The sequence below is a fragment of the Akebia trifoliata genome, chromosome 6 (genome assembly GCF_017979445.1).
Source record: "Akebia trifoliata isolate Shusen 1 chromosome 6, ASM1797944v1, whole genome shotgun sequence".
Taxonomy (NCBI): Eukaryota; Viridiplantae; Streptophyta; class Magnoliopsida; order Ranunculales; family Lardizabalaceae; genus Akebia; species Akebia trifoliata.
This window is the reverse complement of record NC_141380.1, coordinates 26,929,529-26,990,476: the sequence shown is the minus strand read 5'-3', so window position 1 is coordinate 26,990,476 and position 60,948 is coordinate 26,929,529. Positions and strand designations below refer to the sequence as shown.

Genomic DNA, 60,948 nt, shown 5'->3' with positions numbered 1-60,948 from the left:
AATGGAATTTTGGATAGAAAAATCAAGATTAAGATCGTGGTTGAAAATGATGTATTAGTTAAATATGAGGGCATTTAGGCCATCTTTCATTAGTCTATATGAGAAGGCAGAAGTCAAGGGGTCTAGTATATCAAACATAGGAAGGGTACTCAAATATTTACAAAAATGTGGATGGAGTATATCTTAATCACCTTATATTTCATAATCTTCCTTGATCTCTTGCTTCAAACCCACAAACCTTATAAATCCACAAAGACACACAAGTATCCATCTATCTTTTACTCTCTCATAATGTCTAGCACCTATGCACAAGGAGCATTTGAAGGTTGTCCTTCATCAACTTCAAGCATCTCAGCATCACAAGAATCTCCATGTAAGGATATCAAAGAAGAGAATAAACAAGAAGAACCCGAGTTAGATTTGAAGCTCTCAAACATGGGGTTGGATCATGGGCCGAAACCTGAATTAAAGTTAGTTGATGATCTGGATGTGGGTTCTTCCAAACCATCGTCCTTGTCGACCACTGACATGCAAGATAAGAAGACGGAGCCTCGAGTCTTCTATTGTAACTACTGTCGACGAAAATTCTACAGTTCTCAAGCATTGGGTGGGCATCAAAATGCCCATAAACGCGAGCGAAACCTAGCGAAAAGAGGACAAGCGGTCGATGAAGTGGCTCTCGGGCACCCCTATACCCACCACCCATATCCGTACACATACTCATATTCAAGTATTGCAACACCTCCCCTCTATGGATCTTTTAAAAGACCTCTTGGCATTAGGGTGCAGTCTATGATTCATAAACCATATTACCCATGGTCCCTTCCGGGACCTAGATATGGCCATGGTGGGTGGTCTAGGCCGGTTATTAGCACACAACCCGCAATCGATAGGTTGAGAATGGTGGATTATCGGGTCGAAAATAGTGGCTTGCATGGACCAGGTTTAGCTCAGATCAACAGAGCCTTGATTGGACATAATCCTGCTACATCAGTTTCTGATGGAGGTTATGCTTGGGCCGATAGTGGTTTGGAAACTCATCAAAAGGAGCTAGAAGAAGAGCTTGATTTGTCTTTGAAGCTTTGAATATTAAGGATTATTTTAGGGCTTTATGTGATTTATTTTTAATTAAAAGAATTGTAATATGCTATTTTTCCATTTTTTTTTAGTGGTGTTGGAGTGACCTCGGCGGTGTGTGGGGGGACCCTTTGACGTGGTGGTGCACATATGTCCATAGATGCATTTTACTCGTATCTCGAAGAAAATGTATTTATGGGCAAGCGCATGCCACTATGTCAAGATGTCCCCCGTGTATCCTCCGCTAAGGTCACTCAGCATTATTTTTTTTTTTCTTTTTGTAATAAAATAATTTGTTACTTTGCTTTGTAGTTTATGTTGAATCTTAGTAACTATAGTTTGTTTGGAAATTTGTTTTGTGCTTCCATGAAGAGGTATATCAATCCCTAATGTTTCTCTCTATTCAATAAATTTAGTGGTAAGGTGAATTCTTTTGATATCAACCTAGGTAAGCAAAATCTTCTTCACATAAATGTAAAGATTTCGATAATAAGTTTTTATCAATGTTTTCACAATTGGTGTTTCCCAATGTTACAAGATTAAAATTATGAATATATTTTTTTATTATAAATACTTTCATTTATTATCATACAAAAAATCACAAAATAGATGGTTCATTGTTCCATCCAATTTTGGTACAAAATTTGGTCGAATCTTTATCGATTTGGTCTGATTTTTAAAACACTAGTTAACCACCGACAAAAGTAGAAAATTTCTGAGTATGATTCAAATTTGTCATTCAAAAAATTATTTAATATGTAGCAAAAAAAAAAAAAAAAAACTAAATAAAATTAATTTTGAGAGTTTTTATTGCCACACCAACTTTTTCTTAGAGCATTCCAATATGTGTGACATGCACAACTTATGTCCAAATTACGGTTTGGACAGACTGTTCATTTTAATTCTCAAAACATGCATTTCAAGTGAGTTCGTCACTTTTATAATCAATGAATTCATTGGTATATCCACGAATTCATAGATTTTAAAAGTGATGAACTCACGAGCTCGTAGGTTACAAAAATGACGGATGCATGTTTTGGGTATTAAAATGAACACTATACCAAACTCGGAATTTCATCATATATATTCAACGCCCGAATTAATGGAGATTCACCCATTAATTTTTTTTCCATTGTTTTCATATGAATTGGGTGCTCAAAGTATATGTTGATGTGGCAATAGAAATGTCTCTTATAATTTTAAACTTTTTAAAGCTTTTTGAAAGTATGAATGAGACAAAAAAAAAAGGGAACTTCTTTTAACACACAAATTTTTACTTTTAACACATCAAACTATATGCCAATGATTAAGGGATTTTCCCTAAAATGTGCACAACTTATGTCCAAATTCCTGTTTTCAGTATATTATTCATTTTCATTCTCAAAACATGCATTTTGAGTGAATTCGTCACTTTTATAATCAATGAATTCATTGATATATCTACGAATTCGTAGATATTAAAATTATGAACTCATGAGTTCGTAGGTCATAAAAATGACGAATGCAAGTTTTGGGAATTAAAATGAACAGTGTACCAAACTCCAAATTTCGTCATATTCAACACAAGAAATGGAAATTCACTTATTTAATTTCAAAAGGATTGATGTGTTGTAAGTAAAAGTTGGTGTGCCAATAGAATCTCTCAAAAAATTCTATATATTTTCCCCTTTTAAGCCCGTGATCAAAGTACCAGTGAGTTGACACTTATAGAAATCTTAAACCCACTTAATTTTGTTTTCTATAAATGGCATAAAAATAGATGCTCTTAGATATATTAAAGATATTTGTTCATTAAGTTCAGAATATCTTATTTATTAAACAGAGGGAAATATTGGGTTTGCTTCAGATAAGATATGTTGGAAAAAAAAATCCAAAAATCTTCCATATTTGGTAAGTAGCGCTGTAGTACTAATCTTCAAATAAGTAGTTTTTACTATTTTAAGTAACTATATATTTAGGTTTATATGGCAACAAGTTTATCTTAGTTACATTTCTGAGTTGTTTTAGTAGAACCGATCCTAACCATCCATTTAATTGATTTTGCATCTCCCATATGGCCTTTGGCACATGGTTAATTTTAAAATTTATTGAATTGATTCAAAACTCATCTGAGTCAATTCGACACAATTTGAAGTAACTCGACCCTGATACTCAATGGGAATAATTCTCCATATATAATATTTTTGTGGAGGAAAAATATTATTTAATTTAAACTATAATTAGATATTTTATAGTAATTATAATTTTAATATTTTTTATTAGATTCATCTGAGTCGACTCACGAACCTTCTACTTAACTAGACTCGTTGGGACATTTGAATTGAGTTTTTGAGTTTTAAAACTATGCCTTAATGAGGCTTTTTTTTTATGTGTCTATTTCCTAATAGACTAATGCTGGAGTGATACAAGGCGAGCCACATCTGATGTGATGGCGTGCACTTAACCGTAGATGACTTTTTCTCGTATCTCATGAAAAGCATCTACGGTTATGCGCACGCCACCATGTTAGATGTGTCCTCCTGTGTGTCACCCTAGCACGACTCTTCCTAATATGGAGTGTTATATATCAAATCATAGTTTTAAAACTCAAAAACTCTACTCAAATGTCCATCGAGTCAAGTCGACTGCTTGCGAATTTACATAAAGGAATACAACAAAAAATATATTAATTTAAAAAAAAATAATGTTCTAAAATAAATAATAATAATTTTTTTAATTTCTCCACTTAGTTGAGTTTCGTACCCAAGTTGGTGCATTTTCAAGTTGACTCGGCCAAGTTGATGAATTGACTTGACTATCTACCAACTCACAAGTCGACCGTTAAAAAACTTGATCGAGATTTTGGCAGAGTCGATAGATTTCAAGTTGAAATAGACCAATTTTGTGAGTTGGTTCTATGAGTGTTGTGGTCAGGTCACTTTGAAATCCAGTCGAGTTGAACTGATTAGAACTAATTTCGAGTTTGCTCAATGAGTTAAAACAATGGTTCGAATCAAGTTGTTGCCAAACAAATCTATATTCATTATTGCTTAAAATATAAAAACTTATTCATGTCAAAATGATTACTACAGCAATACTTTCCAAATGTGGAAGATTTTCCAATATTCAATATGTTAAACACGTGATACACAAATCTTACCTGAACCAAATCAAATATTTTTGTTTGATTATCGAGATGCTTGGAATTAATGAAAAATATCTTTGGTGTCTGTGACATGACAGCATTGATATTACTTTTTTGTGTGCAAGGGCAACATGGTAAAAAAATCTATGTTTACAACTCGTTGATTTAACTCAAAACTGAAGCAAATCGAGTTAACTTGGTATGTTTCGGCGAAAAAACCCATTTGAACAAACTGAATCAATGTAGAAGTATGTACTGAGTTGGATTAGAAACTCGACCAAGTTATGTAGCTAAATCTAACTTCTTTTTTTCATATATGATTTTGCACTTATAAGGTTGGAATCATGTATTTTTTTCATGAATCATTTTTAGGAGTCAAGGGATCCTAACCCATATATATATATATATATATATATATATATATATATATATGTGGGTAGCGTTCAATGGCAAACTTTTTGGCAAAACATTTTTCAAAACATGAGTTAGAAGTTTATAAATTGAAAAATCGTGGACCGTCCATTTTTTGTAAATTATTTTTGATGGGGTTAGAAGTTTTGGAATGGGCTGATTTTTTATGATGATGATCTCCTCACCGTAGAGATCATCCTCACAAAAAATTAACCTATTCCAAAACTTCTAACCCATGTAGGACAAAACACGTTGGGCAAAACATAGGGTAAATAGTAGGCTGCCGAACGAGACCCATATATATAATGAGGCTTAAAAGGTTTGGGATGTTAGGGAGCCAACACGTTTGTCCTATGTGACTAAAAATGTTCAGATTAAGTTGATTTTTTGTGAGGATGATCTCTTCACCTATGGTGAAGAGATCATCCTCACAAAAAATCAGCCAAATCTAAAACTTTTAAGTCCATCCAAAGTGGTTTAGAATTATGAACTGTTGATTTTTTTACCAAAAATGTAAATCACTTTTGATAGGCTTAGAAATTTTAGATTTGACTATTTTTGGTGACGAGGAGATGATCTCCTCGCCATAGAGATCATCCTCACAAGATATCAACTCAATCCGAAACTTTTAAACCACATAGGACAAACGTGTTGGCTCCCGAACCTGACCCTATATGTATGTGTTGTCCACCACATTTATTTTCCAAGTGAATAAAAATAAAATGGTAGAGGGATAACATTTTTCACTTTTAGTTCTCATTATCGAAAATGAAACATTAAAGGATCCCGACGGAGGGATTTATTTCTAAATAGTCCTTAAGTTTTGTGAGATAGCTTGATAAGATATTTAGTAAAGTTTTTATTTCTTAATGTGGTCCCTCATATTTGGGGAAATCACTGATTTTTTATTTACTATCAAGTTCACCACTTTTTTTAACTGTCGAACTCGACATTTTTTATATGTTTCTTTATAGTTTCACTAACAATAACATTCCAGATATTTTTGTTTTAACATGTATTAACTTAAAACCTCATTAGAATTAGAATTTCGCCATTGCAAGAAATTGTTATTTTCTTTGTATTTTTTGGTTAAATATAATTTTTTTAATGGGACTAAATAATGCACAAGGGATTGGAGGACATCTGTTCCTCATATATTTCATCATGCTAAAATAAAATTATATTTTGTGATTTTGTTTCTGGGGTTTTCTTAAGTTGGAAATTTGTGATTTTTTTGTGTACAAAGTTTAGTCCCACTTTGCTCACAAATGAGAATGTGGGATACCTAATAAGAATGAGAAAATATAGTTAGTTGTATCTGAGTCACAATTTTAAGGTTTTGATATGATGTTTTGAGGTTGTGTGAAACACCATCTGTGCACGCCCATCATGCAAAAAATGATTGGACTTGTAGGTTGTATTGGACACTTTGTTTGAGGCGCACTTTGCACTTATGCATTGTTGTGAGGAGTTGAGGAGCTTTAAAGTTTTCAAGATTCAAAAGTATCTAATTGTTGTGATTGATCCATCACGTGTGACAGATCTGATACGACTTGCACCGCACGATCCCATTAATATCCCATCGGATACGATGGATCAAGTTAGTACCTGATCATGATATATTAGGTTTGTTGATTCATGATTGATATCTGATTAGGGACGATCAGATTCGATAGATCAAGTGATGATCAATTAAACGCGATTGGAACCGTTAGATCATACAGATTCAACCAATAGGTGTTGATTATAAGGAACAAGACACATACCTTCAATAGGGTCCAATTTAGATCGTTAGATTTGAGATCAAACACGATCCAACAACTCTTGAACCAAGAGACTTTGAATTATGACTCTTGGTCAACAGATACATAAATGACTATAAAAAGCCAACCAAAAATCAGATTTTTTTGTTGAAAATTTTTGTACTTTCCTTTTTCCAAGATTAAGTACTAGGTATCTTCAGTTCCCAAATATTTTAGAGTATCCTAGATTAAATCGGATCATACATAATCCAATTTAATAATTTGAGTGTAGACTTCTATATCCTGAAGGCATTTATTTTTTCACCCTTGTGTATTGTGGTTCTAACTAATAGGGGAGAATATTTGCCTAAAAGAAATCTAATCCGATTTGATTTTGAAAGTTTTTTATTCCTCTTTCATCGAATTTCTCTTAGTTTCTACATAGAATTTTTCTAACAATTTTAAACTAATATCTTGTTAGATGGAGGCTTTGATATTTTACTCTTCCTAAGTTGTGAACCAAGATCTATCTTGCCTTGACTACTTCGACAAGCAACACTTCACTCGATGGTAATAGAAAGTGTCATTCTTCCTCACTACTTTGAATATTGTCTATGTTCTAAAAGATGATCTGGAACCCATTCTCGGTGCTACTCCAAAAGACAACATTGAATTGGAAGAGAGGCGTAAGAAACAAAAAATAAATTATTTCTTATGCAAAAATCATATTCTCAATGTACTCAACTCAACTTACGATATTTATTGCACTATCAACTTGGCCAAAGAACTCTGGAAATTAAGTACAAAATAAAATAGGCAAGTACCCAAAAATTTATGATTAGTAATTATTTTGATTTTAAGATGTCCAACGACAAATCGGTCATGTCCCAAATACATGAACTACAATTGATCGTTGGGGATCTTAAGATTGTTGGGATCTATCTTTTAGAAGGCTTTCAAGTGGGGGCTATTATTTCAAAGCTTCTCTAATCATGTAAAGGTTTTAGAAAAAGATGGAACATGAGGAGAATAAATATACTTTGGAGTCTTTATAGCATTACCTTCGTATAAAAGAAGATGCCTGTAATAAAGAACATAAAGATGATTAAACAGAGAAAATCAAAGTGAATATGGTTGAGAGTAATGAACCTAAGAAAACTGATTCAAGGTTAAGGCTTAAAAAGACTTCCTCCTTCAAGAAGAAAATTGACAAGTATTTCTATTGCAATAAGCTCAATCATTATGCACGAGAATGCCGACATTGAAAGAAGTAATCCAAGAAAGAAGCTAATACGGTATTGACTGATGATGCATGGTTGCAATAATTTTCTAGGCTCGTCCACTAATAAATATTGTGTCAAACAACAATGGTTGGTGGGTTGATATTGGAGCTACAAAAAACTTTTGTAATGAAATGAGTCTCTACACAAATGTAACTTGTGGAGAAGGTGCAAAAGTGAATATGGTCAACAGTGCTTTTTCCAACATTCTTAGGGTTGAGTCCATAAAATTTAAATTCACTTATGGGAAAACTATTTATCTTGTCAATATCTTCTAAGAACAATTCTTAGAGGCTTGGATCAAAGATGGTTCCATAAGAATGCCCTTCATGAAGCGAGAGGTGACGTCGAGATAGCAGGATAACTCTCATTATTGCAAATTCCGTTGGATAGTGGGGCACCCCACAAGGAATTGTTGGATTCTCAAAAAGATTTTTGTGAAAAGATTTTCTAGTGGTGAACAATAGTTTAGACCAGATGAACTAACTCGTGCCAACCCCTTACTAGATCATAGGCATGAGGTCTTAATGGTTTCTTATGACAATCAATAAAAAATGTCATTTTTTTACTCAATTGGATTAATTAAAAGAACATAAAAAACAAAAGAATATTAATTGTATTAAAAAAGTTTCTGAATCAAAACCTATAATTTATTTTATATATAATGGACCGATAAAAAAGAAAAAACAATGAATCAACGAAACAATAAATAAATTGTGCAAGAAAAAAAATAAACATATAAGAAACCCTAGCAAAGAAAATTCTTACCACCCAATAAAGATTTGAACGTGCAAATTTAAATAAAATATATTAAAGAAATCAAAACTTATCTCTTTTTTCATTAAAAAAAAAAATGAAACTTTAAAAATAGAGAGATTGATAAGAAAAAATAATAATAAATAATTTAAAATACAAAAGATCATGGATTATGGATCAATAAAAAAACAAGAAAACAAATTATTCAAATGATTCAGATTATCACTGAGTCAACTCACCGACAAATAAAGAAATTGCACAAAAAAAAAAAAAAAACATATAAGAAATCAACAAAAGGAAATAAGAACCCTAAAAGAGAGAAATCTTAGAACCTAACTAAGAATCAAATGTGAAATTTCACATAAAATGTCAAAGAAACATAGATTTCTCAATCTTTCCAAGAAAAAAATAATTAAAGAAACAAAAAAGGATTATTTTTTTATTTAAACTTTTTTCTTTTTGTGTTCTTCGATAAAAAAGTTCCCGAGATTTTCAATTTCTACGGTGATTTCACAATTAGCAATCCTTCCAATAAGAGTAGAAATGTTTGCAAATTCAACATCACTACAAAACCCTAATTTGCAAAACAAAACCTGTAAACATGGGATTTTCATTTTCAAAAATCTCTACTACTTAGATTTGAAGTTGTCACTATTATCTTTTAGAATAGGGTGTGAATGAGAATTCAAAAGATAGTTTTGAAATTCATTTTTGTAGTGACTTTCTTATGGATAAGGGACTAACCTACCAAGATCTAGGTAAGGAAGTCTATTTTAGGAAATAGGTAAGGTGTTAAGGCATCCTATTTCCTCTACGTTGAGTGATAATTTATGTATTAGTCAATTTTCATTTTTTAGAAAATGTAAGAGAGAAATTGGTAGAGATGGAAAATTTGTACCCTCAAATTTAGAGGGATTTTGTTTTGGGCTTAGATCACGAGGGTCACTTCATTATGAGAGGGACCCCATTGTGTCTATGCCTACAAAACTTACATTTTTAATAGAAATAAACTTTCCAAAACCTATAAAAAAAGAAGAAGTGAAGAGTAGAAATAAGGGAAGAAGAAGAAGATGAGAGTGGAAGAGAGAGGGATTATGTGACCCCACTACACCTTACCTTGTATGCTTCCTTTTTTCTTCTTCTTCTTAAGTTCTTGATGATATATTTTTGTTAAACTTTTGGAGGAGAAGATAGAAAGAGTTAAGTGAGATTGATGAGTTTTTAAATTTTTGAGGGGACTTGAGAGTATCTTTTAGGGAGATTGAAAAAGAAAGAGAGTTGAAGAGAATTTTTTAATTTTTCTAAGGGGTTTGAAAGTATGTGTTTTTGAGATGAAAATTTGAGAGAGATGACTTCAGAAGGGGCTTGAGAGCATGCTTTTATGGTTTGTGAGAAAATGAGATTTTATATAGTGTTAAGAAATGATTTTTAGGTATAAAAGAGTCCAATCCTAAAAGTAAATAGCAATGATGTTTTGTTTGTTTTATTTTAATTTTGAAAATTTTAATTGTATGAGAGTAGGAATATAATTTATCTTAGGATTTTGGGAGAATGACATATGAAATGTAGATTAAATATAGAGTAGGATAAGGTGATATAGTGATTTAAAAAATGATATAAGAAATGTGTTGGGAGAAGAGTAGGTAGAATAGGGGATAGATAGGGAGGTGGAGTAACTTAATGAATGTGTTGAGAGAATGGTAGGATAGGGTCGTCGAGTGATTTAAGGAATGTATTGGGAGAATGGTTTTGCGTTTGAATTTTATGGATTTGGATATTGGGTAATGGTTTAGGTTGAGTTGGATTTATGATTGGTTTAGGCCCAATGGGCTTAAGGGTTGGGTTGGATTTGATATGTATAAGATTGGGTAGGGTTGAGATTGGATTTGGTAAGGACTTGGGCTTATTAGAAATGAGGATGGGTTTTAGAACTTAAGTAAGCATTATAGAGGGCCCATAGGACTATTTAGAAGTCCTAAGGCTTTTATTTTTAATAAAATGTCGAATTTTGAATATTTTGGCCATTAGACATGTTGACAATTTAAAAAAAAAAAAAATCTTTTTTTTGCACTTTTCGAGTTGGGCACGTTCAAATTAGGGTGTCTACAAAATCAACACAATTTCTCCAAACAACAAAGTAGAGTTCTTGTATTTATAAACCCTAATTTTCAATTTCATTAAAATTCCTTTCTGTCACACACACACACACAAAAGCAAACACCATTCTATCTATTCTCTTTCTTGTATCAGAAGATGCTCCGCGCATTGCCATGTGTCCTATATGTGTCGTAAATCTACTACTATTGCATGGGTCATAAGCGTTTTAGTTGGTAGAGAGAATTTTTAGTTGGCATGAGAATTTTTTTGGCTTCACAAAAAATATGCTCACAGAATTCTTGTGAGTGCGACATTTGACGGAGAGAAAAGGTAAGGGAATTTAAAAAGTTACTATCTCCCGACCTGCCCCTTTCCCCTATTTTCTAATTTTTGAATTGTTGGTTTGTTAATGCTTTTGAGAATATTTTAATCACATTATGGATCTACTCGTTTGTCATTGTTCCTCTTCCCTTTTTTCCAACAAAGAACCATTAAATCATCGAGAACCTCCTCCCAAGAATCAAATCCATTAATTTTGAAATCTTTGACAAATTCTGCTTTATGCCAACCTTAGAAAATCTCAAACAATTATGAAGATTCTTGTTCTCATCCTTTACTTTGTCTAATTGAAGATAAAGATCTTTAATTGCTTAATTCTACTCATCATTTCTCATTATCAACTCAGCTTGTTGCTTTAGATTATCTTCCATAAGCTTCGAAATGTCCAACCTCACATTAGACCACATCGTCTCCCTTTTGAGACTACCCATCGTGAATTTTCTACCATTGATTTTCTTTAAAGCCACACCAAACTTCCTTTCTCTTCGACAATTACTGTGGAAGGATAAATTCTTTGACCTATGAAATAACGACACATGCCAATAAAGGTGAAAGGGCTTACATGGGACAGTTTTTCGACCCCCCAGTATGTGGTATCGCTCGGATGGTTTGTCGAGGAGAGAAGCTTGAAAGAAGGTCGGAGAGTAGGATTTCGTAGAGGGAAATGACTCAAAATCCTTGGGATTTTGGGGTTTGGGTAATTGAATTAGAAAGGACTCTTAAAAAAGGGAATCCCACATGATTCTTATCTCAAACTAGAAAGGGATAAGAAAGGAAAACGTGCAAAAAACAACTCCTTTATAAATAAAATAAAAATAAAAATAAAAAGGAGCCCCCCACATCAAAGGTACACAATTCTGTTACACAAAAGTCTTGTCGAAATTTCTCTAAAATTGACTTAGGCATCGAAGAATATGTGGAACAAGGACAATCTTGAAGAGTTGCAAGTCATCCGATCCGGAAAGGAAAAATCTCGAGATGATCACAAAAAGCACTCCTACAATTACCTAAATTTTGTTCAAAAGAATTAACAAACCAAGGTGATCGGAGAGAATGTTGTTAAACAATTCAAAAATTAGAAAGTGGAGGCAATGGAAGGTCTGTAGAGAGAAACTTTTTAAATTCCCTTGCTTTGTCTTTCTACCAAATATCACACACATGAATTCCATGAGCCAAAAAGTTCTCGTTTTAATTTGAGAGCTGATTTTCTAATTAGAAAGTCTTCACTCGATCAATACTCGACTGACGTGATATATACACAAAATCATAGATTTTTTTCTTAAGATACACAATTGCACATTTTTACCGAGATACGGAAAGTCTTCACTAGTTCAATACTGAACTGACGTAGTACGGATTACGGACACAGGATCATAGGTACACAACTGTCATTTTTTATGAAGGTATATAGTTTTGTGTCCCGAGGAAAAACAACGTTTCTGTATCTGTGTCGGTGCCACGTCATCCAGGTATTGACCGACTAGTTAGGATATCAGTACTTTTCCTTTAATAGAGTCAGCCTGAGTAGTTCCGTTGTTCTGATGTTCTAACTGTTTGATCAAACTAAATCTATTGTTATAGAAATTAAGGAGTGCATACGTTCGGGAGGACCATACTATTACACGGTTCTTGCTTCGCGGCGAAGTAACGACGCTTACAACTCACGCAATTGCCGTATATTTACGACACGTGTAAGACACGTGGCATTGCTTGGAACATCTTTTGATGCCAGAAGAGAGAGAAGCAGAAGAAACGGAAAGGCGTTTGCTTTTGTCTGTGTGAGTGAGAATGAAATTCAAAATTAGGGTTTATAATTCCAAGAACTCTGCTTTGTTGTTTGGAGCAATTGTGTTGGTTTTGTTTTGCGAATTAGGGCTTTGCGGCGACGTTGAATTTACGAGAATGTCTACTCTTCCTGGAGGGATTCGTGATTCTGAGGGATCTGAGAATAGCTTAGATATTGAAAATCTTGGGAAATTTGCGGTCGAAGAACACAATAAGAAAGAGGTTTAAATTAAAAAAATCCTTAATTAATTTATTTATTTAATTATTATTTTCTTTGAAAGATTGAGAAATCTAGGTTTCTTTGACATTTTATGTGAAATTTCACATTTGATTCTTAGTTAGGTTCTAAGATTTGTCTGTTCTAGGGTTCTTATTTCCCTTTGTTGATTTCTTACATGTTTTTATTTCTGCACAATTTCTTTATTGGTGGGTGAGTCGACTCAAGGATAGTCCGAATCGTTCGAATAGTTTGTTTTCTTGTTTTTTTATTGATCCATAATCCATGCTCTTTTGCATTTTAAATTATTTCTTATTTATTTTTTATCAATCTCTCTATCTTTAAAGTTTCATTTTTTTGATGAAAAAACAGAGAAATTTCGGTTTCTTTAATATATTTTATTTAAATTTTCACATTCGATTCTTTATTGGGTGGTAAGATTTTTCTTCGTTAGGATTTCTTTATTGTTTCGTTGAGTCATTTTTTTTATATATTATCGGTCCATTATATATATATGGGGATGGATCATGGGACATATGTAAAAACAATGCAATAATAATAAATTTTTGAAGAGGTTTTGGATTGAACTGATTTTTTGTGAGGATGATCTCTATGATGAGAAGATCATCTTAAAAAATTCAGTCCAATCTGAAACTTCTCACCCCATCAAAAGTGATTTAGAATGTGGACCGTCCATTTTTTTACCAAAAATTTGTAAACCACTTTTGATTTACAAGTGTCAGATTGAGCTGATTTTTTGTGACCATGATCTTCTCATCATAGAGACCATCCTCACAAAAAAATCAGCTCAATCCAAAACCTCTAACCCATATTTTGAAAAACCATTTTACATATGTCCCATGATCCGCCCCCTATATATATATATATATATATATAAAATTATGGGTTTTGATTCAGAAACTTGATTAATACAATCAATATTCTTCGGTTTTTTCTGTATTTTATTTTTAATCTATTTTTTCAATCTTTCTATGTTGAAGGTTTCATATATTATTTTGGTAAAATCTATGCTTCTCTCTTTAATATATTTTTTGGGGAGCCCTTTTTTCCTTTTGGGTTCGTTTAATTAGAAAAAAAATCTAGAATTTTTTGTTGTTAGTTTCTATTGATGTTGGAACTTATGTGCAGAACTCGCTTCTCGAGTTTGCAAGGGTGGTGAAGGCGAAGGAACAGGTGGTGGCAGGTACCATGCACCATCTTACTCTCGAGGTGATTGATGCCGGTAAGAAAAAAATCTATGAAGCCAAGGTATGGGTGAAGCCATGGATGAACTTTAAGGAGTTGCAAGAATTCAAGCATGCCTGTGATTCGCCTGCCTCAATTACTAATTCTGATCTTGGGGTTAAGCAAGGTGACTTTCTATTCTAGAACTCAATTTTTCATTTTTGAATTTGTAATTTTAATATTTGATCATAGAAATTGATATTTAAGAATGTACATCATATCTAGTCTCTCTTATTTATTATGCTTCATTGTGAATTCATTTGTATCATAGTGACAATCTGGGAAAATTCAGCAAGGGAAAATTTCAAAAAATAAATCGTCAAAATTGGGAAAAAATATTAAAATATTTGTAACTTGACACAATATTTATCAAAATTACAAAAATTCTTATTAAAATAAAATTTAAAAATATATTTTTTCAAAGTTTTGTGAATAAGTCGTGATTAAATCGTTGATTGAAAGAAGCACGAATTAATTGTGAGTTTTTCAAAAAAATGAAGTATTTTCTCACTATGATTTATATATCATGTTTTGCATGATTATAATTTGTGGTAGTAATACTATGATCATTTGGAATGGGTCTGAGCAATGGTCCACAAATGTTTTGATCCGTCAAATGTTTTAACTTTTTAAGTTAGAATGGTGGCAATCATGAATTAATGAGTCCTCATAGTACCTTTCTGTTAACAAATTCTTTGTTGGGTTGTTTACCGTAAATTTTGTCCATGAGTGATTTATTAGGTACTAGCTTATGTGTTCATACAATATTTTACATATATTTGTAGATTAATTGATCTGTATTATGATATATATCGTAGACTGGATAGATCTTTTGATGTTCTCAAAGTTTACTTTCCGCTTTGTTCCTTGTTATGCACTAAAGGCTAAAGTATTAATAAATAAATAGATATTCTTTCGGCTATGTGAATGGCTTTGTAGTTGAACTAGGATTCATTGGGGAAGGTTGACTTGGGCTACATTGGGAGATCCAATTGAGTGTTGCACAGTTCCATGCAACAGGAGGTAGCCATGAGAAATACTGTGCTTGTTGTCCTTGTCCAACCCGACATTAGCAGTCTGGATACCCATGTCTCAGAAGAAAAAAGAGAAGTCCTTTTCCTCTGTATTGTATTGATGGTCTTATGTGGCGTTAGGCTTAGGACTTTTAGAGGACCAATGTTACAACGAGACTTGTTCAGATTGACATGTTCTTGATCGCCAAACCTACATTCGTTTGAACACTCCATTCCCATAAGTAGCACTCACAAAGGTGTTCAGTCACATTTTTTCCATTTAAGATTATGATCTCCGTTTTCATTCTAATTCTGATGCGGTCATTAAGAATTGGGGTTATCTGCAAGTCAAGAGGAAGGGTATAAGGAGTTGGGCTCTACCTCATATCGAGGTTGGTTGAGCATTCAAAAGTTGGAATGTTCTTTTGGTGTTACTTTTATTTTGGTGTAAGCTTAGTTCGGAGTTTAAGGGTGTATTTTTTGTGGACTTTGTATTTAAGTGGGACTCTTTATGTGAGGACTAGATGGCGTTGAGCCTGTTTGCATGTCTCTTGGGTTGGTCATCTCAACTGCCTAGAACACTCTCTTCTTCTCTTTTTGAATAAAATTATACTTATAAAAAAAGGATAATTATGTGGCCGAAGCATTTGCCGACTTAATGGTTATTTATTTTCTTGGATTTCGACTAGGAGAATGAGTCCAAGTTAGAGGTTAATCATCATTTTCTTGGACTTTGATGAGGATGGGTATGTAAGCCCCTACCTGCCTTGTGGCACTTGAGGTGACATTGGCGATAAATGAACTTATGAAGTTTTCAGATGTTATTATAATCACCATGAGATATAATCTCCTTACGGTTGGGTGGGGTTTCACTTACTTACGTAGCATACAACTTCATTTCCTGTAATCTCCTGGTGTTCTTGTTCCCCTTTCTTCCTACCATGGAAAGACATTGAAATCATTCCGGTTAGAAGGAAAAAAAGTGTTATCCCCCCACTCACCTATTCTCTTCCATACCTATGTGAAACATGGTGCACCAACTTCAGGTCTTCTTCATTAAAATTCAGAAAAACTCTTTTTTACTAGTTAGGGTTACACATGGTTTGTGTCGTTTCTTATTGAAGGAAGAATACTGTTTCTGCATTATTTTTTAGTACTAGTTTGCATCTATATTTTGCATACATGAACCTGTGTACATGGGCCATGCGGAAGTGTACTCGAGGTTTGGAATTCCTTGGTTGCATGGCTCCCAACCACCTCAGACTGACCAATTTTTATAAATGCCATGCCTTGAGGATCTGTCCTAGTAGTGATAATTGGGCTGGTCATGATGTTAATCAGAAGGTCACGGACCAGGGTGGCGAGAAGTGCCCTCACATGATCCTATAGTCCAAGATGCTGCAAATCATGCTGTGAAGACTATCCAACAGAGGTCTAACTCATTGGCCCCTTATGAACTGCTAGAGATCCTTCTTGCCAAGGCTGAGGTTGACATTTTCCACTACTTTCGTATTACAATTTTTTTTGTCATTTATTCTGTTACGATCTTTTTCACCCCGACAAACTGTGTATGTTTTTTAACCTAATTATCTATCACTTAGGGATATTAATATTTTATTATGTTGCTCTTGTTGTGCCAGGTGATTGAAGAGACTGCCAAGTTCGACATACTTCTCAAGGTGAAGAGGGGAAGCAAGGAAGAGAAGTATAAAGTTGAAGTACATAAGACTCATGAAGGTACCTACCATTTGAATCAGATGGAGCAAGACCACTCTTAGACTCTTGTAATAATCCTCCTTTGGTATGTTAAACTTATGGAGTGATACTTTACTACCTATCTGGGACTCGGTGCTGCAAGCCTTATAATTATGCCATCGAAGAATAATCTTGTAAAAACTATAAATGCAGCTTATATATGTATGCATATGCCCCCTTTGACATGAGCTTCAAAAATCCAGTTTCTAGGATTACAGGAATGATTGATGTGGCTATCGGTATATCTGCTTTTGCCCTACCTAATCTTACTACGTAGTTCTGTCTGGTGGATTGCAAACATCATTCCTCTGCAAATTGAGCAGAGTGGTGATAGATAATTCTTGGTGGTTAGCTAGCTTGGTTCGCAAAATAGTAATAGTTCTCCCCTAAAAAGTATTTGGATATGCTTCTTTCTCAGTCCATTTTCTCAAATATATATATATATATAAATTGGAATAGTTGGATACATGGCGCAACATGGGGCTCTGCTGTTGTTAGTGGCCATGGCTTCTCATTTAGAGCAATCCCAAGGGAATATACAAAATGACTAGTCGTAATGGTTAAGTCGTTCCATTTTGGATATTCAACTCAAAGGGGTGTGGCGTCCCAACCATACACTATCCAAAATGGTTATTTATAAATATTTTTGACATTATTTAATTCAATACGAAATGGAGATGGGACAGTGCATTGAAAAGATAAAAAATCTAAAATGACGGTAGTGAAAATCTCTGACCATTGTAGAGAGTGATTTGGATAGTGCATTAGAGAGACAAATTTTGGATTTAACTATACAAATAGCAGTTGAGAGGGGATGGAGAGTGCATCAGGCTTGGATTTCCAGTTCGTTTTTTATTTTTATTTTTTCGCTCTGACAACCATAACACAGCTCTAACAATCCAGTTGATCCAATGGTATCGGTTGAAATATTGAGAGCATGAAACCAGTTATGCAATATAGCCAAGGCAGGGCTATTATTGGGCTGCTGTTTTTTTTTTTTTTTTTTTTTGTGCGCGTGTGGGGGTGAAGGTAGCGAGGTTCAAACCTGGGATTAATGAGCGTTCTTGAGCCAACCCGAATTATAAATGACAACTCAGCATAAATACCATATGAATGAATGACACACCCTGCGTCACCTTGGAAGCCAAGTTTATTACTTGGGGCTGAGACATTTTTGCACTTTAATTTGTTGTGCAGCTAAACCAATAGACTGATCCAATTTTTAGATTATTGATCACAGTGTGGAGTTGTTAAACAAATTGAATGATAAGGATGAACGAACGTGCTTGCGAGAGCCATGAAATATATGACTGAATAAATGTCCTCCAACCCCATCTTCTCCAACAAAGATTGTTTAGTCCCAACAGAACATTATATTTAACCAAAAAAAAAAATACAAAGAAGATGATGATTCCTTTCGATGAAGAAATTCTAATTCTAATTCTAATGGGGTGTTAAGTTGAAACACATGAAACAAATATCCGAAATGCTCTTGTTAGTGAAACTATAAAGAAACATATAATACAAATCCTAGAGAGGCCCAAGAAAACCCTCCAAGCCTTTCTCTAGGTGTGGAGCATAATTTCATCCTCACAATTTGTTTGTTTTTCTTCTGTTGATGATCCCTAAACTCCCCCTAATCATCTTTCATAAGAGAGGATATATTATCATTATCTACTCCCATGTATTTATATTAAGAGTAACAACTGACTTGACCTGTGAGCTTTGAATCTGGGTTATCCTTCTTCGTCATAATCTTCTTCATCTTCATCTAATGTTCTATTGAGTTGAGCAAGCTGAAGGGGATCAATGGCCATCTTGTCCATGTCAGAGAGGGACCAACCAGGATATTCTTCGTGCTTCATCTCAGGAGGCTCCTTTGACATGGCAGGAGGGGCGACTACTGTCGCCGCCATAACTGAGGTATCCCCATTCTCACGTAAGTCCACATTCAGATCGAAGTTCCGCATCATTGAGTTGCTGCTACTACTACTGCCAACTACTGTGCTCTCCTTTGACTCTTTGCCATCAGTCCCGATATTTGGCATTTCAGGGTTTGGGTTCAGCTTGTCATGCTGAGGAGACAAGCCTGGATCATCTTCACATTTGTTAAGTTGGGCATTTTCTCTTTCTATAGCTCGGCTACCTCGCCCACGACCTCTTCCTCGGCCCCGTCCCCGTCCTCTTCCGCTGGTACTGCTGTGGCCCATCTCATGCTGCAACAAATACCCACCCATTAACAACTTATCTCACACAGAAGAAGGGCTGTCAGTGGATTGGATTGGGGTTGATTTAGGACTGACCCAATAAGAATCCGATTAGATCCATGACTGATCCAATAAGGATTGGATCGCGCGGTTTTATCAGAACTCTACTAAAATCCAGATCCGTTCCACTAACAACCGAATCGGGTCAAACCCGATTTTATATACAAAATCTAAGTGAACTTCTACAAATATATAATATAGTTTATATACTTCCTAACATATTATCGGATCGGGCCCTAATAGATTAGAATCCGTTATCGGAATCCAAAACATCGATCCAGACCTGAAGTTATCGGATTGGAGTTTGGGTCCGATCCGATCCATTGACAGCCCTCCTCAGAAGATGACTTGAAAACTATCGTGGAAAAAGAATGTCTTACCGTTCTGCTCCTTTTAGTCTCCTCGTCAGTGTCGTTATCTTCTTCATCTGCCACTTTTCTAGCAAAAGTCGAAACAGTTTAAGAAATCCTATACTTTCTGCTTAATTCTGAGGAGAAGAAAATAGAAATGACTACTTAATCTAACCTTCTCTTTGCAACAGTTCTATCTTCAGCAGCAGCATCAGAGCCACCTATATCTGGAACTTTGCTGACAATTTCTCTCAGGAAATCGTATACATTATATCTTTGTACACAATGTTTTCTGTAATTTCATAGATATTTTAGTTGGATCAAACTTGGCAATTATAAGGAAATAAAAAAAATAAAATTATCATACTAACCAAACGAATAAAGAGAGAATTATCTTGGGACTTTTCTATTATCCAACTAACACATGGCATAGGAATTGCTACACAGGTTTCCTAGGAAACAGTTTCCAAAAGGACATCTAAGCTGCACTCATCGGAAAATTGTCTCAAATATCATTCTCCAACAACAATCTCTCCCGCCAAAGCTCCAAAAGAAAAGAAGAAAAAAAAGGCAAACAAGTGCGGGAATCCAAATTTAAGACAGAATTCACGTTAAGTTCTTTTGAGAACCCCCCAAAAATGCCTAAATGAACTGTCTTCTCTATTTTTATTTATTTGTTTGTTTAGAATAGTGGAAGACCAAGTCACAACAGAAAAAATTCTAAAGCAACTTATCACTTACAAATGGAATGAACTCATAGTCTTCGCTCCTCTTTGAAGGGTTATCTCATAGGTCCGATCGCAGAGATCTTGCAGAAATAGTTCCAATGCTTTAGCTGCATGGGTAAAATCCAGTAAGGGTTAAACTAGTAAAAATTATCAGAGGGCTGGTTGCTTTCCATTTCTTTTCTCTTTATTTGAAATGAACAAAACTATGAACATTGTGGGTATCGAAAAATACTTTGGAGGCAGCTCATAAAATACTAGAATTTCAAAAGTATGGAGTGAAAAAAGGATTCAGACAACAAAGTTGAAGCTACTCACAAACTAAAAGGGGCACTGCCATCGCAATCTTGCCAACATCCTCATCTGCTTGCATTATCTTTTTAATTCGTGACTGCCAAAAGAATATTTTTCTTCATCATGCAACATGGCTAAATGTTGGGATATTAGAATCTATTATATTACCTAAATTCATGTCTTAACATGAAATGCAAAATACAAATGGATCATGCATATGGCGCACATATGATTAGCTTAGAACTAGCAGAGAGGGTCAAGAGTTCTGTGGCCAATAGGGCCAAGTGTAAATGTGCCTATGAGTATGAAGGCATTTACAATTTCATTGGGTGAAAGTTCACATGTGTGCGAAACCATTAGGAATCATTTTCTTATGATGTGTCGTCGGCTTACTTAGTAGAATGAATGATGGTGACCATCAGGCCAAACGCAGGTGGCATTCGTGGCCCAATCATCTGTGATCAATCAAGAAGAGTGATTGCAATCATCGTGGTCAAGCCCATATGGCCTCCACAGTTGGTCATGTGAGCTCGACCAATCAAGACATATAATAGTGACTTCCACAATAAATGATAAGTCACACTGCCATAATCCAACGTTAATATCCAAATCCAAATTCTGAACTCATCAAAAATTAAATTCAAACTGAACCACACCCATTGTTTCATACTTCCAACTTTTCAAGTTGTAATCTATTAGAACAAAAACAACAAGAAGAGTGGAACAACTCTTAACTTGAAAGTCATAGCAACACTCTGAATAAAAGAAGAAACAGAGGAGTAGGTTCAGCATAGAGAGAGATGGAAATGGGGGGAAAACATAAAAATAATGTTAAAAAGAACAAAACAAGCAGAGTTGGAGTTTCCAATTGATTAAGGTCGTAAAGCTTACGGCCAACAGGAAACATGCAATAAAATTAGTAAAACCTCAATGCGTTGTGCAATGGTATAATCTACAACTTTCATAACCAAAAAGGTATGATAATGTAGAACCTCCTTCATCTTTTTTTGTGAATGTTAGCTCGTATCCTATACATAAATTTCCACTCTTACATACAATAGTATGCCATTTGTATCGATTCTTGAAATTCAATTTTCAGGAATTTATAATACTTCTATCACCATGTTTTGGTCAGAGATCTTGAGAGTGGTTCTCTAATACCTTTCATGTTTGGTGTTCAAATGGGACAAAATTGGAACAACTGTGTCTTTGGGAGGGGTTATGGAAGATTATCCCTTTTTTTATTATTTGGGTCTGGATCTATAAATCAGGGGGTTGAACGTGAAGAGGATATTCATGTGTGAAGTGCCAAGGTAGAAGATTCACTGTGAAGCAATAGTGGAGGACTGGCAATGCATAAGGGGAATAGGGACTTGGTTTAAATCATCCTCTGGACTATGAAGATGATAATTTCTCCGAGGCCAAGGCCCTATCATGGTTATTGGAAAACATAAGGAGCATATGACACTTGGGAATATCAAACGGTAATGAGGATAATAAGGCAACCGTGCTTTTTTAGTAAGGGTGCAACTTGGTTCAGTTTGGGCCAAATCAGAACCAAACCATCATAGGTCAGTTTGGTGTGGTTCGCTTCTATGGGTAGCCAATATCCTATAAACCTACTTGGAGGCAACATAATTTTAATGGAAAAACATGATTTCATATATATAATAAGTCATTAATTTATACATTAAAAAAATGTCAGTAATCTAACCATAAAAAGTCATTAATCTATGACCTAACTCCTAAAAAGTAGTAATTCATTAAGGATTCAGTTCTCGATTTGGTTCGATTCTATCTATACAAGCCTTGAACCGAGAACCTAACTGAATTGATTGGTTCTCCATTTTCTTAACCCAGAACTGAACCACAACTTGTTCCAAACCGAACCAAACCAACCCAAAGCTATCGGTTTGAACCGGACAAAGTTGCACGCCTACTTTTTAGAGATATTATTACTAACAACAAAAATGCCGCAGGAAGGGAGAAGATATATACAAAAAAAGCCTTGGGATTTTATAAAAATCAGACGTGACTTTGGAGAAGTGAGGGTTGAGAGAATGTGAGAGCAGGATATAAACGGGTCTTTCAGATTTTTGCAAGGACTGAGGACATGTGAAAATGAGTTATGAGACAAGATGGTAGTTACATACCTATACGTGAATTAAAATGTTATAACAGACACGACTTAATAACTGTAAGGATTATTAAACAACGATACAACTTTTTTATGGATAAGCTGGACTTGAACCCATGACCTCCAAGTTATTTTACAATATAACAAACCAACTGAGCTATGGATTTAAGCCTTATTACACATGATAATACAAAAAAGAGAGGAAAAAAAAAGAAGTAAAATGCATCCCCCCCAAGACTTACACCTTAGTCCTAAAAAAAAGAATAAAAAAATGATTAAGCCAAAAGGCTTTCTCAGCCTCAAAGCCTTTTTGGAGAGTCCTGCCCTAAGAAGAGCCTTAGGGAGTAAACCTCCAATGACTTTAAAAACTGTGTTAACACAATATGTGGGTACATTGCTGGCATTCAAAACCCACCTTCGACCTTTGAGTGACTACGCTTACCTAGTGGTAACACTAAACATTTTGAAGGTGCCAGCTTAGTACCCTAGTGAAGTCTATAAGTTGAAATACTAGAAAGTAGAAACATGGGATCAAAACCTCCTTCACCTCCTTGCCTACCCAGAGAAAAAAATACAGGGACAAATAACAATAGACTCACGTAATCTTTGATAATGTCAATAATTGCTTTAACACACTTCTTTTTAGTACGACTGGCAAAAAGAAAAGAAAATATGCTAATTCTTTTTATATACAAATGAGGTAAACAAAAGATGTACAAAATGATTTTCTTCAAAACATCATTTCTCACTTAGTCGCTTCCACTATTTTTTTCTTTTAATTCTTCTCAGCTCTCAACAGGTTTACATTTCTAAAAGCATTGCACACATGAAGTTGACTTCGGCCACCATCATCTTCCACTTTATCGATGTCAATGCCCTTTTCTCACCACCAAAGGGAGATAAAAATTTGAGATCAATGTTCTATTCCAAAGTGAAATAATTGGCTATTTGCACCCAATTCACTGTCTTGTTTTTTTTTTGGGTGGGTGGGCGGGGGGGTTCATTTAGACATGTACTTCCACATTTTGGCCAATATAAAGATATCTCTGTGTATTCAAACTGATGACATACCCCCCTCGGCCTAGTTCTTCTTCTCTGAGATTAACATAAATGACCTGAATGCTCTCATATTCAACCTCCTCTAACCAAATCCCTTTGATTTTTTCCCAAGACCGGTCATTTCTGACTTTCTTTCACCTTTGTTTTCAGCCAAGATTCTATTTTCTTCAAGCATCAAACCTCAAAAAACAAGATATAATTTTGGAGAAGTGGGATAGATTTTTGGCGGGTAGAAAAATTAAAGGTTGTTTACAAAACATTGAAGACAGTGGATCAAAGATAAGGTCGAATAGGTTAAAAATAGTTTACCTTAAGAGTTTATCTCGAGTACAACTCTATACAATATAAAAAAAGCCATACATATTTTGGCATAGAAAATTTCTTGGTGGGGGTCCATGTAGTGATGGCTTTTGGCCCATTGATAGGCAAGCAGATTAGTGGGTGAAAGCAGGTTCTGAACCTAAGTTTTGTCAACTCTCACATACCTTACCAACTTAGCCAGCTTGCACTTCAAAGATGTGTCAATGTATTTAAACATGTATTTTTTCTATGAGTACTCAAACTCAGTATGATACTAATTAAAAATGTACCACCAATGTTTTTTGAATAAACAAGAATCCCTCTTTAAAAAGTCCTTTTGCAACTAGGCAAAATAATCAAAGAGAAACGAATTCAACTCTTCAATATGCAAAAGACCTCCATTCAAGAGATAATCCTCAAACAATCACAAGTCAAGTAAAAGCTACAGTAAACTAGACCAATGATGACTTGCACCGCAGTAAATCTAAGTACACATCAGATTAGATGCCAATCGAATTTATAATACTTACCACATGTAGCTAGAAAGATAAACAGGTGGACATGGCAAAACCACACTTTCGGATGACAATTACGAGGAATAGCATTAAATGACTGCCTAAACCATGATTATGGCCGAACAATCTCTGTTAGATGCTGAAAGAAAAGAGGAAGGGAGGGATTTCCTCAAGTGGCTCTCTTATGAGATGTTCTATTAGACCCCAGTTATGGTAAGAATGTGTTGAGCTCATACTAAAGGGGCACAAAATTTGAAGTTGTGTGTCCACTCCATACTCCAACAACATTTATTGCACTATGCTAGAGACGATTTTCACAATCATGTGCTAGTGTTTGATTACTTTAATGTGAATATTAGCACATAATCATCAAAATTGTATCTGGCATAATACAATCTCTTTAGTTGGGGTTATAGAGTGGACACATACACCTACATGGCCTATACCTTGGTCAAAATTGTTGCATACGCTTTCTCTTAAAACCTCAAGGCTTTTTTGGAGAGATTTGCACAAAGGAGTAAGCATTTTCAACATCTTTTTGAATAATATGTAAGCCCATGAGGAAGATAGGCTTTTGCTAAAAGCTTCAATGACTTTTTGGAAAGGCTCACCTCAGAGCGTAATTCTCTAACTAGGCCTGTCAATGGACAGTCAAAAATCCGAATTCATATTCAAAATTTCGGATATCAAATTCGAATTTGGACATTGTTTAAATATTCAAAATCATTTCGGATACGAATTTGGATGTAGCAACATCTGAATCCGATAAAATCTGATTACATTGTCTTTCTTTTTAATAGCTTCTGGAAGTCATTTAAGTTTTAAGAGGCTATAAGGCTAGGCTTTTGCTAGGCTATCAATTATAGGTTAGTGTCATCTATGCTATGTTGTCACTGTAATCAATTTTTTTTTTTTTTTCAATTCTAGACTATCAATGATAGCTATCTGTCATCAACTTTGAATAGTCCTTCACCTATTCACCTTCAGCTCTACTCCACCAAGGCTGCAAGAATAGAAGACGACAAAGAAGATTAAAATGAGAGAAAGAGAAGGACTAGACGATCAAGATGAGTGAAAGAGGGAGGCTAAAAGAAGAAGACGACAAAGAAGATGAAGATGAAAGAAAGAGAAGGGCTAGAAGAAGAAAACAAAGAAGAAGATGAAGATGAAAGAAGGAGAAGGGCTAGAAGAAGAAAACAAAGAAGAAGATGATGATGAATGAAAGAGAAGGATTTGAGAAAAAAATTTAAGGAATTTTTTTTTGGGCACATGTTGAAGACAAATCAAGGGTGGAAGATGATTGGGTTTGAAAATCAAGGATGTTTTAATATTTGAATCCAAATCGGATATTATCTGATATCCAATAAGTTAAACGGATTCAAATTCAGATAATGATTATGAATATCTGTTGGATTTCAGATTTTGATTTCAATATCAGAATTTTTTTGGATTCGAATTTGGATATACCTCTATCCGATTCGATTCGAATTTGTATCCATTGATAGGCCTATCTCTAACACCTTCAAAAACATTGGCACAATATGTGAGCACCTGGTAGGCATTCAAAGGACTTGGTTTAAAAAAACCCATGTCCTTTGACTGGTCTTGCTAAATATAGGCTTACTCAGTGGTTACACTAAACATGGGTTCAAAACCCTCCATCGCCTAGTTGCTAAGGTGGTAAGTTAGAAAAAGTCTAAGTTGCAATACTAAACATGGATTCAAAACCCTCCATCACCCACTAACCAATCCAAAAAAGAAAAGAAGAAACTATAAGACCCAATAAAAACATTGATGCGGGACACAAATCAAGCCAACAGTCACAGACTCACGAGTTTCAATGGAAATTTTAGAATTATTTATATTGCAACTTGTTTGGGCATAGAGTTTTTTTATTTTATTTTATTGGAACTAGTTTTAGATTATTTGATTTTTTTTTCTCTTTTAATTATTTTAGAAATCCTATAAGAGTTTAGGTACTATTCACGTCAGTTTTCTTCAGACCTCATTTTAAGAGATAAAAAATTGTCGCATTGGGTCATTTTTATACCATTTGATAGGTTATTCAATTACTTATCCAAAGAGCCCAAGATTTCGTAATTTCGATGAGTTTTGAGAAAGTTACGGCCAAAATACCGACGAGGTTTCAATTCTACACATAATTGACTTCTCAATGTCAAAAAGGTTAATTTTTATATAATTTTATGATTAGGGTTTTGAGTCTAGCCTATATATTTGGCTATTATAATTTGTTTTGTTAAGTTGTATGGAATAAAAAGAAATTTTGCAGCTTTTCCAGTAATTGGAGACCATCCATCTTGGTGTGCTTCGAAAAAACCCTTGGTGCGATTCCAAGGTACAATCTTCTTCTCATATTTTCCATTTTTTTTTTCTTGATTTTCTTAAAATCTTGCATTCTTGATTCTTGATTTTTTGAAACACCCTCCCAAATTCTTTAATCATCACCCCACAAACCTCAACCTTAACCATTTCCCAAACCCTATTGAAAATATCGTAATTTGTAAAGCTACACCAAGCTAGACCAATCAATGTTTTTAGACGCTAAGGCATGAGGCAAGGCATGAGGTTGACCAACACCTCGAGGTGTAAGCCTTAAGGCGTAAAGCATAAGCCTCACATGCATGATATTTTTATAAATAATAGAATATTAAAAAGTTAAAATTGTGATAGTCGTTGTATATTATAAATTTCAAATCCACACATGGAATTTCAAGTTTAATCCATAACAACAAATAACAATATAAAGTATTATTACTTTATATTTTAGCAAAATAGAAATATTTTGTATTTGAATAGTTAAATGACTCTACAATAACTAACTATTTTTTATTTAATACAAAAGTACAATTAAATATTATTTTTTCACAAACTTCATCTATATAATACTAAATGGTAAATACTACAAAAAAATAATTTATAAATTAGCTTAACTCAACGATTTTCTTTTAGGTGCATTATGGTTTGCGGTGTAAGCTTTAGTTGCTTTAAGATTTCAACCTTATGCTTCAAGGCATTTTTAATGAACCTCATCTTGAGGCACACCTAGAGGCGTAAGCCTCACACACCTCTAAAACCACTAAGACCAATAATCAACAATGACTTAGAACCATTGTAAATTCAACCTACACATCATATCAAATACTAAAAAAATTAACTCTAATACTTACCACTTGTTACTAGATAGACCACAATATTAACAAGGCCAAATGTGAGATAATCTAATAAATTCAAAAACCTTTTGATGATGCGTGAGAGAAAACAAAATGGCATCAAACGACTGCCTAAACCATGAAAATGGCCGAGCAATCTCCATCATAACAAAAGAGGGAGATTTCATCAAATAGCTGAATGAGATGCTCTATAAATCCTCAATTAGGTAAGGATGCATAGTGCTCATAATGAAGGAGCAGGCAATTTGAAGCTACGTGTTGAATTAAAATGATTATACTATGCTAGAGATGATTTTGACGATCATGTGCTAGTTGTGTTTGATCACTCATGTGAAACTCTCTCTCTCTCTCTCTCTCTCTCACACACACACACACACACACAATCATAGCTCACCACTATGCTCGCCTACAACAAAGAGAACTACAGGCATGCTCATGTATCACTTCGTGCAAATGTGGGCTATTGGTTTGGCACAATCACACATGCCACACTCTTAGCCTCTCACTTGACTATCCTTATCTTGGAGGGGAAGTAGTCCAAGGCTCTCATTTAGTTATCCCTATTGAGGGTAGAGGTAGCTAGTGAGTCCCTCAATTCCCATGGTCACCAAATCCTCTATAAGAACCCCCATGACAACAACAACATCATCATCATGGAAGATTGAGTTGCCAAAAATCTGAGGAGAGCATTCAACCATCAATTGTAAATCTTGGTTCCCCATCAGTGTGAACCTATAAAGTGGCCCTTGTCGGGGCATGAGGTTGGATAAGTCCGCATCAGTGCCAAGTGGCATCATATTATGGGTCTATGGGTCACTTCACCCCTTGTTGGCCACGACTCTCGTGCTTTAAAAGGCCAGGTACACAAGGCACATGCTCGAAATGAAGGCAGGCGTGTCCCTGGGATTAGTTGGACTAAGTCTGGATACCCGTGGGTAACTGTAATTAGGAAGTAGTTGTCGTTGTATCTCTTCTTGAGGACTCCTTTCATCTATAAATTTTATCTTATAAAAAAAATGCAGAAGCTGACATAAGGGTTCTTCAATTGATGCCTGCAACAAATATGGATTCCAAATAAACAAATAAAACACATAAAATCCCCACACTTCTACTAATAACAAGGCCCAGAACTTTTTCTCTGACCAACAACAACAAACCTAATAACCCTTAATCACAACAATCTAGGTCAAACCTATCCAAAAAAAAAAAAAAAAAAACTAAAATAATCAGATCACCGAAACCCATCAAAACCCTAAATCCACAATACGCATCACCAATATCACCCAAAATAGGTTAAATCGATCAAACACCACTGAACCAGCATCAACAAACCACAATACAAAAGGCAAACAAACATCAAATTAAGGTCAAAAATCAATCAATCAATCAAATAATACAAGTTAAATTTACAGACAAAGATCGAGAGAGAGAGAGCGTACGGCAGGAAATCGGGTGTCGAGCTTCTTCCTCATGGCGTCGTCAGATCGAGATCGCAGAAGAAACGGATTCGCAGACCAAACAGTCCCTTTGCAGTTCTAATCTGTTATAAATTAGAAACCCTAATTCAGATCCGATAAAATTCTACAGAGAAGATGGAATTTTTTTCGATTTTGTTAGGTTTTTCAGAGAGAGGTGCATCGCCCGATACGTTATTTTTCGGACCTAAAGTGAAATACGAACTTCCAATACGTTTTGACTTTCCTTGCGACTGTGTGACTATGGAACGGTTGAGATGGAAAGATAAATAAAGGTTTTTTCTAGGGATTAGTACCCAGAAGCATCACTGAGGAATATTTCCCCATCTTAGCTGCGTGTTATACACGTTGCAGAAGTTACTTGCCACATGTACACTGTCTGTAGAGGGTAGACTTGGGGGCGTTTGTCTCCGATTCTAGAATCTGATTCTGTCAATAATCGGATTCTAGAATTCGATGCATCCTTTGGTTTGGATTATTGACTTGATTTTTTCATAATCAAAAATCAAAATTATGGAGAATCATAAATAATTCTCAGGTTGTTTCTCCTGATTTTCACAAACTATCCACTTATAGGGGTAGAACCAAGATTTTTTTTTGTGATTAGTACAAACAATTGTTAATGGTACAATTGAAGAGTTTGAAAATGAATGATTTTGAAAGAAATTCTTAGAGAAAAAAGGATATATAAGTCATTTTAACAATAGTAATATTAATAATATAATTAAGAATAATAATCATAATAATATCAATATAATTACAACTTATTACTGGTAAGGAGAGTTTCGACATTTAAATAGTAAGAGATGTGTGGAGTGGGGTTCAGGGATTAATTAGAAATAAAAATTTTACTAAATGGACTATTAAGAGAAGTTCTAAAATTTAAAGACTAATTAAAAAAATTCCCTCCTTTAAGTAATTTTCCCTCAAAATTATATTTTTATTTATTTTAGATATGTGTTTTGCCCTTTAAAATCTAAGGGTTGTTGGATTGCCAATTTGGCAATCTATTTCTCAATGACTCTTACTAAGATTTGAAATCTTACTAAGTTACAAAGGAAAGTATTTTATCTTTTTCTTTTTGTAAGTCAATCTTTCTAAAAAATTTCTTCATATTTAATTGATGAATAATACTAAACTAACTCAAACATATACTCAACTACAATGATGGTGGAATGTGCACATAATCATAGATTTTTTTTCCTTGTGATCTCAAGTAAAAGCTATGGTTTGGTGCGCATTCTATGTTTAGTTGAGTGGATTTGAGCATTTTTTTTTTTTGGTCAATTTAGCACTACTCTTAATTGATTTTTAAGTTCTTTCAATTTTTTTTCATTCTCTCATCTCATTTGTTCCTTTTTATCTTCCCTTTTCCTCACTAATGACCTCTTTAACCTCATACTTAAAGAATCAATTTTAAGTATAGTGGTAAAATCTCTTGTATGACTATATGAGTTCCAATAATTTATAAGTAAAATACATTATTATCCTAAGAGAGCGAAAAGGAGCAAGGATTTTCCCATTCTAAATAAATTAAGAGGGGTTAACACTAATATCGCTAATACCATTTTTTTTTCCTTTTTGTAGAGATATTTTCTTTAACGCACCTCAACGCTAGCTTCAATTGTGATTTCACCTCTTTATATCGAACCAGGTTATCGATATAATACATGCAAATATCCTCTGAAATTCAAGTTAGTGCCAAAATAACAAAAAGTAATGGATATATAATCAAACTACTTCCCAAAAGTCCTTTTTTCATGGCCCCATTCCCTTTTTGTAAGTTAACTCCTTTAGTTAATATCCCATTCGGGCACGTCACCCCTTTCCTTAACAAAGGTGATTCTTCTAGATCCTCTTCTACACCTTTGGGTTAGATAAGGAAAAGCATCTACGATGTTGAAATCTATCCATTCTAGAAGAATCGCGATTGATGTTCAATCACTCCAAGATTATTGGGATACTTTCCTATTTTGATTGCAAGGATACTCACCCTGGGTATTTATTCCACTACTTTAGTAGTTTACCAAGTCGGCTCAGTAGTGTTGAGCCGTATATCTTCACAGGTACCACGAAGTTGGGATGTGCTAGGATTGTTCTTTCAAGTCCACTTAAATATTGTCATGTGTAAGGTTAGGATCTAGCTCAATTTCTATCTCATATAAGCTTCATTGCTTTACATGTGGGGAATCTACACATAATATTAGATGATGTCCTTGGAGTTGGTCGTCTTCTGGCTAAAGTATGTAAAACAACATATATCAAAGCAACCACACAACTTTGGAAAAATATTTTTGAAATGCTAGCAATACAATGAAATAAAAACTACTCATAGGACCATATAGAGCAATCCATAAAACCTACATCTTAAAACATGGATCCGACTTGTCAATTGAATAGAGTTGAATTAGACTATGAAGATTTCATGGGTCAAGTCATAGCTCACTTAAAGAAAAACTAGGCATCCCATCTGATTCAATTGGTTGACTAGTAATCTGGGTGACTTGGCCAAGTCATGAAGATGACAATCCTAGTCTAACCTTGGGCCCTATCCTTAATGATGATTATAATTCTTTTACTCAATAAGCTAGCAATGAATCCGTATCCTTTAATCCAAATTTTCCTAAAAAATTTAAAAGATTTTGATACGAGGCATGACAACATTTTACGTTAATAGATATTGTAATCCCGGGTGGAACTAAAATTGAAAAGATTAAATGTAATTAATACGATAAAATTTTACCTTATTCTAGTTCATCTACTAGAACGAGCACAATGAACAAATATATAAAAATAAGTGTCCAAAAAGATAATGATAAGATATTAGTCAAACTATGCTTAGTTGATCAACTACCAACGAAGTAAACATACATATATAAAACATCGATAGAACGCGATGGGAATTCGTAAAATTTTTTATTATGGAAGAAATTTTACATTTAGTCATTGAAAAATTAAATTATGAAGAATTTATTAAAAATATTTATTTTCCTGATTTTGAAATTATTTCTACAAATACATTGAAAAGAGATGTAATGAAAATGTTTCAAAAAAAAAAAAAAGAATTAGAAATTAAGAAAATGCACCATGTAAAATATATGCTTAAATTTTAATTTATGGACTTCAATTCAAGGAATACCATATATATATGTGTGTGTGTGTGTGTTACAACACATTGTATAGATGAAAATTAAATATTAAATAAAATAACTACATCTTTTTTTATTAAATGCAAAACATAGTGACTTAGTAATTATTGAAGCTTTACAAAATATTTTAATTAATAGATTATAAAATTATTAATAAATTTTTTGTAATTATATTAGATAATGCAAGTAGTAGTATTGTTGCTATAAATTACTTTAAAAATTCTTTATTTGATGAAGAAATTTAAAAAAAAATTATTACATGATCATTTGCTACACATGCTTTAAATTCAATAGTGCAAGATGATGTTTTGTGCATAAATAATATTTTTGAATATATTAAGAACATTATTAGTACTATAAAAGTACCACATATTAAACAAAAAGGATTTGATGAATATTGTTTATTATTTGATTTACCTCCTACTAAATTCTTATTAGATGCGCTATTCGTTGGAATTCAGCTTATTTTATGTTACAGCATATAATTTGTTATAAAAAGTCGATTAAAAGATTTTTGGAAGAAACATGTGTTGAATTAGAAATAGAATAAATAGATTGAGATAATGCGTCAAATATTTATGATTATTTTCAAAGTTTTGTCGAAACTACAAAAGCTTTTTTAGAATAAAAATATGTTACATATGCAGAATTTCGTTTATAGTTAAATTCAATTTATGAAATTTCAAAATTTTAATTTCAATAATATAAATATTACAAAAATAACCGAAAATTTTAATAAATATTGGCAAAAAAAATCCTCTTAACTAAGCAATTTTTTTTTTCAATTATAAACCGTAGATATAAAACTAAGGTTACAAAAATTATTTTTAGTTTAAATAGTGATCTTAATATTGAAGTTGAATTAGAAAAGTTACAAAAAATATTTAAACTTCAAAAAATTTAAACTTAAGTTTGGTTTAATTGATAATACTATTATGCCTCATCCTAATGTAGCATCATCTTCTTCCAGTCCAAAATCTATTTTTCATAAATTTTTATTAACGACACATATAATTCTTACCAATAATAATCGAACATCTAAATTACAATGTTATTTGAATTTTAATCTCGTAAAAATTTGGTATGAGAGTACTTATAATATTTTGGATTGATCGAAGAGTTATAGTATCCGATATCACGTGCTATTTGTGATGGCACACGATCTGCTAACGATTCATTTATTTACAATGGCTTTAGAATCTGTGTTTAGTATGGGTGAAAGAATCTCATCTTATTAAAAGCTTTAATTTGTTTAAGGGATTGGTGGTTAGGTTAGAGAAGGAAGCAACAACAAGATGAAATACGATTAAAATAATCAATGGATAAATTGTAAGTTTTGTTTTATTTATTTGTGTTTAGTCGTGCATGTGATAGATAGATGATTGGGTTCCAACCTAATTGAGATGTACTTAGGTCTATCAACGGATACTTACCGATTTGAATACAACTTCATTCGAATTCAAATCCAAAAAACCAAGGTCCAAATTTGAATTTGATCAAATGTTCTAAAATAGTATTCAAATTCTCACCTGATTATTATATTGGATATCAGATAATATTCGATTCGAATTTCATCAAAAATTTAGATTTGTAAAAACAATGAAGATGGGAGATTGTGCATAAGACTTTCATATACAATCTTGAAGAAGAATTGTAAGAAAAAATAATTTTTTGATAGAAAATTTTAAGAAAAATTATACAAGCTTTAAGGAAAATTTATAGAAACGAATTAGGAAAAATGGCTAGTAAAAAAACTTTAATGATAGAAAAGAGAGAGAGAGAGGTGGATGCCTACATGTAATGGCTAGAGATAGGTCGTCGAAAAATCGTCATGTTAGTTCTTTGATCTCGCCCACAGTCCCACATCTCTTTTTATTTAGACTTTTTAATCTCTAGCCATTTCTAAATGCTCCCCCCTCTCTAAGACACCTTTTGTATGTTGAGTAACTCAAATAAAAAACAAGTTGGGTTATACTTAAAAATCCATTGGGATTGAATATTTTCGGATTGGATACACCATTATTCGAATCTATAATCAAAATATAATTGAATGTTAAAAATTATTCGAATTGGTTGAGGTTTGGTCAAGACAAAGACTATGTTAAGGGTTTCCAAGGAAAATAACATTTTTTGCCTCAATCTACAGAAAAACTTTCCGTTAAAAGCTCTGTGATATGATTCAAAGTTGAAATTTTGGAAAACTAAGGAGCTACTATTAGATAGCTAAAACTCACCAAAAGACTTGTTATTCCCTTTTGCCAAATACATGTTTAAATAGGCGAGGATAAAATAGATCATATGTGCCCAATATTCTTGTCAAAAGTGGATAAGTTCATATCATTTTGCCACCGGTGGAAGTCTGACTTGTCTTCAAGTCTCTAAGGTAGGAAAATGAGATATCAAGTCCTCATAATTCTCCAAGGTTGAATCTTCAACTGATTTATCTTTTCATTGAACTAATACTTTGGTAATTGCGATATTTGAAGATTTCACGATCTAAATCTTAATGGGTTTCCATTATGACGTCATTGTGATGGGTGGTAATTGCTTTAGAAGTGTCTTCAATTTTTTTTTTTAGCAAGGATACATGAAAAAATTGATGGATTTTTAAGCCCATGGGTATGAGCAATATGTAAGTTACAAGGCCCAAACGAGTTCGAAACAAACTGTTGAGTTATGTCTTTTATTCTTGTATATAGAGAGTTGTCGTGGATTCAACCTAGATTTTTTGATGATCCATTAATGACTTGCATGACCCATTTAAGGGTCTGGAGGCAAAGCCTCAGGGCAAAATATTGGGCCCATTTGGTTTGGATTTGGATCCAACCCGTTTAACCTCTTTGTAACCCTAAGTATATAAAGGTAAGAGATGAAACCCTAAAGGGTGAAAAAGATATACGAGAGGCAAAGAGAAATTGTAACCTAATTCTTCTTTGGTTTATATCGTGAAATCGCTGTTTTCGCCCGTGGGCGCAGGTCGATGCTTTGACTGAACCACATATATCTTGTATCTTGTGAGATTTTTGTGTTCTTATTGGTTTATACTTCGGATCATAGGGTTCTTTTTAACAAACTCGTATCAGAGCTATGGTTGCAAAGTATGATGTCGAGAAATTCGATGGAATGAACAATTTTAATCGATGGCGGATTTAGATGAAATCTTTGTTTATTCAGCAAGGTTTATCGAAGGCGTTGTTGGGAAGTAATAATTTGCCTGAGTCGTTGAAACTAGAACAGAAAGAAAAGATCATGAAGAAGGCATATAATGCAATTCTATTATCATTGAGGAATGAGGCCTTGTGAGAGATCGGTGATTTAGACACGACAGATCTACTATGGACAAAACTAGAAACTCGATACATGACAAGATTTCTCACAAATCGGTGGTATCTAAAGAAATGATGTTACACCCTACGGATGCGAGAATGTACTTCTATTCCTAATCATCTTGATGAATAAAATAATATTCTTTTAGATTTAAAGAATGTTGGTGTTAAAATTGATCAATAAGATCATGCCATACTTTTGGTTTGTTCTTTTATCACTCTTGTATGAGAATTTTGTTGATACCATAATGTATGGAAAAACTACTTTTTTGATTGAGGATATTAAATTTGCTTTAAATTTTAAGGAATTGAAGAAGAAAGTAGATGGAATTATAGAAAGCTCAAGCGAAGGTTTGTTTGTTAGGGGGAAATCAAATCATAAAGAGAACCATAATGGAAGATGATGGTTTATATCAAATCAAAAACTAGAAAGTTAAAGTGTTTCAATTGTCATCAAAAATGACATTTTAAAATAGATTGTCTAGAGTGTAAAGGAAAGGGAAAACAAAATTATAATGACCATGATACTGATGATACAGTAGTGACAGATGAAAATAGTGATAACGGTGATGTACTCTCAATTTCTATCAATATCTCTGGTGGGGAGTAGATTTTTGATTCGGCGTGTACATATCATATATGTCCTAATAAAGATTGGTTCACAATTTATCGACCTTTTAATGGGGGTGAAGTTCTTATGAGAAATAATGCTGCTTATAAGGTAGTAGGGATAGACACGGTTCGAGTGAAGATGTTTGACGATATTGTGAGGACATTATCAAATGTCAAACACGTTCTAGATTGGAGAAAATTTTGATTTTCTTGGGTATGCTAGACGCAAATGGTTGCTGTTACAAGGTAGGGGGTAGAGTTATTCGGGTTTCTAAGAGTGCTCTTGTGGTAATGAAAGGACTAAATAAGAATGTGTTGTATATATTACAAGGACATATAATTTTAGGTACGATGTTACTATCAACAACATATTTAGACACTACCAGATTGTAGCATATGCACCTCGGGCATATGAGTGAGAAGGATGACAATATTAAGCAAATAAGATTTGTTTGAGGGAAAGAAAATTGAAAAATTAGACTTCTGTGAGCATTGTATTTTCAGGAAGCAGTGTAGAGTAAAGTTTAGTATGGGTATTCACAGAATCAAGGGTACTGTAGATTATATCCGTTCTGATTTATGGGGTCCATTTCTGGTTGTATCATATGGTGGAGGCAGATACATATTAACGTTTATTAATAATTTTTTGAGGAAAGTTTGGATATTTATTTTAAAGAACAAAGATAAAGTTTTTGTCAAATTCAAGCAATGGAAGACACTGATAGAAAATCAAATTGGAAAACATATCAAGAGATTGACAACTGATAATGGTTTAGAATTTTCCTCTGAAGAGTTTGACGAGTTTTGTAAAAATGAGGGTATTATGCGGTATCACACAGTACGAAAGACACTACAACAAAATGGATTGCAGAATGAATGAACACGACTCTATTGAAAAGGGCACGGTGCATGCATAAAATTTGATTTGCCAAAGTAGTTTTAGGTTAAAGCTGTTAACACAGCTTGTTATCTGGTGAACAGGTTTCCTAATAGTGCTATTGCGTTCAAAACTCCAAAGGAGGTATGGTTGGGGTCTCTTGCTATATATTCTAAGTTGAGAATATTTGGGTATCCAGCATATGCTAATATAAATGATGATAAGGTTGAACCAAGGGCAAAGAAATATATATTTCTTGGATATCAGATTAGAATGAAAGGTTACAAATTGTGGTGCCTAGATGTGACAAATTTTTTTTCTCATTAGTAAGGATGTGACATTCAATGAGTCTGTCATGTTTAATGTGAAGGAGATACTCGATACTGAGAGACCTCGTGGTATCATTGAACAAGTAGAACTAGAGGCTATTATTTTGGAAAATAATGGTATAGATGATATAGATCAAGATGATGAAGAACCACGATAGGATCTTACTATAAGGGATGAGGTTCAGTTACAACAATACAACTTGATTAGAGATAGACAAAAGAAGCAAGTTAGGCTACCTTAGAGATTTGCTCATGTAGATTTGGTTACTAATGCACTCAGTGTGACAGAAACTATGGATGATGAGGAGTCATGTACTTATCAAGAGGCCATTACATGTAAGGAATCAACACAGTGGTGTGTTGCCATTAGTGAGAAGATCGGGTCTCTTCACAAGAACCAAATATGAAGATTGTTGAGAAGCCAAAAGGTTAGAAGATTGTGGGATGCAAATGGGCCTTCAAGGAAAAATAAGAAATTTTAAGAGTTGAAGATGTTAGGTTCAAAGTAATATTAGTGGCAAAGGGGTATACGCAGTGGGAAGATATGGATTTCACCGAGATATTCTCGTATGTGGTGAAACATACTTCTATCAGGGTGCTCATTGTCATAGTTGCCTTATACAATTTAAAGCTTGAACAACTTGATGTAAAGATTGATTTTCTACATGATAAATTAGAAGAACAAATTTATATACATCAATTAGAAGGATTCATTATTCAGGGGAAATAAGATCATGTGTGTTTACTGAAAAATATTTATATGGCCTGAAACAGTTTCCTAAACAGTAGTATAAGAAGTTTGATACCTTTATGGTAGGAAAAAAATATATCAAGAGTAAGTACAATAGTTGTGTTTATCATCAGAGACTAATAGATGGTTCGTTTATATACTTATTGTTATATGTAGATGACATGTTGATTGCATGCAGAGATACATCTAAGATTAGGAGGCTGAAGGCTCAACTCAGTAGTAAGTTTGAGATGAAAAACTTAGGGACTACAAATAAGATTTTGGATATGAAGATTCATTGGAATAGATGAGAGAGAAGGTAGATTGTATGTATTACAAAGGAAATACATTGAGAGGAAGTTGGATCACTTTGGGATGTACGAGTCTAAGTCTGTGAGAACCCCTCAAATAACTCATTTTAAACTCTCAACTCAAATGTCCTAACAGATAATGGAGGAGGTGGAGCACATGTCTCATGTTCCTTATGTTAGTGTTATTAGTAGTTTTGTGTATGCCATGGTTTGTATTAGGCCAGATATTTTACATGTAATTAGTGTAGTTAGTAGATACACAGATAAACTTGGGAAAATCTATTGGCAAACAGTCAAATGGATATTGAGGTACTTAAAGGGTACTGTAGGAGTTAGTTTGTTATATGATAGAAACATTGGCACTTCTAAAAGTGTTGTTGGGTATGTCGATTCTGATTATGCTGGTGATCTAGACAGAAGGAGATCTTTAACGGGTTACGTTTTCATTATTTACGATAGTACAATCGTTGGAAGGCAACTTTGCAATCAACAAACGCATTGTTCTACACAGGGGCTGAGTATATGGCAGCTACAGAGACAATAAAAGAAGCAAAATAGTTGCAGGGCTTGGTTGCTGATTTAGGTTTGAAACAAGGTGTTACTACAGTATTTTGTGATAGCTAGAGTGTCATACATCTTACCAAAAATCAGATGTATCATGAGAGGATCAAGCATATTAATGTTAGATTGCATTTCATCCGAGACATGGTTGCTTAGGATGTTATTGTAGTGAAAAAGATTGATACAACGAAGAATCCAATAGATTTAATGACTAAAGTCATCCCAAGCATCAAATTTAGGGGTAACCTGAACTTTATTTCATGAAGTTTAATGATGGTAAATTTATAGTCTTTTTGCTTTATGTGGATGACATTCATTTTGGGTCAAGATGCTAATATAATTAGAAAGTTATAATAAGTTTTATTGAAGTCTTTTGACATGAAAGATTTAGGGTCAACACAATAGATTTTGGATATAAAAATCTATCGTGACAAGAAAGCTAGTAAGTCGTGATTGTCACAAGGAAGGTATGTTGAATGGGTGCTTGAAAGGTTCAACATGAAATATATTAAACCAGTTAACGTAACACTTGTTAGTTATTTCAAGCTTTGTAAGAGCTCATATCCGTTTATTAAAAAAAAGACAAAAACAATAAAAATTATTCTTTACTTCATAATTATTGAGAGTTTGATGTATGTTATGGTTTGCACACGTTTAGACATAACACATGTGTAGACATGAGATGTTTATCATAGAACTTCAATGCTATATTATTTAAAGTTGTCACCATTCTTTTTTGGAAATGGGTGTGAATAGACACCTGAAATGATTTTGAAACTTATTTTACCATTGTGGTAATTCTTATGTATGCGGAAAGGCATGGTCTACCTAAGATCTAAGTAGGGAGGTTCAGTTAGAGGACGAGAAAGGTGTTAGGCACCCTATTACTTTTGAAATTTGACTAATCTTTTGAAAAATATAAGAAAATAAAAAATGCATATTTAGAGGTGATGTGTGTAATATGTGAAAATATTCCTTTAAAAAGGGGACTTTGGTATCAATGTGAGACATTGAAAACATCCTATAAAAAATGATAACCCATCTAGCCTACATTATTTTCATGAGTAGGAATGTTGATTTGGGCTTTTTAGAGAGATTCTATAATAGAGTTCCCTTAATGTATGTATGCAATGCTAGAAACTTAGTTTTTCAACCCCAACAAGAGGGTGATACATTTCTTTGTCATTACTAAATATATGTTAGTAGGTGCATGGTGTACAATATGATGCATGAAATACACTATAGGGGAAAAAGGGCTTCAACCCCACCCTTTTGATCGAATCGAAGTCCAACCCCTTGTTAGAAATTTGAAATATGATGAAAATTCAATTTGTGAAAAATTCGAGTTCTATTCAATCTTGGATTGTAAAAATCCGATCTAAAATTCGATAAATGAAAAATATGCAGCATATGTTTCATACGTGTATTGTCCGTTTCATTTCAAAAATTTGAAAACAAAAAATTCGGCCATATGATAGTGATGGTGATGGTAATAATGATGGTGGTGATAATGAAGACATGGAGGTTATTGTTCCAATGATTTTTAAAAGAAAACCAAAATCAAGGGACAAATTATCAATTTGAAAAATTAAGGTGCAATTTCAAATAAATGTAGAGTCATGTCATTATTTTTCTAAAGATAAAAATGACTTTTGTCACGTAAAAATATGGATTCTTCCAAAATTTTGAAGCATGTCCGCTTCAAAGTCGACTTGTGTTACACATCACTACTTACAAGTTTACACTTTGCAATATACAATAAGTTATAGTAGCATTATTTTTCCACCGAGTTTTATAAAAATTCATAAAAATTGAGTTTTATTCTTTTCAAACTTAAAATTCGTGAATTATTCAAAATAGTTCAATAATCCAAAAAATAATACTTTCATTGAAAAAAATGAAAAAATTGTGAAATTTTCAATAATTAAACGGGTGATTGCTAACAAGGGTCCAACTTACCATAGATGGAAGAGCGTGTGCATTACATTCTAAAAGCTTTTTAGAACTGAAATCGCCTCAACTCATTATTTACTAAATAGGGAGTAGGGATCCGATTGAAAAATTGGGGATTTTCTAAAAACTGGGAGTCGCCACCTAGTTTAGGTCTAGGAATCATAGACAATTCCAAAATGAATCAGGTTGGTCCACGAACAAGAAAAATGGGTAAGAGGTTAGATTACGGATTTTGGAAGGTGTTAGACACTGAACCTACCTGATCAAGATGATTGATCTCTATTACGATCCCAAACTATCTTATGGTTAATATAAAAAGATTAAAGTCAAATTAATGGGCTAAATCATCCTAGGGTCAAAGATCCAATCATCATCAATTTATTCCAGGTCGACAAAATATCATCATCATCAATTTATATCGAGTCGAACAACCAATCTTATGGCTTAGATAAAAAAAAAACTTAAATCATATTAGGAATTTAGAAAAATCATGATTTTTAATTAACTTTGTTAAGTCCACATGGCACACATCAACAAACCGATTTGTGAGTTAATTTGAAATCCAATGCACCAAAAATCGCCAAACTGATTCATTGACCAAGTTTTATGAGTAAAAAAATCATTTTAACCCTCCCATGCATACACAAATTAATGAGTCAACTCACATGTATTTTTATAAAAAGGAAAATTGCTTTTAACACACCCATACACAAAAAAATCAAGGAATGACTTAGACATATTTTACCAAAAGAAAATCAATTTAAAGACTACATAAATAAAAATCAGTGAGTTGATTAGAGTTTATTTTAATAAGAAATAAAATTAATTTTAATCCCTCCATATGCACAAAAATAAATGAGTCAACTCATGTGCAAATTTTATAAAAAGAAAATTGGTTTTAGACCTCCTATATATACAAAAATTAGTGAGTTGACTCACGTGCCAATTTTATAAAAAAAATTGGTTTAGGCCTCCTATGTACACAAAAATCAGTGAGTTGCCAATTTCACAAAGACAAAATTGGTTTTTTTTTTCATTTCACAAGTGTGAAATGTGTACCTAATCAAGACTTCCAAAAATTCCAGCACCCAAAAACTTCAAGTGAGTTTTCAAATGAAATTGTGTTAAAATTATGCCACCTTTAATTGAATATCAAATTCGGGAAATGTTTGATTACTTATATAATTCCTTCAAAGTTTTGAATTCATTGTATGTGACATTGTCGGGCTTAAGTTTTTCTTTTCTTTTTTGAGAGACCTCTAGAATGGTTGTTGGCCAAAATTGAGTAAGCATTAGAGAGGGGTGGAGGCTGCTATGGGAGAAGAGAAAGAGTGTCAAGGACTGCTATTTTGTGGTTGTTAAAGGCTAAATAAAAGAAAATGTGAGACAGGAGGACGTGGAGATAGAGGTGGCTATTTGTGAGGGTAGAATAGAAAAAAAGTCAAGGAAGCACTGTATGTTAATAGAGTGGAAAGAAGATTGAAAGAAGAAGAGTGTTGGTGTATAAATGATGAATAAGGTAGGTGTTGTAGGAGTAAAGGAAGATGAGGATATAGGGTGTCATGAGTTCGAAGAAGGGTGAACAACGCGGTGAAGAAGAAGAAATGAAGACCAAGAGTGACCTTTGGGTGTGCAACTAAGGAGAAGAATAAGAATAGAGGTCCATTTTTTTTTTCTTTCTTCTTTACTTTTTTTTTCTTCATTTTTTTTTTGTTGTCCAAGAGGAAAGTCATGTGAAAGGGTGAGAGAGAAGTCAGAGATGATGAGGTAGATGAGGATGATGACTAAGATGGTGAAAAAGATGAAAAAAGGACTTTGGGGTTGCTATAAATGGTCAAGAAAATGGAGGACGTGAATGAGATAGTTAATGAAATAGAATAGGGAAGAGGAAGATGATGATAGGTGACTGTATGAAATGGAGAAAGGTGATTGGTATTCTCTTTCTTCCTCTTTTTTAGCCTTGTGCCAATGTTCCTTGACCTATTGCTAGAGTGTCATTCCTTGTCTCATTTTTTCCTCTTTCTCTTTCAAGATCCCTCAAAATAAAGTTCAGCTCCCTTCTTTTAAAAGAAAGCTCCGTCCTTTTATAAGTTTTTTATGTTTCTAATTTTCCTTTTTCTTTTTCTATTCTCTCTTTTTTATTGATTATTTCTTTTTATTTTTTATTTTCTCTTTTTGCTTGTTTCTTCTTTGACCGAACAAAAGAGGGACTTTCTTTTTCTATTTGAGTTTAAATGAAGAAAAGGAAATGGACCATAATCCCATGCTTTGCAACCTGTGGCACATTTATGGGTGATTATTTTTTTAATTTTTAATTTTGATTGATAGATTAAATTAAAAATTTAAATGTCTTAGACAAATTAATTTTGGTTTGACTAAGTTAAAATTTTAATTTGATGGATTAATTGTATTTTACTCTTTAATCTTGTTTGGTTGATTAAATTAAAATTTCAGTTTGATTGGTTGATTGTATTTTGATTTGAATATTGATTGGTTGATTGAGTTTTAAATTCAATTTGATTGATCGATTGGATTTTAATTTTAATATTAATTGGTCAATTAGATTTTAATTTTAATTTGATTAGTCGATCGAATTTTAATTTGAATGTTAATTAGCAGATTGGATTTTAATTTCAATTTAATGGGTTGAACGAATTCTAATTTAAATGTTGATTGGTCGATTTTATTTTTGGTTGGTTGATCGATTGTATTTTAAATTCAATTTGATTTAAAATTTTCAAGTTGGTCATTCCACTGAAGTTACAATTTTTTATTTCGATTTTCCTAAAAGTCAAGGTCTCTATATATAAGTCGAACATCAAGGGATGTTTCGGTTATTTTGTAATTTTTCATAAATTTCTTCGTTTTCATCGATTTGGGTCTCGTTAGATTTGAAATCATATTCTAAAGTCAATGAAGCTACTTTTGAGATTTTTTGGAGGTTCAAAATTTATGACAGGTATTTTTGTCATTTTATCAATTTTTGTCTATTTTTGTCAATTTTTGCATTAGGTTTCTTTTAGTCCCAATGTGATTGTTTCTAAGTCTCAATGTCTCATTTTCTTAGCATTGCAAAGTTTGTTAGTTATAGAAGTGTGTGACGAACCTAAGCGTATGTGCTTACTAAATCCAATGTATGGTGTAGCGATCCTAAGCGTGTGTAATTCTATGTCGTGTGGCAAGGAGAAAAAGATAACGAAATTAGCAGACAGAAAGAATTGGAAGAAGATCTCTCATGAGCTTTCGAGTTATTTGCGCTCATCATTAGGAATCTACAACAACCGGGTGATAGATCATCAAGTCAAGCGGATGCAAAAATGGGGAGTCTACAAGAACATAAATTAAACTGTTCGGTGCATATTATTAAGAAAAATAAAATAGAACAAAATAAATAAAAAACTTGGCAAACAAGGGTCGATCCATAAAATAACATTGATTTGACAATTTTTAACCTAAAACGATCACTATTCAAAGTATTACATAAAATTAAAAATAATTTAAGATAAACAAGAGTAGGAATCACAATGTAAAGAATTAGATCAGTCAAACTCACCAAAGTAATTCATTTTATTAATTTATTTGTTTACTTATTATCTCAATCCAATCAACAAAACTAATGTTATTAGATCGGAAAATAAAATTTATTAATCCAAATATTAATCCTAAATTCTATGATGACATTTAATAAGACAAAATCAAAAGATTAAATATCAAATCTCTAACAAAGCATAGTTTAATTTGAACTTATCTAAGATTAAACTCAAAATAATAAGAATAAATATTACATCTAATGATCTATTTAATAAATTCGTATCACAATAGAGAATTGAAGCATGATTATAAATAAATAAAATTATCTAAAATGATCTTGCTTAGGCTTCATCAACCTCTCTAACAAAGGTCTAACTACAAATCATAACAAAAACAATTAAAATAAAAAGAAAGAGGTTGGAAAGAAAGAAATGCTCATTTTATTAATCTTAGCTTGGAATTGACAGAAAACTCATTTTGTTTACAAAGCTTGAACAGAAAATAGACCTAAAATAAAAATTAGAAAAGAGAAGAGATGATAAGAGAAGATTATCCTAAGCTCTTGTCTGGTATCTTATTTATAGAGACCAGATTAGGATTCTTTTAAAATTCAGAACATTTTCATATTTTATAAGAACTATGAACCTTAATATTGCATGAATTTTTAGATGAAGTTCATTAACATCACCGAGTTGCGATGTTTGTGGGTCCATTGACTTTGGTATTCGGTTCGTGGTCTTGTTTTGGGTTTTGAATTATAATGTATGTCTTTTGATAAGGGACTAGAAATTTATTTCTACAACCCTAATTACATAGACTTTAAGGATAAATTATATACTAAATTCTCTAATTAGATATAATTTATTGTTAATCCATATTTATTATTGATTTCCATTAAATTATGTATTTCAGACCTAATTACGATTGTTTATGTGTAATAAAAGAAAGTCGTAAAGTTTCAAGATAAATCAGAAAAATCTAAAGATTTCACTGCGATCCAGGATCTGAAACAAGACCAAAGACCAAAATACGGGCCCATTGGGTCCACATGGACCACGACGCCTTAGTCAACTTGGGCGACGCGATAGTGTCGATGGATAATTTCTCCAGATTTGTGTAGGAACTTAACGACTACAAATACTTCGTATTGAAATTTTTTTGTTTACAGAAGATTTTCAAACCTTAGAAAATCCTAATATAATTTCTATAAATAAAAGACCAGACTAGAGTAAAATATCATCTCATCTCCTCTGAGATCAACCTTTCTTCTTCTGCTATTTTAGTTTTAGGTTTTCATATTTTCTTTTTTTATTTTTTAGTTTCAAGATTGTAAGGAGATACTGCCAGCTTTAGATCAAGATCAATAAAAGAAGATCATTTTTCTTTCTCTCATCTCTTTTATTTTATTTTTATTTTTTTCTAATTTATTATTCTTGTGATGTTTCTAGGCTAAACCTCTTTTAGAGAGGTCAATGAAGTCAAATGATTATTTTAATTAAAACTTGCATATGAATCCATGTTGATTTATGTTCTTATGTGTTTCACTTTTTATTAGTAATTATTAGAAACTATTTTAAATTATAGTAAGTTCTGATGGTTTAATCTTAGATAAGGTTAAGTTAAATCATGTTTAGTTTTCAATAGTTTGATTTAAAGTTTTAATATTTATTTATTTAAAAAGAAAGCATAACCTTTGATTATTATTTGTGTTAAACCAAATTCACTTTTCGATCTATGGGCATTAGCTTTGTCTAAGTAAATTGAAATAAAAAAGATTCAATACTTATTTTATTTAAGATTAATGGTATGGTGCATTTGACTAGTCTAACCTTTATATATATATATAGTTTCTATATTTCATTAGTTTAATTAAATATTTTCTAAAATTATTTTAATTTGTTCGAATCCTAATCAATTTTGAGTTGAAAGAATCGTTGGATCAACGTTGTTTATATGGATCGATCATTGCTTGTCATTGTTTATTTTGTTCATTATTTTTATTGATAATCTACATCGAACATCTTTAATTATCTTGGTTCATCTTTTTGAATCTCGTGACTTTGATCTATCATAAATAAAAAACTATAATTAGTCCAAAAATTCACAATTTATTTAAAAATAATAATAAACATGAATTATCAATGTATTATTTCTATGTAAGGGATTTTACGTATTATTCAACCTTAAAATATTTGTAAATAGGGCATTACAAACAACTTACTAGGTCCTGATTATAAATAAATGATTAAGAATAGAAAATGCAAGTATTTGAAATAAAAATCTTAATTTACACTCATTTTGTCCCTTGTTATTCTTGAATGATGTCGAATCTTGAAAGAAATAACTTGAAGGTTAAAAGTTTTAGTTGAGGGTAAAAGGTTAAAGAAAATGAGAGTTGTTGGTTGAAAGTTGAGAGATAAATAGAAATTCTTGAGTTGAAGGTTAAGTTGAGAGATGGTTAAAGGGATATAGTAGGGATTTTGGTAGAGTTTTAGGTTAAGAAATGAGAGTTTGAGAGCATGATTTGCTCATAGGAAATAGGATTATTTATAAAGTTTTAAAGAATTTTTGGGGATAAAGTAGTCCGATCCTAAAAATGAAGAGAAAGAACATAAAGTTTTAACTGTTTCTTTTGGGATTTTCATATTCATGAGGGTAGATGTGAAATTTATGAGATGAAACCTTAAAAGCATTTTTAATTTTTTGATAAATAGATGTGAACGAACAAAAGTATTTTTGGGAGGGTGAGTAGGATAGTGACATGTGTAAAGGTGGAGTGGTAGGTAAACAGTAGACCTTGGTTCATTTGGCGTAATCTATTATTATTAGGTAGAACCCATTATATCAGATGTCCGTTGTAATGTCAAATCATTAGATGATAAAATTGTTAAAGGGAAGAAAATCTTGCCTAATTTCATATTTCACTTAACTAGACCATTCATGTTTAATCATTCGAATCAAGAACCTTTGTCGATTTCTTGATTTGAGTCATCAAAAGAATGTGAAAATAAATTAATTTTAAATACTATAACTTCGTGGATTCGATTTCGTTAGACACTTTCTAATTTAACGCTTTGAATCTTGTTTTTAATTCAAAATTTTCGTTTCAAAACCCTTTTAGAAACATAGATAGAAAAATTAAAAAAAATTCTTAGTGTAAATTTTATTGTGAGTTTTTTTTTTCCTTGTGGATCAACCCTTACTTGTCCTATCAAGTATCAAATTTATAATTATTTGTTTTCTGAAGATCATAACGAGCTACAAACGATTATGCATCTTATGCGACAAAAAATAAGTGCACCAACAAATACATTTTATTATCATCCACTATAGAACCTCACAACTTTTCCTCATCGTTGTCTCACAACAAAACATCTTCATCTTCAACCAAGAGTTGCTCTGAACCTTACATGGTATCAAACTAAGGTTTTTTTGTTGTTGTTTTTCATCTTTAATCTGTAGTAAGAATTAATTTAGATTACGATAAAAACTATAATATACAATATTGAATGCTTAAAAATGTTGACAAATATTTTTAGAGGGTATTGATAATAAGAACATGTTGATAATATGTTGAATCTACAAAAAAATATTTTTTTTTATTTGCCTATGTTGATCCTGAAAGGTCGACATATGTTAAGCCATGACGACAACCATGTTAGAGATGTTGTGTCAACATTTTTTTACTTAAAAACTTTGTTCGACGGGACACAATCGACATGGCTTAAGGGATGTCAGACTTGTCTTGTTGACACAATTTTTTTTACAATGAAAAATACGAACACAAAAATCAAGAAATGCATGAAAAGATACGAGTTATATTTACAACTTTTTGTGAACTATCTTATTCATTGTAATTGTGATAATTTCATTGAGTTATTTCCCCTTTTATAATGTGTTCTTAGAGAATTATTCATTTGAATTCAAGCAAATGAAATAAATCAATGAGAAAACCTAAAAATAAAATGAAATGTCAATAGTAACCAACTTTCATTGCTGTAATCTATCGAAATAATGATTTTCAGAACCTTTTGAATGATAGAATCAACAAAAAATGGTTGAACTCAAAGGAGTTTTCTTCATCTTCTCAAATGGTGTGAGCAGAAGTTTAGGATTTTCAATTTCAAATGTTTAGTTGTGATAATGGGTCCAACTACTAATCCTAATGGAACCCATCCATCATTTTTTTAAGTGGGTGTAAATGCCTCAAAAAGTGGTTGCCACTATGCCCACCCATATAATAAAGCAAGAGGGTTGCCCTCCTCTTTTGTCTCAATTTTTATACTATTGATATATGTGGTTCATATTGAGTGGAACAAGTATATAAATAATGTAGACATGAAATGTTCACAATGAACCTCAATACTACATTGTTTGGAGTCGCCACCATTCTTTTTTTAGAAATGGGTGTGAATGGGCACCCGAATTGATCATTTTGAAAATCATTTTTTTATGGCATTGTAGTGACTCTCATATGTTGGAAAGGGCACGGTCTACCTAAGATCTAGGTAAGGAGGTCCGGTTAGAGGATGGGGAAGGTGTTAGGCACCCCATCTTCTCCACCAAAGGTGGTTACCTTGCTTGGCCATTTTATTTTGTAAAAAACTCAATAAAACAAATATTAAAATGCATGAGAATGTATGGTAAGAGTAGTGTGTGCATTAAGTGGAATGTTCCCTAAAAAGGAATTTGATTTCAATGTGACATTAGGGACATTCTATGGAAGAGAATGACCCATATAATCACATTAAATTTATGAAATGAATGTTGGTTTGAACTCTTAGAGAGACTCCATAATGGAGTTCCCTTGAAGTCACAACCATGATGTATGTATGCATGGCTAGAAACTTAGTGTTTCACCCCATCAAGAAGGTGACACATTTCTTCATCATTGCCATGCATAAGTGAGTGTGTGCATTGTGTACAATATGATGCATGAGATTGAGGTGAAAAGGGCTTCAACCCCCATCCTTTCGATCGAACCTTAGTCCAATCTACCAGGGATGGGCGAGGGTATGCACTACATCCTAAGGCTTTCTAAAAATAAAATAAAGTAGAAGATTAGAAGAAGAAGATGCAAGCTTTGAAATAGATAGATTACATGTTAAACCCTACCTTGTCCCTTGGTGGTTTTGAATGAACTTGATCTTGAGAAGTGAGCTTAAGAGTTGAGTGAGGTGATTGAAGGTTGAGTGAGTTGAAGTTTAGAATATAAGAGAGTGAGTATAAATTTGAGTAGAGTTTTAGGTTGAGAGATGGGGGCTTGAGAGCATGAGTTGATCATAGAAAATGAGGGTATTTATAGAGTTTTTGGAGAACTTTTGGGGATAAAGTGGTCCAACCCTAAAAATAAAGAAAATGGACATGAGATTTAGGTTATTTCTTTTTGGATTTTCCATTTGTATGAGGGTAAAGATGACATTTGTGGATAAAACCCTAAAAGCATGCTTTGATCCTTGGTTTTTTGGTAAATAGAGGTGAGAGAACAAAAGTATTTTTGGGAGGGTGAATGGGGGAGTAACATGTGTAAAGGTGGAGTGGTAGGTAAAAAGTAGATCTTGGTTTATTTGTAAATAACTCATAAAGCAAGGGTGGAAGTGTAGTTTTGAAATGGACCAATGGGAAAACAAAAGCACATTTGGGAGGGTGAATAGGAGGATGACATGTGTAAATGTAAAGTGGTAGGTGAAAAGTAGACTTTGGTTCATTTGTAAATAACTCATAAAGCAAGGGTAGAAAGTATATTTTTGAAATGGACCAATGGGAGAACTCCATGTATGTACTTGAAGATTCCCACCTTTTGAGGGCATAATGGGAAGTTCCCTCACCTTTATGGATTATTACCAAAGACCAAACAACCTTTTGGTTTGACTAAACCTTTTGAGAAGGGCATTCTTGAGTTTACACAAAAAGGAAGTTGACCCTCCAATTAGGTGATGCATTGGGCATTGGGGGCTTATGAGGTATCAACATGTGTCATCTTATGAAGGGGTGAGAGAATGGACTTGGAGTGGGCTTGGTGTTGGGCTTGGATTTGGATTTTGTCTTGGGCTTAGGTTGGGCTAGAAAATAGATTTAGGTTAGGGGTTTAGAATGACATTGGGTTTTGGGCTTAGGTTGGTTAGGGAGTGGACCATGGTGATTGGGTTTAGAATGGCATTGGGTTTAGAATGGCATTGGGTTTTGGGCTTAGGTTGGTTAGGGAGTGGACCATGATAATTGAGTTTGGTTGATGGATCGGTTAATGGAGAATGAATACGAATTTGGAGTGGGTTAGGGATAAGGTTGAGTATGCAAACTATATGACATGATGCATGTATGCATGAAAAATGATGCAAAATAGCAATGTGGTTCCGTCGAAAATCTTGAGTTCTAAATCGGAATCAATTCGAGGAAATTTGGATCTTCCTAACTGATTCGTGCAAATTGGGGTGTCTACAAATAATATAAGCAGATGCCGGCGTGGAGAGAAGAGAGTTTTGCGTTCCTCGCTCCATTCGGAACGCATAACGTACCGAACGATGGCATCTGCTAAAAACATATGTTTGCTAGGGACGAATTTTGTAGGTTGGGGGTGCGGGGGTAACGCCCCCGCAGTATGGTACAAGGGTATTATTGGAATTTTCTAATACCTATTGTATGACTAGGGTTTATTATAAATTCTTATGATGTAACCTTAATTTAATAGAGTGAAAAATTCAATTTCTCGTTTTTGTAAATGTAGGCACATCGCCGAACCACGTTAAAAGCTGTGTATTTATTTATATTTCCTTCTAGTTTCTCTTTTCATATTATTTATCATTATTGCCGCACGAAGCACAACAATTGATATCGGAGCTCAGGTCACGATGTCTAAGATTTCTTCTACAAAATTCGACATGGTCAACTTCGATGGATATGGTAATTTCAAATTATGGCAGAGGAGGGTGAAGGATCTGCTAGTACATCAGGGCATAGTGAAGACATTATACGGAAAACAATCGGAAGGGATGGATGACATAAATTGGAAGGAATTGGAAGCAAAAGCTGTGGTAACTATCAGGCTTTGTCTGGCTGATGACGTGATGTATCACGTCATGGATGAGGAATTACCAACAACAGTTTGGTCGAAACTGGAAAGTCGGTATATGTCCAAGTCGTTGACGAATAAGCTTTATCTTAAATAGAAATTGTATGGTCTTAAGATGTCAGAGGGCACAGATCTGAATCAGCATATCAACATATTCAATCAGATCGTCAGTGATTTGAAGCGAGTTGATGTGAAGTTCGACAACGAAGACAAGACGTTGATGTTACCGAATTCCCTACCTACTTTTCCTATGTACGAAAATTTGGTTACAACTCTGATGTGGGGGAAAGAAACTCTCGAATTGGAGGAGATCACAAGTGCCCTATTAGGCTTTAATATGAGGAAGAAAGCCAGTGATGAGAATTCACAAGGTGAAGGGCTTGTGGTGAAGAGTAATCAGGAACGTGGGAGAAATAAATTTTGGAGCGGATCGAGTAACAATAAAGCTCGATCTAAATCCAGGAAGAGGAAGGACATATAATGTTATAAGTGCAGGAAAAAATGGCACATAAAATGAGAATGTCTAGAGAAAAAGAAAGGGGATACAGAGAGTAAAGAGGGTTCATCAAAGTCTGCGAATGTAGTGGAAGAAGAAGACTAAGAGAGCGGTGACAGGGATATACTTTTTATTTCTTCCAATTCAAATCATCTCATAGATTCTTGGATACTGGATTCGGTATGCTCTTATCACATGACACCTAATAAAGATTGGTTTGACACCTACAGGTTAGTTAATTCTGGTTATGTTCTGATGGGTAATGATGCTTTCATGCAAAATTGTTGGAATGGAGAATATCAAAATTAAGATGTTTGATGGTGTTGTTAGAACGTTGTGTGATGTTAGACATATACCGGATTTGAGGAAGAATCTGATTTCATTGGGTACTTAAGATTGTAATGAGTTTAGTTACAAGTCTGAAAGTAGAGTAATGAAGGTGAGTAAAGGTGTTATGACAGTGATGAAGGGGCAAAAATTAGTAGGAAAGATTTATAAACTGCTAGGTGCCACAGTTGTAGTTGGAGTTGCAGCTACAGAATCTGAGTCAGATAGCACCGTCTTGTGGCATATGCGATTAGGACATATAGGTGAGTGTAGGATGATGGAACTTTATAAGAAAAAACTATTGAAGGGTATCAAAACATGCAAGCTTGATTTCTACAGGTATTGTGTTATTGAAAAACAGAATAAGGTGCAATTCAAGACAGTCGCACACAAGATAGAGGGGATTCTTATAGATGTTTGTGGGCCAGTAAGGGTAGCATCACGGGGAGGTCATATGTATTTTGTTATTTTTATTGATGACTACTCATGAAAAATTTGGGTGTACTTTATGTAACACAAGTCAGAAACGTTTGCCAAGTTTAAGTTGTGGAAAACTGAAGTAGAAAACCAGACAGGGAGGATGATCAAATGCCTCAGATCAGACAATGGTACTGAGTACACAGATTCAAAGTTCATGAAATAGTGTGAGTAGCATAGGATCAAGAGACACTTCACAGTACGCAAGACACCACAACAGAACGGTGTAGCAGAAAAGATGAACAAAACAATAGCTGAAAAAGCAAGATGTCTCAGGTTGAATGCAGGGCTTGCCAAAAACTTTTGGGCAGAAGCAATAAATATGGCATGTTTCTTGATTAACAGATCACCTAGGACAGAACTAGATGGGAAAGTAGCAGAGGAGGTATGGACAGGGAGCGTAATAGACAACTCTGGTTTGAGAGTGTTTGGATGTCCAGCCTATGTGCATGTTTCTAGTAAGGAGAGGTCGAAGCTTGATGCGAAATCTAAACAGTATATTTTTCTGGGATATCAGAAAGGGGTGGGAGGCTTCAAACTTTGGGATCCAAAGGCAAACAAGGTAGTGATCAGTAGAGATGTGATTTTTGATGAGAAAACCATGTTGTAACGTATTAAATAAGAAGATAAACAAGTGCCAGAAAATTACAACAACTATGAGTACGTGGTACAGGTGGAGCTATAAAATGCTCAAAATGCAGGGAGCTCTAACTCAGAGGATCAGCAACATCACAGTACAGCTACAGATAGACCCAGACACACTATTAGGCCACCCACCAGGTATGGTTTTGAAGATTTGGTTTCTTTTGCACTTATCACTAATAGCGGGGATCCTACTACCTTCTAGGAGGCATTACATAACCAAGAGAAAATTAGATGAATAGGTGCTATGGAAGAGGAAATGAGTATTTGCATAAGAACCAGACATGGGAGTTGGTGGAGCTTCCAGAGGGGAAGAGGGCAATATGATGCAAATGGGTGTATAAGAAGAAAGAAGCAGTTTCAGAAAAAGAGGGTGAGAAGTTCAAGGCTCGTCTAGTAGCAAAGGGTTACTCATAGAGGAAAAGGGTTGACTATGATGAGATCTTTTCTCCTGTGGTCAGACACACTTCCATCAGGGCAGTATTCGGTTTGATAGTACATTTTGATATGCAGTTGGAACAGATAGATGTCAAGACAGCGTTTCTCCATAGTGATTTGGAGGAGCAGATTTACATGGTACAACCAGAAGGGTTTAGTCAACCTAGACAGAAACACTTGGTCTGTAAATTAAATAAATCACTTTATGGGTTAAATCAGTCTCCGAGGCAGTGGTACAAGCGATTTGACTCTTACATGATCTAGATTGGCTACAAGAGATGTGAGTATGATTGTTATGTTTATGTAAAGAGCCTTGACGATGACTCATATATTTTTTTGTTACGCTATGTGGATGACATGTTGATTGCTACAAAGAGTATGAGTGAGGTCAACAAGTTGAAAACTTTGTTGAGTAGAGAATTTGACATGAAGGATTTGGGTGCGGCTAAGAAGATTCTTAGGATGGAGATTCTCAGGGACAGAGCTTCCAAGAGATTATGGTTATCTCAGCATAGCTATGTTGAAAGAGTGTTGGAAAGGTTCAACATGGATAATGCAAAACCAGTTAGTACACCTTTGGCGAATCATTTTAGATTATCTATAGCTTAGTGCTCAAAGATAGATGATGAAGTGCAAGACATGTCAAAGGTCCCATATGCCAGTGTAGTGGGGTACTTGATGTACGATATGGTTTGTAGAAGACCAGATTTGGCACAAGCAGTTAGTGTGGTGAGCAAGTTTCTATCAAATCCAGGAAGACAGCATTGGGAGGCAGTCAAGTGGATTTTCATATACTTGAGGGGTATTATAGACTGTGGCATCATGTTTAGCAGACAACAAGGTGATCATTCAGTTGTGGGATATGTGGATGCATATCATGCAAGGGATTTGGATGACAGGAGGTCTACCATAGGTTATGTATTCACTCTTGTGGGAGGACCTATTTGTTGGAGGTCCATGGTTCAGTCTTTAGTTGCACTATCTACTACTGAGTCAGAATATATGGCAGTGGTAGAGGCTGCCAAGGAAGCCGTGTGGCTTACAGGGTTGGTAAAGGAGTTGGGTATTCAGCAAATCGAAGTTCAGTTACATTGTGATAGTCAGAGTGTCATTTATTTGGCAAAGAACCAAGTGTATCATGTAAGAACCAAGCACATAGACGTGAGGTTTCACAAGATCAAGAAATTAGTTTCTTCTGGTAAACTATTTGTTGAGAAAATTCATACTTCTGAGAATGCAACAGACATGTTGACAAAGCCTGTTACCACAGATAAATTCAAGCATTGCTTGGACTTGATTAATGTCTCCAGTTGCTAGATGGGAGATGTCCCAACCTATTGTCCCAAGTGGAGTTCTAGGTTATGTTTCTTTGTTTTCTTCTATGGGGTGGATATTCGCCAAGGTGGAGATTGTTGATATATGTGACTCATACTGAGTGGAACATGTATATAAATAATATAGGCACATCGCTGAACCACATTAAAAGCTGTGTATTTATTTCTATTTCTTTCTAGTTTCTCTTTTCGTATTATTCATCATTATTGCCGCACGAAGCACAACATATACCCCAAAAAGAAAGTATCTCGAAGAAATTTTTTCCCTTTATTGTCTTTTTTCCTTCTTTCCCTTTCTTCTATGGATACCCATTCAATTGTACAAATTGTCATTCCACTTTTTTCCCTTTTCAATAATATCCCTCCAACTTTATTATTTTTTCCTCTTGAACCCCCTTAATCCCAAAGTGATGCCCATGCAATAGTCACTATAACACTTTCCAATCACATTTGAAAATGCAAAATATGATTTTAAAGCTTGATTCAAAAGATGCATTGGCTCTAAATGGACCCCAATTGAAAGCCAATCCATTGACAATCCCAACAGGTAGACTCCTCCCAGATGAATACCGATGAATTTGGATGAGATTTGGCATAAACTGAATGATGTTTCTCTTAACATTCAAAATTCGGATTAGGTGGTTTGGACAGCTTCCATTAAAGTTTGCTTCTTTATGAAGACATCATTGGACTGTTGTTTGTCTCAAGCATCCAACCATGTTGGACTAGTCTGTTGAAAGAAAGAGTGGCCAGCCCCAAGCACAATTTTTTTCTCTGTTTTAATTTCTGTTATAACATAAATCAGTTATCTAGCTGTATTATGGTTGTAACTAATTTCTGTTATATTTCTATATATAGCTATCCTCTTTGTAATATCAAAAGATGAATAAGAAAACAGAACAGATTTCCAATTCTTTGTCTCCTATTCTCATTATGGTATCAGTGCAGAAGTTCCTTTACTCTGTTTCTTTAGATTTCTAGATCATTCTCAATTTCTTTAGAGTTCTTCATTCGATTTCCTTCATTGATTCTTCAATTGTTTTCTTTGTTCCTTCTCTTGATTTCCATGGAGACTCTGGGATCAGAAACTTGAAGACGCCCAGTGGTAATTCCACCATTGATAATCTTTCAAATTCTTATTTTCTTCATCATTCAGATAGTCCAGGTCTTGTTCTTGTTTCTCAACCATTGATCGGAGACAACTATACCTCTTAGAGTTGGGCAATGTTAATCGCTCTCTCTATCAAGAAAAAACTTGGATTCATAGATGGTTCGATTACTAAACCAGAAGATACTGATCCAAATCATATTAGTTCATGGATTAGAAACAATAATATTGTGATTTCATGGATTTTGGATTTCGTTGCTAAGGAGATATCAGCTAGCATAATCTTTTCTGATTCTACTTATGAAATATGGCTTGATCTTAAGGATCGATTTCAGCAAAGCAATGGTCCTAGAATTTTTCAATTACGTAGAGAATTAATGAATCATGTTCAGAACCAAAACTTGTTAGTGTTTACTTTACCAAGCTTAAATCTATATGAGAAGAGTTGAGCAATTACAGGCCTAGTTGTACTTGTGGTAAATGCACTTGTGGAGGTGTTAAACAATTGAATTCTCATTATCAAATGGAGTAAATAATGTCATTTCTCATGGGATTACATGACTCTTTTTCTCAAATCTGAGGTCAACTTCTCCTTATGGACCCTTTACCTCCCATAAACAAAGTGTTTGCTTTTATTTCTCAAGAAGAACATTAAAGGAAGGTTGGCACAAACCTCAGTTCTTCCTCTAATTCCACCAATACTATGGCCTTTGCTGTTAAGAGCAATGATTTTAAAAGATCTGGTGATAGAGGAAATTACAATTCTAATCCTCGTACTTCAGGAACTTACAAAGAATAGAAGAAAGAGAGACCTTTTTGCACACATTGTCAGTACCATGGTCACACTGTTGAGAAGTGCTATAAGATCCATGGTTATCCACCAGGTTTTCAACCACGACAAGGGGATATTCACTCACATTCTAACAATCAAGCAGTTGTGCATCAAGTATCCAATCAGCCATTTCATAGTTCATCTCCTAATTATTCATATTCTACCAACCAAGCTGCTGTGAATCAAGTCATCAGTCAGCCATCTTATAACTCTTCATTTGGTTGTCCTGAGACTAATGTTGGGAATTTTGTTCAACATCTCAATCCTAAACAGTATCATCAGTTAATGTCCATGTTGTCCACTCATTTCACTGCTTCTGCTAGTTCTACTAATCATCAAGAGCTTTCAACTACTGCTACCTATTCTGCAGGTATATGTTTTTCTGTTTCTTTGAGCCCAATCTTCTCATCTACTTGTTTTTGGATAGTTGATTCCAGGGCTACTAGGCATATTTGTTCAAATGCTAATCTCTTCACTACAATGAGAGCCATTCAGCACTCTACTGTCACTCTACCTAATCATACACAGATAGCTGTTGCTTTTTCTGGTGACATCAAGCTTTGTGATAGCATTATTCTCAAGGATGTTCTTTATGTTCCTCAATTTAAGTTCAACTTGTTGTCAATCAGTGCTTTTACTAAAGGATCACAATTTACGATAAACTTCTTTCATGATTGCTTTGTTATTCAGGAAATCAACAGCAAGAAGACGATTGGCAAGGGTGATAAGGTTGAAGACTTGTATGTCCTTGATACTACTGCTTTGCAGTCCCAATCTATTACTTCTGTCAACTATGTTTCTGCTCGAGTTTGGCACAATAGATTAGGTCATATGTCCTTTAAGAGACTTGATTGTTTGAGAAATCATTTACACTTTGATACTGTTAAGTACAATAAGGCTAATCCTTGCTATATCTGTCATTTGGCTAAACATCGAAGACTTTCCTTTGTTTCCAATAATCATATGGCTAAAAGTCCTTTTGATTTGATACATTGTGATGTTTGGGGTCCTTATCATGTTTCATCTCAATCTGGTTATAGATATTTTCTCACTTTGGTTAATGATTGTACTCGTTTTACATGGCTTTTCTTGCTTCAACAGAAATCTTATATTAGTACTGTTATACCAAGATTCTTTAACATGGTTGATACTCAATTTAATGTCAAAATCAAGATTTTTAGATATGATAATGCTCCTGAGTTGCAGTTCACTGAGTTTTTCATTGCTAAGGGTATTCTTCATCAGTTTTCTTGTGTAGAAAGGCCACAACAAAATTCCGTGGTGGAACATAAACATCAACATCTTCTTAATGTTGCTCGGGCTTTGTACTTTCAATCTAAAATTCCAATTGATTTTTGGAATGAGTATGTTCTCACGGCTACCTTTCTTATTAATCAGACACCTTCTCCATTGATTCAAAATAAGACTCCTTATAAACTTTTATACCAATCTCCTGCTAATTACTCTTTCTTCAGGGTATTTGGGTGCTTGGTTTTTTGCATCTACTCTAACTGTTCATAGGACTAACTTTCAGCCTAGAGCACGAATGTGTGTTTTTCTTGGTTATCCTCCTGGTATTAAAAGAAATAAACTTTACGATCCAAACCAAACAAATCTTTATTTCTCGAGATGTTATCTTTCATGAGGATGTTTTTCCTTTTCATACTTTGGTCTCTTCTGAAATTTAATTGATCCTTTTCCTGATTTGATTCTGCCTAATTCTACTCTTGACGTTACTCCAATCCAATTTGTTTCTCCTTCTTCTTCTGTTACTCAAGAAGTGTTTGAGGCTACTGATCCTGTTCAAGATGTTCATGTTACTTCTTTACCTAATATACCTGAAGCTTCTGAAGTTGTTCTTGCTAGAAAATCCACAAGACATGTTAAGCCTCCATCATATCTACAAGACTATCATTGTAGTCTGGTTTCTCATAAGGAATTACTAGATTCGAATTCTTCTTATCCTTTATCCAAGTTTTTATCTTATAGTTCTTTATCAGACTCTCATAAAGCTTTTGTTTAGGTTGTCTCTTCTCATTTTGAACCTCAATTTTTCATCAAGCTGTGCGATTTCAGCATTGGTGTGATGCTATGCAAGCTGAGTTAGATGCTATGGAGGCAAATAATACCTGTCCCTCACTGTTCTTCCCAAAAACAAGCATTCCATTGGTTGTAAGTGAATTTATAAGATCAAATATAAATCTGATGGCTCTATAGAAGGGTATAAAGCACGTTTAGTTGATAAGGGCTATACTCATCAGGAAGGACTTGATTTTATTGAAACTTTTTCTCCAGTTGCCAAACTTGTTACCATCAAGGCTCTTTTGGCTCTTGCTGCTAGTTAACATTGGCATTTAGTCCAGCTAGATGTGAATAATGTATTTCTTCATAGTGATCTATTTGAAGAAGTATATATGGATGTTCCTCTTGGATATGACAGTAAGGGGGAGATCATTCCTCAAGGGGACAAGCTTGTTTGTCGACTTCACAAGTCCATTTATGGTTTAAAATAGGCCTCACGACAATGGTATTCAAAATTTTCTCAAGGTCTTCTTTGATTTGGTTTTACTCAATCAAAATCTGAATATTCTCTGTTCACAAAAGGCATAGGTTCGTTCTTTTATTGCCTTACTGTTCTATGTTGATGATATCATTATCACTGGACCTAATAATCAAGTCATTGATCCCTTGAAAAGCTTTCTTAATGATCAGTTTAAGCTTAAGGATTTGGGGTCCTTAAAATACTTCCTTGGTCTTGAAATTGCTAAGTCTAGTAAAGGAGTTGTTATTTCTTAACGTTATTATACTCTTCAGTTGCTTGAAGACATCGGTTATCTTGCTTGTAAACCTGCCAATTTACCTATGGATCCTAAAGTTTCTTTGAGTGCTGATACTGGTGATTTGTTAGCTGACATATCTCAATATAGGCGTCTCATTGGTCGCCTTCTCTAGTTGACTGTGTCCAGACCTGATATTACATTTGCTGTTCACAAATTAAGCCAATTTTTGGCCAAGCCTCGAATGCCTCATCTCAAGGCCGTTCATCATCTTCTTCGTTATCTCAAGTCTAATCCTGGACAGGGGTTATTTTTCCCTTCTTCATCCTTCCAAATTCGAGCTTTCTCTGATGCTACTCATTCTCTCAATTCGAAAGCTTTTTCTGATTCGGATTGGGCCTCTTGCTTGGATTCTAGGAAGTCTGTTACGGGTTTTTGCATATTCCTTGGTGACTCTTTGGTTTGCTGGAAATCAAATAAAAAATCTACAGTCTCTAGGTCCTCTGCTGAAGCTGAATACAGGGTGGCCTTGGCTACTACTGCAAGTGAGTTAGTTTGGATACGTCAATTGTTGCAGGATTTTCAAGTTGTTGTTTCTTCTCCTGCTCTTCTCTTTTGTGATAATCAAACTGCAGTTCATATAGCTTCTAATCCAACCTTTCATGAATGGACTAAACACATTGAAGTTGATTGTCATTTTGTCCAAGACAAGGTTGCTGATGGTTCTATTCGACTCATGCCCATTCGTTGTCAACATCAGTTCGCTGATGTCTTTACAAAGCCTTTGCCTTCATCTTTGTTGTTTCCACTTCTTTCCAAGATGTCTGTAAAGGACATTTATAGTCCATCTTGAGGGGGAGTTTTAGATCATAATTCCTGTTATAACTAATTTCTGTTACAACATAAATCAGTTAT

The 60,948-nt window shown here is 33.9% G+C and overlaps 3 protein-coding genes across 4 annotated transcripts; 2 read left to right on the top strand and 1 right to left on the bottom strand.

Moving 5' to 3' along the window:
- Positions 1 to 291: 291 nt before the first annotated feature.
- LOC147400573 (zinc finger protein 3-like) lies at positions 292 to 1,086 on the top strand. The gene has a single exon (XM_086444611.1). The coding sequence runs from the start codon at positions 292 to 294 to the stop codon at positions 1,084 to 1,086; it is 795 nt and encodes a 264-aa protein (XP_086300737.1).
- An 11,479-nt stretch (positions 1,087 to 12,565) lies between these two features.
- On the top strand, positions 12,566 to 17,029 carry LOC147400572 (cysteine proteinase inhibitor 6-like). 2 transcript variants are annotated; one of them, XM_086446262.1, is made up of 4 exons: positions 12,566 to 12,833; positions 13,978 to 14,200; positions 16,431 to 16,573; positions 16,727 to 17,029. In XM_086446262.1, the coding sequence occupies exons 1-4, from the start codon at positions 12,615 to 12,617 to the stop codon at positions 16,862 to 16,864; spliced, it is 723 nt and encodes a 240-aa protein (XP_086302388.1). In that variant the 5' UTR covers positions 12,566 to 12,614; the 3' UTR covers positions 16,865 to 17,029. The 2 variants fall into 2 exon arrangements, with proteins under 2 accessions (XP_086302388.1, XP_086302387.1); XM_086446261.1 differs by having other exon boundaries at positions 12,568 to 12,833; positions 16,428 to 16,573.
- A 1,290-nt stretch (positions 17,030 to 18,319) lies between these two features.
- On the bottom strand, positions 18,320 to 29,391 carry LOC147400571 (uncharacterized). The gene is made up of 6 exons (XM_086446260.1): positions 29,119 to 29,391; positions 20,502 to 20,574; positions 20,200 to 20,293; positions 19,634 to 19,750; positions 19,489 to 19,546; positions 18,320 to 19,057 (listed from the first exon to the last, which is right to left on the bottom strand). Exons 1-6 carry the CDS (start codon positions 29,149 to 29,151, stop codon positions 18,578 to 18,580), a joined length of 855 nt encoding a protein of 284 aa, XP_086302386.1. The 5' UTR covers positions 29,152 to 29,391; the 3' UTR covers positions 18,320 to 18,577.
- Between the last annotated feature and the right edge of the window lie 31,557 nt (positions 29,392 to 60,948).

Bases quoted from the DNA above. Each gene is read 5' to 3' on its own strand.
- LOC147400573 (XM_086444611.1), top strand. From the start codon at position 292: ATGTCTAGCACCTATGCACAAGGAGCATTTGAAGGTTGTCCTTCATCA.
- LOC147400571 (XM_086446260.1), bottom strand. From the start codon at position 29,151: ATGAGGAAGAAGCTCGACACCCGATTTCCTGCC. The intron at 20,294-20,501 runs GTGAGTAGCTTC...TTACCCATGCAG, and splicing joins GGCAGTGCCCCTTTTAGTTT to CTAAAGCATTGGAACTATTT. The intron at 19,751-20,199 runs GTAAGTGATAAG...ATGAAATTACAG, and splicing joins ACTATGAGTTCATTCCATTT to AAAACATTGTGTACAAAGAT.
- LOC147400572 (XM_086446261.1), top strand. From the start codon at position 12,615: ATGAAATTCAAAATTAGGGTTTATAATTCCAAGAACTCTGCTTTGTTG. The intron at 12,834-13,977 runs GTTTAAATTAAA...ACTTATGTGCAG, and splicing joins AAGAACACAATAAGAAAGAG to AACTCGCTTCTCGAGTTTGC. The intron at 14,201-16,427 runs GTGACTTTCTAT...GATGTTAATCAG, and splicing joins TGATCTTGGGGTTAAGCAAG to AAGGTCACGGACCAGGGTGG.